Genomic DNA, 72,089 nt, shown 5'->3' with positions numbered 1-72,089 from the left:
CCTCCCACCTACAGAAAAGTGTTCATATACCTTGAGCCTGGCGCATGATAGCCTTAGCTGCTTATGTGCCATTAAACCCAACACAACACAACAACACAAAACGAACATACGGTGTCTGCAAGGCGTTCAGGCTCAAGCTCTGCGGACGTGTCTAGGACTCCCAAGATGCGCGTCTACAGCTGCAACAGTACTAATTGCCCAGGAGAATCCAGTGACTGCCTATGTCACAATCGAAGCCTTGAGAGCGCACATTCGTCACCTCTCGCGGATTCCCGCACACCATCTTGCCAATCTTTCTGCTGATCGGCCAAGTACATCGTTTGCGAAAATTATGAATGTCCATCGCCACTTCCTACCAACCCAATTTACACCAGCCTCTAGACCGTCTTTTCCATTATGGAGTCTGCACCAACGTCATGTGCTTCTTTCCATACCGGGCATCAAAAAGAAGGCTGATATATCGTCGACAGCACTAAAACAGACCACACTAGAATATTTACATGAGAAACACGGACACCGACTGCACATATACACCGATGGCTCAGTGACCCCTTCCAGTTACTCGGGCTCTGTAGCCATCCCCGTAAGGACCATAGTTAAGAAAGTGAAAACATCACAGCGGACTTCATCGACTCGGGCAGAACTTACTGCTATTCGTATCGCCATTGAGAATATCAGTGAAGAAACACCCCGGCAGTGGTCTGTTTTCACTCATTCAAAGGCAGCCCTCCAAGCGTTACAATCTGCTCTTCGTCATGGATCCGATGAACGACTTGTCGCTTAAATCCAAGATCTCCACCTCACATCTATCAAAAAAGCGCACGATATTAATTACAATGGCTGCCAGGACACAGCGGCATCGCAGCAACCACCACGTGGACGAGACCGCGCGAACTGCTTGCGTTGAGGGCGATTGTGTGTCCATCCCCATCTCGAGGGTCAACGCAGATGGTAGGCTTAGAGCACTATCGCGGGACATCACGCTTGCCGCGTTGAATTCCGGCCAATTCTCGCATTCGCGTTTTAAACCTTGGACCCAGATCTGAAGCTTCGGTTTCCATCCGGCCTACCTCGACGTGAAACAACTTTGTTGTGTTGCCTGTGGCTGCGTGTAGCTTTCACCAAGCACTACTCCTTCTTAATAGGCATGGCTGACAGCCCTGCATTTGCCATCTGCGGGTGTGTTGAGACTATAGCCCACATTCTTTGTGAATGCCCTGCCTACAGCTCCGAAAGACAGTCTCTCTGCCGTGCACTGGAGCATCTATATCTGCGCCCACTGACGGAAGCGAAGATTCTCGGCCACTGGCCGCTGTGATCGTCGGCGGTGAAGGCCTACAAGGCACTGCTATTCTTTGTTTAGGAGTTCTGACCTGCACGATAGGCTGTGAGTTTACTGAACACTGTGACTTTACATAGTGACTTTAAGTGCCTGCAACTGTCTTTCCTCATTCATATTTTTCTCCCCTCACCCCTTTCCCCCGTGTGGGGTAGCAAACCGGCTATTCTTCTGGTTAACCTCCCTGCCTTTCCCCCTACTCCTCCAAGACCCCATTTTTTGGGGTACTGTAAATTTTGTTATATGTGGGCAGACGCATAACATATGGTATGGGCCTGCCAGAAAAATTCGCCAATAAAGGGAGGAAATCAGCACACAAGAGAGGGCTGGGAGGCGACCTTGTCCGGCTGCTTGGACATGGAGTCCCAGAGGGCTCTCGTCCAAAGAGCGCGGGCAGCGGCTAACACCAATGGTGTCCCGGAAGGAGGACTACCACCCAGGTAATGCATGGAGCGGTGAAAACTTCCACTCAACTCTAAAACGCACCCCAGTGCATCCAATAACGTTTAACCACCACCACCACCACCTGGGGATCTTTAACGTGCACTGACATCGCGCAGCACCCGGGCGCCTTTTGCGGTTCGCCTCCATCGAAACGCGGCCGCCGCAGTCGGGTTTGTACCCGAGTACTCCGGCTGAGTAGACGAGAGCCTTAACCACAGAGCCACCGCAGTGGGTCTATATTCAGATTGGAGGTTCGGCATTGAAGACAGCCTCAGGTGTGACCAGCCATGTAACTCTTCGTCACGATTTTTTGTTTGCGGTCTTAGAGCATGCAAGTACTGGAGATATTTTGCTCAGGGGCACAATATTGTGCTACAAGGAGTCCAAGACAAGGCTAATTATTAAACAACAGCTAACCAAACCTATACCACTGAAGTTATCTATTCGCCCAGGCTATTTACTATTCTCTTCGTTTTCTCCCTATATTTTGAACCCTTTTGCTTTAGTATTATTAACAGCGGAACTTTCCGTGGCTTCTCCCTGGCACAATGTGAAGTTAAGATTTTAGCCTATGCTGAAGATGTCGCCCTCTAGTGCTTTGACAGAAAGATTTCACTTGAGGTATTACATTTTACTGAACAGATATGGGAGGTATCAAGAGTGGCTCTTAATAAAGATAAATCCAAGAGATTTCGGTTGGGTCATCGAGGTACGAGGCCAAGTCATTTTGGTGGCATAAGCTGGGACTGCGGAGCCCTTTTGTATCTATGGGTTCCTTGCACCAAATTCGGAACAGTGGAGCCTATAGTGATGAACAGATATTGTTTATGAGGCGACATACCCAGGCCTCAATGGGGAGGGAACTGTCAGTGTTTGCTCGCGCTGACGTCTGCAACATGTTTTGTGCAAAACTTGCCTGTGCTGCAGGTTTTCCACTGTGCGAGAAAGAAAGTCCAGGTGATGCACAGAATATTCGCTACCTTCGTATGGCGCTGCCAACGGGAACCGATGCGTCTGTACAACCTTTCTCCGCATGGAGTCTGACGGAGTAGGCCTTATTAATCGTCCATCAGTTTGGTTCGCGTTTTTTTTCCAATCGGAAAACCATTCCGTTTTAGTAGCGGAGCTTATTAGGCGTCAAAGTGCATTTGCCTTTCCTATTCGCACCGACTGGAGACAATCGCGAGCGGCCTTCATGGGAATTCGTTATAAGGAAGTTGCGGACACCTTCAATTTCCACACTGTTAGACTACCTGTATAGCCTCTCCTGAAGGCATATGACTCAGGAACGTAGAGTATTTGTAACCTGTACCGTGTTATCGGCATTTTTTCTGAAGTTCCTTTACACCAGTGTTTTAAAACGTGTTAAGGCAATGTGCACTTCTGCTGCAAAAACGCTCTTTCATCTGCACACATCGATGCTACCTGTCAAGGCATGACTGCTAGCTATGGAGATTTTTGCGCCATGTATGGTAAATTGCCGCGTCTGCAATGCGTCAGACTATTACTGACCATTGTTTGAATTCTGTGCAATGATGCTATGTTCTTTTGCTACTGTGATGACCCCCATAATGCGCAGGTCCACACGGGACGGAGAGGCAAACAGACACCGTATGGCTCAGTTTAAACAAACAGGTATATTCAATAATTACACATGATTAAGATTATACATCAGAGGCTGGGGCGTCCGAGCTTACGTGCCGACGACTTCATGGGGGCGATGGAGTGGCTCCGGAGTTGGGCTCGAGCGGTTGCTGGCATAAGCTGCACGCCGTCGGGCTTCGGCGCTGAAGGCCCTCTTGGCGAACGATGTCGTCCTGAGCGTTCTCTTCCGTACTGCTTGTCGATTTTTATATCCTCTTCTCCACGCTCCCTAGGGTGAGGACGCCCACGCCGGAGGGGAAGGAGGGGGGCTAGGGCTTTCACTTGGGCGCACAAACATACCACCGCACTTAAGGTCTCGCCCCCCTCACGTGTTGAGTCCGAGGGAAAGAAGGTTGTCTTCGAGGTAGCGCATAGCGTCGGCTGTGGTAAGGCGCGCTCTGGCCCGCTGACAGTTCCCGCGGGTCACCGGCCTCCATTCTCCATCCATCAACTGACACTCGCTCCTCAAGGTAAGGCGCGCTCTGGCCCGCTGACAGTTCCCTTGTCCTGGAATGTGCTCGGGAGGGCCGCCCCTGGAACCGCCACGCCAATTGGGGAGGATAAAGCCCGTTTCCCCGCGGCGGCGGCGGCGGGTCCGGTTGGGTCCGGTTGGGCTTAAACCCCTTCGTTCTGGTTGTCACTCAAAGAGCATGGCTGGGTAATTGATGATGCCGCTGTCATCTGGGTCTCCGTCTACGCCGCGCCGTCGAACGCGGAACCTCGTAGCACACACAAGGAATGTCACACTACATATTACAGCGAACACTTAAGAACGATATTGAAATAACACTACAGTATCTGTTTTTTGCCTGCAGAGAAAAACTTTGTGGTCCCATGTGATCTATTTATGTTGCTGGGACTATTTATATAGTCTCTGGAAGAGCCGTGTGATATAGCGCCACGCCGAATCACTGCGGTCACCGAAATCTTTGTTCCGTATGCAGTGCGCTTTGGTGCGTATATGTTGCGCTAGAAGAGCCGCCTGGCTGACTCCCCTATCTAGATGCTTGTGTGCCTCGCAGACTTTTGATGCTTGGGAAGACTGGGACGTGCAGGAGTATGGTGGGCTGATATTGCACAGCCTGGTGTTTTGAAACAGGAGCATACTCCGATTTTCTTTTTCGGCGCTATTGCCGTGCAATAAAAAAAATAGCTGCGCCGATAGCGTAGTGCTTTCGTGCAGTGGCCAAAGAAGCTGATCTGTTTGCGCCATCGCTGGTTCGGATCCAGTCGCGGCATTATTTATTCAAGGTCAAGGTCAAGGCTTCAGCGATGATCCGGCTCTTGCAGCTTTCGTTGAGAAGTACAGCTTTCGCTCTAAAAAATATTTAGCCTTTATCTTACTGTTCTTTTTTTATGGGGTACTAGCGATGGTAATCGCCCACCTCTCTGTGCCCGCGTATTTTCGCCCGTCCATCCGTTCACACAACCAGAAAAAATGTATGTTTCCTACAGGTACATTGTCACTGCAGCGAGCAGACAGAAGGCGTTTGAAAGCATTAGATGCAAAAGAAAAGATTAAAATAGTAGGTGCGTCGCAGCTACCGTGTCTCACGTGCAACTGCTACAACAGACGCCCCCAATGCCTCCCTTTCATCTTGCATACAGGTCACAGAATATTACAATAGGGTACCAGGCCGTGTGATAGTTATCTTGCAATTAGTGCGACATTAAGAGCAGCAGCATTGCTAAAAAGAGGCGCTAATTTTTTCAACGCATACAGCACACGTTGAGTGGCATATGAACCAAGGCACTGACACGTGGATAATCAGGTCCAGAGAAATTGTTGCTTATTTCGCACGAAACGTGACCACAGAATGAAAAAAAGCCAATTCAGCAGCGAGAAGAGGTAATCGGTGTGTTGTGGGTGTGAAAAATAAAAACCATTCAAGGGGACAGAATGCCGAAAAAACTCCGGACCATAATCAGCTCGGCATTCTTTCCGGCTTTTCGCAGCAGTGCCTCGCGGGAAGTCTTCAAGCGACCACACGTTCCCTTTAACAGTGTATACAGTACAGGGACTATCGACAGAGCGTATCATCAGAGCGTGTCCGCAAGGACTGTAAATCATCCATTAAGGGGTAGTTAATAGATGAGTTAAGTATAATTACGTAACTAGCATGAAATAAAGATTAAGTCACCAAAATGGCTGATCAGTTGAGGAATTAATTGGGCGAAGCAATTATTCTGTTGAAATTTGTTGTGAACGTATCGCGAGTACTACTGATCCGGATATATTTTACAAACTGATGTCTGCTATTACTATCGCTTCTTAACTTTTTGCGTTGTTTCATATCAATGCATTGGGTATTTTTGCCTTGTATTTTTATTATTGATGATTCAAATTGTTTCACTTTAACGTTGTGGTTTCAATGAAGTTGTGTAGATTATAGTCCAGGGAAGAATTTTTCAGTGTGCTGCTTTGTTCATTTATTGATTATTCTGTTTTAATTATTACTGCCGTGTATTTTATTCCAATGTCCCATAATAACTGTTTTTCTCATCTGTTTGTTTTTAAATTTCTTTTCGATCGATTCCCTGTACCTGCCTATGTAATAGCCTCAGCCGTGAGGGTCTTTAGAGGTAATTAGTAATAAAAATTAGTAAATAAAAGTATACTTCCCAAATTATACGGTAATTTTATCAAAACGATGATTTATGTAATCGCTGAATTAGTTTCAATTATATTCAGTTAAATGTACTGACATAATTAACTAGTCAATTACTCCACAATCTGATAAGCAAGCTAATCCAAGTGATTAATTACTTTATAACTGAATAAATTTACCAATTAAATTAGATTACATTCATTTGTTCATTTCATTGTGAATAGTTCGGATCTGTGCTTCCAGTCCACGACTAAGGCATAAAGAAACAAAAACGCAGAAGTGCTTTCGCATCACTGCACATAAGACATGTACGCCCCCGGAATTTTTTCCTTTATTACGTGATTTCGGTATAGCACGACATTTTTGCAAAAACAACAGGCCACACATAGCAACAAGGAGAAACGAGAACAGCGCGCAGAATACAACGTGTACCACGTGTTGCGAAAACAAACTGATTGAAAACTGACGGCAAAGACTTCAACGACCCCTAGAACACACAGAGAAACAAGTTGACAAGCCGTGGCACCACAAGCGCGCACTTTCCAACCGGAAATAGTGTTTAAAGCCCGGACAGGAGTTACTCTCGGCCCCTTTGTGTCTATCCGCGCTGTGAACAACGGCAGGAACAAGTTCCTGCCCTCAAGTGACTTGTAAACAGCGTCAGGAATGCGGTTAGGCGGGTGGACGAGGAGGTGGACTCGCTGGCCGCAGTCGGGGCTGACCTCTGGTGACTCTAATACCCTAGTTACACGGCCGCCTTAACCGCGGTTAACCATAACCGTGGTTAAAAGGAGATAACCTTGGTTATCGCTAACCTCAGTTTGTCGGTGTTACACGCGAAAACCTGTCCCATGGGCGTGTTCGGCGCTGGTAACGTCACTGCTTCTCCAGACACAATTATAAGGCCCATTTTATTCCCGTGATATATTAAGCATTTAACAAAACACTGTGATAAGAAGTTCTTTTGGTGAACTACGCTTGGTATCGCCTGTGCATCTAAACTTGTTGCCTGAGGTTGTTCGAATTCAGATAAAACATGAAGGTAGTCTTTCAACAATGGGGGCGGTCGACACCGTAGCGGATTCTAGAGCCAAGGCAATCCTCCCTCGCTGCTTGCCTTCGCCTCGGCACTTTGAGCTATTCCGTTTTCTTCTCGCTGTTGGCATTTTACTCAATTTCAGATTGTTTCTCGTGTCATAATAAGTTCACTTTGCTGTTTTAAGTATATTTTCAATTCTATTCCATCCTTTTCTTCGTGTTTGAAGTGTATTTTAGTTCATGAAACGTGTTGACAGTGCTGTGCGTCGGCGGGAAATGGCTCAGAGCAAGCCTATGTTGGGCGGCGAGGGAGAGAGCAAGTTCCTCGTTTTGTTCGCCGCTTATCAAATGGAAATGCAGCAGCTACGTCTGCGACAGTTCGCCATTCTTGGCGAACTTGAAGACAAGCAAGCCGAGCAAGAACGAGCCGGACATACGTGCCGGCGCCTCCAAGCTCTGGCTGCAACGCTGTGCTCTCGCGAGCGGAGTCTGTGGGCGTATCCACGCGAAGTTCATGGTACGAAGCAACGCTTCCGCACTTGCCAGAGGCTCGGTTTAGGGAGAACTTTCGAATGACAAGAGGCACATTTAATACATTTTAAATATGTGTGACTGCATGAGGAGGCTGGACACAAATATACGGAAAGCAATACCGCTGCATAAACGTGTGGCAATTGCCTTATATCGTCTTGCGACTTCCGCGGAAGAAAGAACTGTACCAAACGTCTTTGGAGTCAGTCGCTCCTCAGTTAACATCATCGTTTAGGAGTTCTGCTATGTTGTTGTGCGACTTCTCGAACCTCGGTACGTGAGAATGCCGAGGACGCACGAACTGGCCGAACACCTGTAGCAGTTTTCTGCAGTTGCAGGCTTCCCTCAAGCTGTTGGAGCACTAGACGGCTGCCACATCGGTCTGTCCACTTTCCGAGCATGCAGTGGACTACATAACTATAATGGGTGGTATAGTGTAATACTTTTGGCTATTGCTGACCACAGGTACAAATTCCTTTACACAAACAGTGGATCTCCTGGGAGGAACCATGACGCAAGTGTGTTTGAGGAATCGAAACTGCCAAATATTCTAAGCAGGGAATTGTTTAAGATGGAAGCCAAAACCATCGAAGGAGTACACGTTTCACCTCGGCTGCTGGCTGATCAAGCCTTCCCACTCCAAAAAAACATCATGAAGCCATACCCGCATTTTGGCACTACTGATTCTGCTACGCAGCCATTTAACGTTCATCTTTCAAGTTCCAGGTGTGTGGTAGAAAATGCCTTCGGGCGGGTGAAGGCACGTTTTCGCATACTGCTTAAGGGCCTTGAATGCGACGTTGGCAATGTGAACAAAGTCATTCGCTGCTGCTGCGTACCACACAATATTTGTGAGGAAATGACTGACAGATTCAACGCCAACTGGCTGGATGCAGTCCGACTAGAGGATGGACGATGACCACAGCCTTCCTGCACAAGCAGGCAAGAGGATCGTTCGGGTGGCAGTGAGAAATGCCCTGGCAAAGCACCTTGCTTCACAGTGAACGGTCTTGCATGTGTAGCAGCAGCATGATCGGCATGATCGAACGTTTCCATCGTTCGCTAAAAACATCCCTCAAAGCCCAACTCGACACCACCCACTGCACCGCCTCCTTACCACTGGTTCTGCTCAGCCTCCGTGCTACGCTGAAACAAGATCGTCGTTGCACTCCGGCAGAACTTGTCTTCGGCTCACCCCTGCGTCTTCCTGGTGAATTTTTCGAATATACCGGTTCGTTGACAAGTTCCAACCCTACCGATTACGTGACACTTGCACGCACATCTTTGTTCGCCGAGACTCTGTCCGCAAGCCGCTTCAGCGCCCCTAGCACTGCCCCTTCTATGTACTCGAAAGAACATCGATGTTCTTCATCGTCGACATTCATGGACGCATTGACACCATTTCAATCGACCGCTTGAAGCCAGCCTTCACAGAGGACGCCCCGCCCACTGGACCTTCATGTGTGCTTTCTCAAGCTGTATAGCATGATGAAAAGTAGCGTCTTTTGCAGCAGAGTTTATCATGGCATTGTGACGGTACACCCATCAATCAAAGCACCTGCCCACTTCATAGTGTACCTATTCATTACACCGCATAAAGTACTGAGATGTAGCCTCAGCCTAGTGCTAGCAGCATGTATGTGTATGTTTTATTCAGTGCTTCCATTGTGTCATGTTGTGCAAAATGGCATTGTAGGGTTGTAAAGGTTTACGACTTGGATCTTGTTCAGTTGCCTACCCATTTTATAATTTTGATAGCTTGTCGTATAGCATGTATATATTATTAACAATGTTGGCCACAAAATATTTTGTTCTATGTTGGGCAAAGGCTTGTTTAATGTTTGCAGGATAAAAGGACAGTGATAAGCATTCTTAAGTTTACAATATTTAAGTGAGCAGCGGCGGCAGCTCGTGGGAACAGCTGCTCATCGAGGAATCCTGCTTTTTACAGGTTACGTGCTGTTTCTCTGCTGACACAAGCCCTCGTAGGAACCTTTGGACGTGGTGCCGGCTCTGCACAAAGCCCTGCCAGCAGTGCCACGCTGCAAGCCCCGAAGCCCTGATTACCTCGCATCGCCATTTCAACGAACTCTGCCAGCGCATGCGCAGTTAGCACACTGCGGGAACTGATATAACTGGGCGTCTTCCTACTCGGTGGTCATTTGGCAGCGGCGGCAGCTCGTGGGAACACCTGTTAATCGAGGAATCCTGCTTTTTACAGGTTACGTGCTGTTTCTCTGCTGACACAAGCCCTCGTAGGAACCTTTGGACGTGGTGCCGGCTCTGCACAAAGCCCTGCCAGTAGTGCCACGCTGCAAGCCCCGAAGCCCTGATTACCTCGCATCGCCATTTCAACGAACTCTGCCAGCGCATGCGCAGCTAGCACACTGCGGGAACTGATATAACTGGGCGTCTTCCTGCTCGGTGGTCATTTGGCAGCGGCGGCAGCTCGTGGGAACACCTGCTCATCGAGGAATCCTGCTTTTTACAGGTTGGTGTACAAAGCACTCCTATTATTTTATCAACAATTAGCCAACAATGTTGCTGCTGCTGCCGCTGCCATAGTGTCACCCTGCAATTGTACTTTCCTTGATTTGTTGTTGTTGCTGCTGTGATTTTCAGCTATGTCTTATAATTGCCTCTCATGTCAGTTGCCCATTGACTTGGATGAAGGATCGGGGTCAGTGCAATGCTCAGAATGCTCGAGCGAGTACCACTTTGGCAAGTGCGCTGGCGTAACCGAGAAATCCTTTAAGGGAAAAACCGAAACCGCCAAGGCTAATTGGAGATGCCCAACATGCAGAAGCGCTGCGACACGCGTTCAAAGCGAAGTTGAAACCGATGTTCTCATGGCCATTAATCAAAAACTCGAAAGCTTGCCTGCACTTGTTGAAAAAATCAGTGACATGGAAAAATCTGTTCAGTTCATGTCAGGAAAGTTCGATGAATTTGAGCAGAAGATAAGAAGACAGGACGCAGAAATAAAGGTACTCAGAGAGCGGGTGGCAGAATTGGAAGAGAAGGACTTAGCTCGTGCTACAGTACAAGTTGATCTTGAGCAACAAATCAATGACCTAGAATTTCGCAGTAGGCGGCTTAATCTGGATGTACATGGTGTCCCTGTTGTCGCGGGCGAAAACCTGTTATCATCTCTGAATCAGATTGCCGATACGCTTCAAGTCCCTCAGCTCACTGACGCTGACGTCGCATCAGCTCACCGCCTGCCAGCCAGGAGAGATAAAATCCCCGGAATTATTATCCGGCTTACCAAGCAGCAGACAAAGGACACTTGGCTTCAGAAAAGGAACGCGCTGAAAGACAGTGAATCAAACGTTTTCATTCAAGAAAACCTAACTCGCTACCACAGAGAACTTCTTAGGGACGCGAAGAATAAGGCAAAGGAAAAAGGCTATGCTTTTGTCTGGTATGTGAACGGAAAGTTCTGGTTCGAAAGACCAGCGGTGCAGTTGCCATCGTTATTAAGACCAAAGCTGACCTTGACAGCCTGTAACTGACGCATTGTTCGCTCTAATTTGCTGAAAAAAAAGTGATGGATGATACTCGCCATTATTTTCCCAGTGATGTGGATCAAGTGGTGTCAGATTTTCCGGCGACCTCTTTCAAATGTATTCACCTGAATACTAGGTCTGTGAAAAACAAAGTATTCTGCCTGGAAGAATTTTTCGCTAGTTTTTCCTTTGAATTCTCTGCAATAATGTTAACCGAGACGTGGAGCACAAGTGACTGTGATGTCTTCAGGTTGAAGAATTATACGACATATTATGCAAACAGACATGTTCGCGGCGGTGGTGTTGCATTATTGCTTCAGGATGACGTTGAAGGCGAATTACTTGAAGCATACACTTTAATTACCCCAGATTATGAAATTGTTTCAGTTTCTACACAAAGTGCTGTGGTTTCTGTGTGTTACCGCCCTCCTAACGGTAATATTGCATCATTTTTACAGTTTTATGACATGTTCCTGGCTTTTGTTGTTCAGTATCACAATAAGAAAACCTTAATAGCTTGTGGTGACTTTAATATTGACATGGGTAATCCAAACCCATCTGCTAGAGATTTTAATATGACTATTATGTCTAATGGCTTTGTTAACCTGATCAATACACCAACCAGAGTCACAAGCGAAGGCCGTTCTGTTCTCGATTTAATTATTACTACCTCTATGCAGCTGAATGCTTTTTCTGGTGTTTTATCGTGTTGTGTTAGTGACCATCTTCCTGTGTTTGCTTGCATTGAGAACGCTAGTACAATAGGAAGTAAGTCCACATCAATCACATACCAAGCTTTTACAGAATCATCATTGAAATCCTTTAGGGATGCGCTCATGAAAGTATATTGGAGTAAGATAGCTGAACTTCGTGATGCAAATGTTGCCTATAATACATTTGTCGATTGCTTTAAACAGATATATCACGACTGCTTTCCTCTTGTAACACGTGTGAAAAGTCGCAGAATCCGCAAGCCATGGGTAACGCCAGAGCTTCGCAGAGAAATAAAAATGAAAGACAAGCTGTATAGAAAATTTTTGAGCAGCCGGAAGGTTGAGGACCTTGCGGTATTTAAGAAATATAGGAACAAATTGACTAAAAAACTAAGGTCTGCACGAACAGCCTATCACGTGTCACTTCTAGATGTTAAGAATGCTCGAAATGGTGTACTATGGTCGAGATTAAATACACTTCTGCAGCGGGACAGTTCCCGCACTGCATTAACAAAATTAAATATTGATGGAAAGGAAGTTTCTGGCATTGAACTGGCTAATGTATTCAATACTTTTTTAACGAGCTTGGCTACCTGTGCTGTAACACGTGCTGCCGGATCTGACGCTTGCAAATATGTTCGACTTCAGAATGATGAAACAATTTTTCTGCATCCAGTCACAGTAGACGAAGTAGTGTCGGTGATAACAAATCTTAACAATAGCAGTAGCTGTGATATTGATGATATCCAAATACGGCCAGTCAAGCATGTAGTTGACATAATTGCTCCCATACTTGCTCACATCTTTAACATCTGTTTCGAAACTGCAGTTTTTCCGGAAAAAATGCAATTAGCAAAAGTTGTTGTTCTTTACAAAAAAGGAGATCGCAACGCCCTCGCCAACTACAGACCAATCTCTATTTTGCCAGTGTTTTCAAAAGCATTTGAGAAAATGCTCCATCTAAGAATGTCAAATTTCATCCATAAATTTAACTTGCTAACACCATTTCAGTTTGGCTTCTGCAAAAGCAAATCAACTGAACTTGCATTACTCCAACAAAAGGAATATATAATAAAGCAACTTGAAAACAAAGCTATTGTCATTGGTGTATTTGTGGACTTCTCAAAGGCTTTTGACCTGGTAAAACATAAAATCTTACTAAACAAATTACACTACTATGGTATCCGAGGAAAAGCACTCTCATTGTTAAGTTCTTATTTGTCGTTTAGACAGCAAGTGGTGTACATAAATGGTATACGGTCTGAACCGAAGCCGCTCTTCTGCGGTGTCCCCCAAGGCAGTACGCTAGGGCCTCTACTCTTCAATATTTACCTAAACGATATTGTCAACATTAGCGATAATACAAAGTTTTTCATCTATGCTGACGATACGAGCGTATTTTTTTCGGGTGAAAATGTTCATGAACTTATCAAACAATGTTCCCCGCAGGGGGGCGCCTGCAGCTTGCAGGCGTCGAGACGGTGAGCGGCGACACCGCGGGTTCCCGAGCATCCGCAGGGACATCCCCGCAAGGGGATGATGGTGAACTGTGCATCACCACGGACCCGAGCACCCGCGCCTCGCCGTGCGTGGCATCGCCGTGTCCGGGGAAAAGGGGATCCTGGTGGTTGAGCCGATGCCGAGCGTTTGGACCCTTAAGGCCCCTTGGCGGAAGCAACACACCACTTTGGCCCCAGCTTCCTGCAGACGGCACCTCCGGCCTGACCCGACCGGGGGGAATCGGCAGTCGCCTTTTCCTATCCTCCTCTTCTTTAACTTTTGTATCTCTGTCTCACAACTCTCCTATATCCTACTCACTTCTTGGTTTTTCCTTTTTTCCTGGCGGCGAGGGTTAACCTTGTGTGACCAACTACCCTGAGTTGCGTCATATTTGGTTATAGTTGAGGTGTACAGCTGGCGTGGGCAGGACTTGCGTTCAAGTTCCTGTCCCGTCCCCTTGTTGGACTCCGTGGTGGGTGGCTGGCACCATGACCGAAAAACAAAGTTTTTTTATGGCTCCCCAACTTTCAAAACCTGATCGCTCTCTCAAAAGAGGGCGGAACGAGGCAGACAACTTCTTTCAAAAAAGAAAAGTAACTTTCCCCAAATATCATGTGATCCACAGTGCACAACAAGATAAACAGGCAAGAATAATATCCCCCTTCCTTGTGTCAAAGTGCTTGACTGAAACCCTAGGCATTAGCTATAAGCTGTCAAAAATGGCCAGCGGCGACTTATTGCTCGAACTGTGTGACAATGTCCAACATTCTAAGCTCTCCAACCTAACGTCCATAGGGGAAATCCCGGTCTCCGTGACTCCTCATCGCTCACTAAACACTGCCCGAGGCGTAATATCGGAAAATGATTTTCTTCACATAACTGAAAAAGAAATGCTCGAAGGGCTCATCGACCAAGACGTCATAGATGTCCACCGAATCAAAATCCGGAAGGACAACAAGGAAATAGACACAAAACACATGATCCTGACGTTCAACACCAGCACCCTGCCCGACACAATCGACGTGGGATATTTGAAAATCAATGTACGACCATACATACCAAACCCTCGCAGGTGTTTCAACTGCCAAAGGTTCGGCCACGGCTCACAGAGCTGCCGCGGTCGTAAAACTTGCGCAAAATGTGCCTCTAACGATCACCAGTCTGATGTATGTGACGCAGCCCTGTGCTGTGCAAACTGTGAAGGAGAACATGCTGCATACTCCAGGGCGTGTCCGGCCTGGAAGAAAGAAAAAGAAATTATCACTATAAAGACCAAAGAAAACATTTCTTTGAAAGAAGCGAGACGGCGTTTTGCGCTTACAAACACATTCTCCTTCACAGCAAAACAAAACTTCGCTGATGTGGTGCGCAGGGGCGTAGCACCACACAGCACTCCGGCACCTGCCAAGGCCGCTCCCACCAAGCCTATGGCAGGGCCATCCACGCCCCAGGCAGGGTCAGCGAAAGCTGCCCTGTCACTGCCAAAGCAGGGACCGCCGGTCCATGGGTCGGCATCCCGCAGGACCTCCCCCCGTCGGGAGAGGCCTGAAACTAACACAACCGCGGCTGCGCGGTCCTCCAGCACCTCTGTTGAGGTGATGGATACAACACCCACTCCGCCTCCATTACAGCGGCGGAACAGCTCTGTTGAGCGAAAAAAAGACAGGCCCCTCATAACGGGCCCACCACATAAGTAAATCTCCTTTCATTTTCTTTTAAAAACACAAGCATGGCTTTTTTATTTCAATAGAATTGCAGAGGACTTATGCGGAATTATAGTGACATAACACATATTTTAGGGTCAATGTTACCCATAGTTTTATGTCTTCAGGAGACCAATCGTGGTCCACAACATGTGCATATCCTGAAACATTATCAAACTTTTAGACGCGATCGCGAGCAGGCAAATCGACTCTCGGGAGGCGTCGCAATTGTCGTCCAAAGCGCCGTCCCTGCTCGAGAAATAAAGCTCAATACAAAACTAGAGGCGGTTGCAGTCAGCATCGTCAGCTATAAAACACTAACAATCTGTTCTGTATACATTCCTCCACATTTTACATTAACAGTCCATGATCTAGAAGAATTGATAGATGAACTTCCAGAGCCATATCTGGTAGTTTGGGATTTTAACGCTCACTCCCCTTTTTGGGGAAGCGAGCGCTGCGACTCTAGGGGGCAAACAATCGAAGATTTTATCCTCTCAAATAACATCTGTCTTTTAAATACAGGAAAATCAACTTATTGTTGCCCAAGCTCGGCAAAAATGAGCTTTCTCGATTTAGCTTTCGCATCACCATCGCTTTTTACCGATTTTAAATGGGATGTTTTAAATGACCCTCTGGGAAGTGATTACCTACCTATTATCATCAGCCTCTCATCGTCTACTGCAGTCATCCCCACAAGACCACGGCGCTGGAAACTTCACCTCGCCGACTGGTCACTTTTTACAGAAAGTGCCACTCTAGATAAAGAATTTTCTGAAGACCTCAGCATAGATTAAATTAATGACAGGTTTACTACATGCATAATATCTGCTGCAACACTCGCTATACCACAAACAACAGGACTCGTAAAGAAGAAACAAAGTATGGTGGACACAAGAATGTACATTTGCAAAAAAACAGCAAAATAAAGCATGGGGCACCCTGCGTCGGTACCCCACTGCAGAGAACTTACTCACTTTTAAGAGGGCCAAGGCGAGAGCGCGGTACGTGCGCAAGAATGCTGAGAAAACCTCCTGGCAGAAATATGTGTCCTCTATAAATAGTTCAATACCATCAAAGAAAATGTGGGACAAAGTCCGTAAATTCACTGGTGACCGTACTTCCTTCACACTTCCACTTTTGACAACACCCGGTACACAAACATCGTTGGAAGAACAGGCCAATTTATTAGGCGAGCACTTTGCTGAAGTCTCAAGGTCATCCCACTACACAAACACATTCCAGAAACACAAAGCTATAACTGAAAAACAAAAACTTTCATTCGGAACAGGCATGCAGGAAGACTACAACCAGCCCATTACGCTCCAGGAATTAAATAGTGTATTATCTTCCGGTAAAAAGACAGCACCAGGCCCAGACAATGTGCATTACATTATGCTTGCCCATCTCTCTGATACAGCCGTACAGGCACTGTTAAAATTCTTCAATAAAATATGGATGACTGGCAGAATACCTGAGGAGTGGAAGAAAGCAGTAATAGTACCTTTTCTGAAACCCGGAAAATCACCAACAAGTCCTGACAATTACAGAATAATAGCCCTCACCAGCTGCATTGCTAAATCTTTTGAAAGTGTAATAAACATTAGACTCACCTTTGTACTCGAATCTCGGCAACTATTAGATGTTCATCAATGTGGATTCAGAAAAGCATGCTCAACCACCGATCACGTTGTCCGCCTAGAGAACACCATACGGGAGGCGTTCATCCACAAGCAGCAGTGTATCGGGGTCTTCTTCGACATGGAGAAGGCATACGATACCACGTGGAAGTTCGGCATCCTCCGCGACCTAGCAGAGCTAGGTATCCGAGGCAGGATGCTGAACTGCTTGAACGACTTCCTGGCTAACCGCACATTTAGGGTCCGCCTAGGAACAACTCTCTCCATGACTTTCACCCAAGAGAATGGCGTACCCCAAGGTTGCATTCTAAGCACGACACTCTTAGTAGTAAAAATGAATTCGTTAGCCAAAGTAATACCCAAGTCCATAATGTATTCGGTTTATGTAGATGACCTACAGATAGCATGCACTTCCTCCAGCATATCGTCCTGTGAGAGACAAATACAAATCACACTAAATAAACTAGCTGCTTGGGCAGAGATAAATGGGTTCAAGTTCTCTCCTCAAAAAACAGTAGCTGTTCTGTGCTCATAGCGACGAGGCCTACAATTCAATCCCAACCTATACTTGAATCAAGCCACACTACCAATTAAACCAGAACATAAATTTTTAGGACTCACTTTTGACAAGAAACTCACATTTCTAACACACATTAACAACCTTAAAAAGAAAGCATCCCAAGCCCTCAATGTATTAAAGGTGCTCTCGCGAAAACGGTGGGGGTCCGATAGAACATGCCTATTACACATCTATCGCTCTCTGGTACGCTCCAAGCTGGACTATGGGTGCATAGTATACGGTTCAGCAAGAGCATCCTACTTGAAAAGACTGGACCCAGTTCATAATCTTGGTCTGCGACTAGCAACTGGAGCATATAGAACATCCCCGGTAAACAGTCTTTACATTGAAGCTAATGAGCCTGCACTAGAGGATAGAAGAGTCACACTGACATGCGCATACATCCTAAAAACCCGTACTCTTCCTAAACATCTCTGCCATCCCATTGTTACCAAGTGCCCATCCAAAAGATTATTTAACAATAAACCACAATCCATCCGGCCACTAATAATGCGCTTTGAAGATAAATGTGAAGAGTTAGGAGTACTGGATGCCCTGCCGAATATTGCACAAAAATATGAAAATTTACCACCTTGGTACAGCCTGCCTTCAGTGCGCACACACTTACATAAAAAGGAAATGCCACATCAGCTCATACTACAAGAATTCTTTGAACTACAAGAAAAATATGACACCTTCACTGAATTTTACACTGATGGGTCAAAAACAGAAAATCATGTTGGAAGTGCAGTAATTCAAGACAAAAATGAAAAAATGATACGACTGCCACAGTATGCATCGGTTTTTACTGCCGAGAGTTATGCAGTCTTTGTAGCCGTAGACCAAATAGTAAAAGAAAACATTAAAAATAGCGTCATTTACACCGATTCACTGAGTATGCTCAAAGCGCTGCACTGTAGAAACGCCGCTGAACCCAATTATAGTACATTATAGGAAACATCATACATAACATAATTAAAATAAAAAAAACAAAATCATAACATTATATTCTGCTGGGTGCCCAGCCATGTTGGAATTGTAGGTAATGAGAGAGCAGATGCATGCGCAGCACAAGCTCGAATTGATCAAATAAAACAAGATAACATACCACACAGGGATTTTTTGAAATTAGTGCACAGTAAACTCAGAATTAAGTGGCAGGCTGCATGGGATGAACAGGCAAACAACAAACTGCATTCTATAAAACCCGTTTTAGGAGAATGGAAATCATGTAGACATCAAGAACGTTTTACTGAAGTTATTTTATGTCGGCTACGCATTGGGCACACACACCTTACACACAACTTTTTACTGACAAAACAAGACAAACCTCTCTGCGAAATGTGCGGCGATGTACTCACTGTCAACCACATTTTAATTTCATGCAGAAAACTGGAACAACTAAGAAAAAAATATTTTACAACACTCTACAATGAATACATCCCATTGCACCCCAAGTTACTTTTAGGTGATCAAGCACTGGTTGATCTTTCAAGTATTTTTAAGTTTCTTAATGAAGCCAATGTTTTAAACAAACTCTAGGTATAAAAAGTGTAACATTTAACAAGAACCTAACCTTGTGTTTGGCGCATCATAGCCATAGTTGCTTTTGCGCCATTAAAATCAATATAACTAACTAACTTATCAAACAATGTAATGCCACAATGAATGCCCTTAAGGTCTGGTCTGCAGTTAACCTGATGCAAATAAACGAGAGCAAGACCAAAGCGGTCATATTTAGGCCGAAAAATAAAGTTATCCCACCGCACGATAATATTATATTAAACTCGCGGGCTGTAGAAATTGTTGAGCAGTTTAAATGCCTTGGGGTCATATTTTCTGCCAGTGTGTCATGGGATTATCATGTCAATTATATCTTGAAAAAAATAGCTCAAATCACTGGTGTTATAGGCCGTCTAAAATACATACTTCCCACAAAAACTAAGATGCTGGTATACAATTCAATATTCAACTCGCATTTAAACTATTGCCAGTTGGTGTGGGGCACTACAACATTCACTAACCTTGAACGTATTCATTTAATGCAAAAAAGATATCTCCGAAATGCATATAATTTACCGTTCCGACATCCAAGTGCAGATTTCCTTTGTCATTCCAGAGTTATTAAAGCACATAATCTTTATAAATATCGCCTCAGTGTTACTTTTAAAACAGAAATCAAGAAGAATGTAACAAATCTTAAAAATTTAGCAGAACTAAGGAAAAAAGAACCAGTCTATCCAACAAGACGTGGCGAAGAATGGACAGTGCCAACACCTCGGCTAAACCTTGGTAGGGAATGCCTTCAGTACACACTTCCATCTCTTCTAAATAGGTATATCCACATTAACCTCGATTTGTTTTCTTTTTCACGTCGTGAACTACATAATTTGTTTTTGAATAACATTGTTTAAGTTTCATTATGTATACATATTGCTGTTTCGTGTATTCTCCGGTGCTTCCTTGGTGTGCTTGTCTTTTTTTAAAAATTGTATAAACTCTTGTGTTGCCTTCCCTGTAGACTCGTCAAGCTGCCCAAGGGCAGCTTTTTTCTACGATTCCTCCATCTGTAGTGCTAGATGGGAAATAAACTTTGATTTGATTTGATTTGATCATTATTGATGTGGACAAATTAGACGGTAGTTAAAAAAGATTCGGCTTAAGCATTTGACCATGCTGCACTGTCTGTCGCAGTTGGTAAAACATCACTTATTTCAGAGGGGACAGATTATTTCATTCCTGATTTTTATTTGGTGTGAAGTACGATTTTATGACATCAAGCATTCCTCTTTGAATGTCGTTGCTTTCCTTCTGCAGTTCCAAGAGCTGCTTTCTCAGCTCGGTACTTTATCTGGCGGTCTCGGCTGTCCGGTCGTCGGCTTGCTGCTGCATTGTCAGTAGCTCCTGCAAAGGCGAGCTCGGAGGTCTTTTTCGGCGCCTTGTGGTGCTGTCGCTGCTTTCTCTGGGCTGGGCCATGATTCTCTGGGCCATGGTGTCTCCAGCTGTATCATGGTCAGCATCAAGTGTAAAGGTTGCGAGAACCTTTCCAGCTCCATCTTCAGGACCCTCTGGCACCAGCGAATACCAAGCAAAAGTTAAAAACTATAAAGATGTATGCCACATAGCTGCAGGATATGAAACCAAGCTGCTAGGCAAGGCCCAAAATACAGATTTTTGATAACTTATCAAGAAAGCTCAGAGAAATGACGAGGATAAAAAAGGTAGAAAAGACGACTTCCAACTCAGAAGCCATTTTATGATGGGAAATGCAGTGTGGATTCTTCCTTTTGTGAAATATTTGACATTATACTTAAAACCTATGCAGTAATATATTACGGTTGCCACATGTTTTAGAAAATTACAAATACTCTCACCCTATTCCTTCAACTGCGGCCAGCTGCTGCAAACAATGGACACAAGGGAAGATTTTGGATTAACCGGGGTGCAGATAGTGTTGTGCAGTCCCATTATGCAAGACATTTCTTGCACCGCAATTTGTTCGTCTTGGAGAGTATCAGTACAGTCTGACAGCAAATATTTCTCACAGCGCATAGTGAAGTGTGTTGTAATTGTGTTATGTGTGATGACAAACACGATCAAATCATGTGCACCTTATTGGAAACACTTCACAAACCTATGCATCACCTCATCTTGTTCACCTTGTCGTTTTACACAGGTTTTCTTTGCTTGTTGGCTCTTGAACATGTTCAAATTCTTTCATGTTCTCTTCTCACTGCCTGCTTTGGAGCAAAGTGCATATATATTAAGATGAGTTTATTCTATTGTCTGTAATAAAACAAAGTGAATGAGACATGTCTTTTCGAAGTTTTAGTCACTTGCTTTGTGTTGTGTAGTGTTTTCGAACTACCTAGCTGTGATGGCTATAACACGTCATCTTGCCGAGGCAAAAAAACCATTTCCTTCTTGCAGCGTTGCTAGTCATGGTGGATTACAATACTTGTGAAGAAAATATACATGCTTGCAGGCACTGTAATATTTAGTTTTTCTGAACCAGTGAAACTAGATTACCTCCACACTTTCCTGCACCAGGCTACTGTCATTCACTGGCAGCGCTCCAAGAAGAGAGTGATTCAGCCAGTAAAATGGCCATTCAATGCCTTTTGATCCAGTGCTTGAGCCAGATCTCCTCAGCTTCCTAGAAACAAAGGTAGTTTTATTCCATGAAACTTTGCATCAGAAAATTTATAGGCAGGTAGAGTTTCGTTTAAAGACAAATTAAAACAAGAGAGAACCGGCTACCCACATGGAAGAAGTACATATCCCGCCTGTTTTTGTTTAGACTGAAACGGTGCAGAATCGGAGGACAAGCATGCTGGTGAGCACATTCAGCAGATAAAGTAGTACATCTCAAGTGTCAACCGTGCTAGCGCAGGTACCTGATTTCACATCGAGATTACCTTGCCGTTTCTACCGTTAATTTTGGACGGAAAAGATAAAGTGAATGCCAGTTCTATACAGTCTCCGAGTATTTACTAATACCGCGCGAACGCCGACAGGCTGCGAAAAACGTAGCAAGCTACGCTAGCTCGAGGCAGGACCTTCAATTGTTGCGCGAACACTCACCATTAACCCCGGTTATCGTCATCGGTTATCGGCGCGTGCAAACTACGTCAGCGACGTTCGCACTGCCAGGTGAATGCATGCGATGCTATGTGCTCCAAAGAGCATTAAGAACGAAACAGACCTGCGTGCTGCTGGCGCACATCACTTTGGACGATATAGGAGTCAATTCAGGAGACGCTGCCGAAAAACACTGCGCTTGACGCGGTTACCATTAGTAGACATGCAAGTGGTCAGTTCAAACGAGCCGAGTACAGCGCAGTAACGATTCGCGCATATCACAGGTCAGCCAGAAAAAAAGACTAATGTATTCTGCAGCAAAGTAGCTGTCATGCCGGACGAAGCACCGTGCAGCACGGCGAATGTTAGTGCGCACGTGCAGCGCACCGGATACCAGCATTAAAAAACACTAAAATAACTTGTAAACTACACCATTATATGAAATGGCTTTCGTACTTACCGGTAGTGCTTATTGAGATTTTCCAGCTTCTGCCTAATCTGTTTTGCTGATTACGGCCCTTTGCCTGCTGGCAGGCCTGCGTTCAGGGAGTCCGCCATGGCACTGTATATTTTCGCATTGCGCGTATTTGACCACAGAGCCGAGAGATTGTCCTCCCAGATGCGTATCAGTGCTTATTTTGTGGCAACAGACCATTTCACAAGCTTCTGTTCACTTGATGTGGCAGCGGGCATCGCGAGCTCAGCCGACATGGTGGCAGCCATTTTGTCAGTTAGCCGCTTGATTGAGGTAGCCAACCTCACTTACCGATAACCATGGTTAGTGGCATAACTGCGGTTAGGCTCTCCGTCTAACAGCGCACAACTGTGGTTAATATTAACTGAATCAAACTTAATCGCGGTTAAGTAGGCCGTGTAACTACAGTATTAGTCGGCCGCTCCAGCGCTGCATAGCACTCGATGATGACCGCGCGAGGGTCGTCCGCGGAGCGCCTCGCATTCCGCACTACATACGGCCTGCCATTCAGGCGAATCACTTTCAACACTACCCGTGGCACTCCCTGCTGTTGGGGCCGACAAGCGCAGCAGTGGCTGTTCGTGCAGCAGTTCCTCCTGCAGTAGTGACTGTCGATCCTGTTGTGACGACAGTTCCCCCTTACAAAAATAGCTATGAACTTTCTGTAGAATTTGTATGAACTGTCTATGTGCATTGGTAACCTTGAAGTTACATTTACATTCTGTCAACAATTGTTGATAGAAAGTTGGTAGAAAGTTACTTCTTTGTATGTACTCCTGTCAGTAGAAAGCTACTAGAAAATAATTTTTACATTCTATGCACCTTTGTTAATAAAAGGTAGTAGAACGTTACTTCCCTGTATATACTGCTGTCAATAGAAAGTTACTATAAAATACAGGTGCAGTTCGACACATCGAGAGAAATGAGGGACAAACTGCATGGGGCTCAATGTGATTAAAACTCTTGTTCGCATAACCGTGACATCTCACTTGAGTGCCCAGTGACACGGCCTCTCGATGGAGGCGCACCCAGCGCGCCTCCATCGAGCGGCCGTGCCAGTGAAATCTGTTGCAGCTAGTCAACAATTTCCCTATATCGAAGAGCGTCCAGCGTTTGTCGCAGCAAATTCATTCGGAATCAAGTCAGGATACAGAAATGTGTTTTCAAAACTGAAGATATTCTATTTTAATAATTTTTTCTTATTGCTTTCAATGCCCGGTTGTGAGAAAAAATATACTAGAAACCGAAAAAACAGGTTTAGTCATGCGAATAAAAACCTAAAATAATCATGTACTATAGCCGATCACTTCAAAGCTATTAAAGCAACCTTAACACGAAATTAAGATTAGCAATCACATTCTGTTAGCTTAGCATATTCTATTAGCCTTTGTTGATAGGAAGTTGGTACACTTTTCTTACTGCTTTCTATGTACTGTTGTCAGTAGAAATAGACTAGAAACCGAGAGAGTTTTTATCATGCGAAGAAATACCTAAATTATGTACTGCAGCTTAACAGGACAAAGCAACTAAAGCAACCTTGGACACGAAAGAAATATTAGCAGTCACAGTTTCTTAGCCGAGCGTATTCTATTAATATTTGTTGATATGAAGTTGATACAATTTTCTTACTGCTTTCTATGCACTGCTGTCAATAGAAGTATACTAGAAAAAAATTGCTTTTCAGGAAAGGGGATGACGCAGTAACTGGCACATATATCTCGGTGTACACCCGAACCCGCCCTACTGGGAGGGGTAAAGGAGGAAGTGAAAGAGGAAAGGAAGAAAGAGGTGCCGTAGTGGAGGTTTCCGGAGTAATTTCGACCGCCTGGGGGTCTTTAATGTGCACTGAAATAAAACAGCACACGGACGCTTTTTGCGTTTCAAAGCGACAGAGGAGCTCCTATTATCGAAAAAGCTTTAAGAGCTTCGGTTCCATAATCTAGAATGTGAGCAGGAACCGCCTTGAGCACAGCTAAAGCACCGTCGCAGTGCGTCTTCTGCAGTTCCAGTAGCATCTCCTTCAACGCAGACACGGTACGAAGATATGTGGCAGGGAAAATGCGGTGAGAATTGTATTTTCTATTTTCCCGTACTGCAATGACTCTAAGGAGCCCGAGAAATAACTGTGGAGTTTTAAAGTTTAAACCAAGCAGACGTGCGAAACATGTGTTCATTCTTCGCCTCTCCTTACTGGCATCTGCATATGCACACAAACGCGGTTCTCGATCGCTCTTCACCTTCACACACTCTCTGCTCGGCAGCAGCGGGCGTGACGTCCTCTTCCCATTGGCTATACATGGCTCGACGCTCCTACGAACTAAGCTGATTGAGCTTACTCGAGTCACTCCAAGGCTTCACACTAAGAATATATATATATATATATATATATATATATATATATATATATATATATATATATATATATATATATATATATATATATATATATTTATGAAGGGAGCCCACCGGCGGCATGGTTGTTTTTTCTGCTGCTTTATAAGTAATTTTCTTTAAGCAATTTATTAATCTAAGAATTATTATCTTACTGATAAACATAACACATTAAAAAATAAAAAATTAACGTTCCCCTATGCACCTTGGTTTCGGTGACTGTTGGCTCCCTTCATAAATTTGTCAAACGGGCCCCTCATTTCCTTTAACTTGTCTGCTGATAGCTTAACGAGGGTCTCGGTTCTGGCAGTCTTAATGCCAAAGGTAGCATAAGAGGGCTCTCGCACAGTTTCCGCCCTCGCCGTTAGATGACGTTCTACGTCACGCTCGCGGTATTACAGGACGTGCTACGTCCGCCGCTATGGTCGAGGGTGGCGCTGGTGAACACTCTCAAGGCTCGCTTACACCCACTAAACATAAATACCCACGAGAGCAGCAGATTGGACAGCCGTCGCCGTAGCTCAGTTGGTAAGAGCACCGGACGCGATATTCGGAGGTCGTGGGTTCGGATCCCACCGGCGGCATGGTTGTTTTTTCTGCTGCTTTATAAGTAATTTTCTTTAAGCAATTTATTAATCTAAGAATTATTATCTTACTGATAAACATAACACATTAAAAAAAAAAATTAACGTTCCCCTATGCACCTTGGTTTCGGTGACTGTTGGCTCCCTTCATAAATTTGTCAAACGGGCCCCTCATTTCCTTTAACTTATATATATATATATATATATATATATATATATATATATATATGTGTGTGTGTGTGTGTGTGTGTGTGTGTGTGTGTGTGTGTGTGCGCGTGCGTGCGTGCGCGTGCGTGTGTGTGTGTGTGTGTGTGTGTGTATGTGTGTGTGTGTGTGTGTGTGTGTGTGTGTGTGTGTGTAAGCGTGTGCGTGTGCGCGTTTTGGTTTACTTTGTTTCCCTGCTCGCACTTCCAACGTGGTAAGCAGCGTTACTTAAATACTGCCTTCCTTTCCCTTGATTCATGATTATACGCACTCCTTCGAATAGCAAAAATACTGCATATTGTGGGGCGGACGTGATGCAGAGCCGGAGACCACGAAAGGCGGAGGAAGTAATTAAGGTAGCGCACTAAAGACTACGGTAGCGAGACTGCCAGGGGGCCTCGCTCGAGCAAAAAGCGTGCAAGGCGCTCAATGACGATGCACGCGCGCTCCAAACAGAGGCGATGCGGCAGCGCGGGCTTGCACTGTTTTGCATGTCGCTCTAGGGCAGCGCGCGGACGCTCGCGTTCTCAGGGTACACACACGTACACTAAATGGCATGAGGCATGACCGTGGCGGTCGCGTTTCGATGGAGGCGAAACGAAAAAGGCTCCCGTGTGCTATTGCAGAGCCCTGAGCTACGGCATTTCTTTCTTCCTTTCTTTTTTCACGCCCTTCTTTATCCCTTCCTTATGGCGCGGTTCGGGTGACCAGCGAGATAAGCGAGACTGTCACTGAGCCATTTGCTTTCCTCAAAACGAATGTTCATTTTCAAGCTGTGCAGAGTACAGCAAGCCACACAATATGCGAAAATTAAAAACCGAAACCAGTGTAGCTGGCCAACATCATCATTCCTGATTCTCCGACGAAGTTACGGCGAAATAGCTGAAGCCTTAGAATCAGATAGATAGTGCCGCCGTGCAGCGACAGCGGTTCTCCGCCTGAGCCCAGCTGCGTCGCCTGCAGCTACCTCGCGCATCGCTTTCGAAAGCTTTCGTTCGCAGCGCCGCCAGGAACAGCTGGTTGCGAGTAGTCGCATTTTTTTTACTACATCCCTAACCATCAACTGCTTTCGTAATTCAAACAAAATTTTGCGTCGTTTATTGCATCACGCATGTGGCAAAAATAACGTTACCAGTTTTCTTTTAAAGCGTTTAACGTTACGCGACTTTAGTGTCGCCTTTTGATTCCCCGGTTGCGGGGTTGAGCGCCCCATGCGCACTATCGGCCGTGTGCTGCACTACTTATTTGAGTACGCTGTAACGCAGTCTTCGTCAACGTTTATAGATATACTTGAGTTTCGAAACTCTCCGCCGCGCCCATTGGCAGGAGCCGGTCCGCCGCGGTTCCTGCCACCGCGGCGCTGCGGTCGAAGGTTGCGCTATGGAAGCAAGCGTCGTCTGCTAGTACCCAATGTTTTGCCCGTGCAGGGCGCTGCTAGATCGCTTGTACAACTTACTTTTGTTCGCTAACCATTTCGATTTGCGGAAATTTTATCATGCGGCGAAAAGTTCGAGCTTTTCTGTCGTCCACATTCACGCGTTCCAGCCTTCGTCGTAGTGGAGTGCGCTCGGTGCGTTTGCCAGCGCGGTTCATATTGAAGGAGCGGTTATGTACGAACATGGGACGATACGAATAGTCGCCTATTGCAGAACAACTGTCATGCGACTTCAAAGCCGCGGTAGGTTAGCGTTTTATCGTCGCTAAAAGCCGTGCCGCTCATTAAGCGCGTCGCGCCTGCGTAGGATGGCGTACTTGACTGCGCCCGTTTTCTTTCCTACAGTCATTAAAGTCACGCTCTTGTGGCTAGTAGTGCGCCTCAAACTATGTTACTTCCAAATGCAGCGCTTAATGCATCCATTCCCGCTTACATGAAGAAATGCGCAACGAAAATTTCATACTGATACCGTGCACCATTCGCCTTCCCTTTGCACTGACCGCAAGCCCGCGCAACTTCAAGGCGCTCAAGGAGAGGTGCAAGTCGGCGAAATGGAATGTTTTGCAGCTGACGACCTCCGCAGCCCACCTTCGTTCTGTAGTCTTTACTGTGCAGCCTTATCCACACTTTACAACACCAATGTACATAATGTACGCAATGTACCAAGAAACACGACAACAAGAACTGGGTGAATGATATTCAAAAACAAAAACGCTTAATTAACACATTTGCTGAAAAGAACAGGCTTTGAGGATTCTTAGAAAAGCTTTGCCTTTTTCCTCTCCCTTTGTGCCTTCACTGCAGAGTCATTCTCTTGGCACTTTGCTCTTGCAAAGAAGTGCATACGAGTGACTAAATAAGAATGGATCACTTCAGCAGTAAATTCCTCACAATTTTCACAATTTGCACTATCGCTTCCACGTCTGTCTATAAGCGAGCGCATCTGCACATCGACAAGCGATCTTTGTAGTAGTTTTCCATTCCCTGAAATAATGTATGTAAGGTTCTACCTTACCACAACGCTTTTGACGATGGAGAACACACCTGTTTTCATTCCTGCTTCGTAGAAAACTGCTTGCTGACGATCACCAGGTTCCTCCACCACAACTGAAAATTGCCAGTTTCGAGGCAGTTGCAGCGACGCACCATTCTCGATGATGTTTGCAATGTCAGTGCTATCGAAATCACCCGGCAGCTCTTGTGATTCTTTGTGAGTGACCTGACAAGCCAGCTGTGCACTCCTATCAAGCAGTTTCGCCTCTCTTCTTCAGTGTTCGCCGCCTTTTGGCTGCAGAATACAGGTAACTGGGCAAATTGGGAAACAGCGTGGGAATGGCACCATTCGAGCACAACCTCACCGTTGATGTTGTGCTCGAATGTTTTTACGATGTCTGACGGCTGGAAATGAACCTCGCACGCTTTGCATGTTTTGCTGAGTAGCTTGTCAGCGCGGGGGATCGCTCTGCCCCAGCTCTCACGAAGCAGCGGGTCCGATGGTGGAGCAAAAAAGTTCCTCTTTTCTGTGTTGCTTCGGTAGCCGCTCGTACAACCAGGCACGAAGCAGCAGGTAGGCATAGTGGCTGAATTTCAACGCAGTTGAAGTTAAAAGGGAAAACAGGTCGATGAGTGCAGCTCTTGGTGGCAAAAAACGGCTGGACGGCAGCAGCAGGACGTGGAAATCGACGAATTCTTGCAGCGTCCAAATCACTCGCTTCTCACTCCGTTACGGCAAACGGCTGACTTTTAACGAAATTCACGAAGCAGTCGCACATTCACAAACACGAAACCAAATTAAATGAAAACTAAAACGACACAAACACGCAAAAAAAGCCGTGGCAACAGGAAAAAAAACAGCCACCGACGCACACGCCGCAAGCCAAACGTTGGCGCAACTAAAACCCCTTGATAATTTGAAGTAGTGACACACTCCTCCGCGCCGCGCTTTCCTCCTCGATTCTCCTCGCGCGGCCGCTGCAAGCTCTTCGCACGACACGCATTTTCTCCTTCGCGCCCGCCGGCCGGCCGCAGCAGTGAGTGAAGCGCGTGTTTGTGGGCCAGGTCTGCTCTCCAGGAGTGCGCAAAATATTTGAAAAATTGCGAGAAAAGCATTGAGAATGCCCAAAGTACTTTCATGAAGAGATTGGTTTCTTCTTAGAACTCTTTGAATGGGGAATACCGATGTAAACAAAGCTTTCAGGCGAGTTCGGTACTGCAGACGCTTTTTAAGTCACATGACAAGGTGTTTGACTTTGTGCACCTGATCTAGTACTGCGTCTGACTTTGTGTTTTTTTTAGGGTGTGAACTCTGTCACCGCGGTAAAACTTCGGAAAACGACCCAGGGAAGTGCTTTGAACTTCAAGATCAGAGAAGGTCGAAGCGGGACTTAGTCTATTACGCTACTGTCAAGCTATCTGTCTAAGAATAGTATATATCACGTGATAAACCGTGAGTTTGGATCATTGGTTACTTATACACTTATTTTCACCAGTTACTGGGCCAAATTAATTGATATTTAGTAAATTGCAGTTAAAACCCAAATTCGTGCTGCAGCATCGTCATATACCGTTGGAAAGCTTAGGCCAATGTAATGACGCGGTGCTAGTTAGCGATCCGCATTAATTTGCGTTAATAATTAATTTTGTATGAAACCAAACTTTGAGGTAGACGATTAAGTCCTATACCGTTGAAAACCTTAGGATGAATGCAAATGCTCTGAATTAGTTAGCGATCTCTATTTATTAGCATTAATGAGCTAAGTGCAATCAAAACCACCATTTGCATTGCAGCATCGAGTCATATACTTTCGAGAGCTTAGGTACAGTGCAAATGAGCTGTGCTAGTTAACGACACGAATTAATCAGTGCTAATTATTTAACTGCAGGTAAATCCAAACTTTGCTCCATAGATGGAAAACTATATGCAAGTGTAAACGCATTATGCTAGCCAAACTAAAAGAAAAACCTCACAACAACAGAGATAACACTCTAACTAGGCTTAACACGAACTGCTTCGAAATGTTTTTCTTTGCTTGGGCATACTATCGTTCAGTAGGTCTTATTTAGCATACACCTGCTTAGAATACATTAGTCATGAGTGCATATTCCGTCCATAGGTTTGTCTCATCAGTGTGAAAGTGGCTTTCTGGTCTGTTCTAGTCTGCATTCTAGTCTGTTCACTGAATAAAACAGTTGCGCACTTTCAATGCGATCAAGGAGCGCGGACAACCAGTCATCGACCGCATTTCATGGAACAATATTAGGCACTGGTGTCAAGGAAGCTTAAGAATATACTCGGTATAACTATGAGAGAAGGCATTCTATATCTCTAGGAAAGATACACGCCTCTCGATAATGTAATTTTATACTTGACACCGAAATTTCGTTTCACTAAGTAGCAGAGGATATGAAGCTGGTATGTTGATTAGGCATCACAAAAAATGTATCATTAAAGAAAATGAGAGCATGGTCAGCAGGATGATTTATTATCGCGCACGCACAAGAACGTTGATTGACAAGATAAACGTAACATACGGGACAATCACATGATATTAAGCATCTACGCTAGCGCAGAAATGTACTATGCAGTATTGATGACAGTTGAGAAAAAACATGCTCAAGGAAATACAACAGTGGTGTATGATATAGCTCAAATCAACGTCACTTTGTACATGTATACAGCAGTTTCATGCAACCGAACGCTGACGGACAATGGGATCTTACGCTGAAAGCTACTGTGTTAAAAATTGCAGATTTGTTGTTATAAAGACGGCGCTGCAGGTTCAAGAACTAGCACGTTTTGAGCCCAGTCGCTACTTGCAGAGAAGATGCAGAGAAGATGTTCTAGTCTGCATTCTAGTCTGTTCACTGAATAAAACAGTTGCGCACTTTCAATGCGATCAAGGAGCGCGGACAACCAGTCATCGACCGCATTTCATGGAACAATATTAGGCACTGGTGTCAAGGAAGCTTAAGAATATACTCGGTATAACTATGAGAGAAGGCATTCTATATCTCTAGGAAAGATACACGCCTCTCGATAATGTAATTTTATACTTGACACCGAAATTTCGTTTCACTAAGTAGCAGAGGATATGAAGCTGGTATGTTGATTAGGCATCACAAAAAATGTATCATTAAAGAAAATGAGAGCATGGTCAGCAGGATGATTTATTATCGCGCACGCACAAGAACGTTGATTGACAAGATAAACGTAACATACGGGACAATCACATGATATTAAGCATCTACGCTAGCGCAGAAATGTACTATGCAGTATTGATGACAGTTGAGAAAAAACATGCTCAAGGAAATACAACAGCGGTGTATGATATAGCTCAAATCAACGTCACTTTGTACATGTATACAGCAGTTTCATGCAACCGAACGCTGACGGACAATGGGATCTTACGCTGAAAGCTACTGTGTTAAAAATTGCAGATTTGTTGTTATAAAGACGGCGCTGCAGGTTCAACAACTAGCACGTTTTGAGCCCAGTCGCTATTTGCAGAGAAGATGCAATGCGCGGATGCTTTGGAGATTCGTTCCGTTCTGGCCTCGCATGCAAAATAACCTAAAAACGGGGCAGCAAACAACCCTCGAAGGATGCCTTCCAACCAACGGCGTCAACAATTTTTTATGACGTCGTGGTTAATCCCGTAACGTGGATATATATATGGTGTCATGAATACCGCATAACCATCTGACAGGCCGCTTGCTGCAGCTGTACGCGCAACAGCACGGTATAGCGCTTCCACGTTGCAACAAAAGCACAGAGCGTAATATTCGCACGCCGAGCCTAGGAGAAAAATGGCGCGACGGAAAAAGAAAAACAAGCAAAACGCCGGAGCCCAGCGTTTCCAAGGGCAACGGCAGGGAGACCAATCGTCGGGCAGGAAATCGGGCGAAGAGCCGACCCTCAGGGAAGCGGCGAGAAGGAGGAGAGGAGGTCGCGCGGCGGCGGCAAAGTCCAATGGTTGGCAGAACTTTTTTTTTATTTGAAATGCCTTCAGGGCCATACGGCATTATAGAGAGAAGTGGTTATACAATGTAGTAAAACATAGAAATATGAGCACAATATCACAGAAGGTTGCTAGTTATACAGTGTTACCTAAGGCATCTTGAAATAAACGGTGGTCATCGATTAGTGCCAGTGGCGCGGGAAGGTGATTCCACTCGTCGGATGTCCGGGGTAAAAAGGAATGAAAGTTGGTTTTCGTTCTGCAGAATGGTATTCCAACCTTGTGGGCGTGATCCATGCGTGATGACACGTACTGTGGGGGTGAATAAGTTCTTCGCGTAGATAAGAATGGTGAAAAAGTTTATGAAAAAAGGCGAAGACGAAGTGCTGGACGACGGGACGCAAGGGATGGCAGACCGAGACTAGATTTCATGCTGGTTATGCTTGCAGTTCTGTTGTATTTAGAGAGAATGAATCGAGCAGCTGTATTTTGGACCATCTCAAGTGAGTGCGTTAAGTTCTGGTGATAAGGATCCCATAGCGATGCAGTGTATTCGAGTTTAGGTTAAACTAGTGTTTGAGTTTAGGTTAAACTAGTGTTTTGTACAGTAAAAGCTTCAGCGGTGATGGTGCTTTAGCAAAGTTACGACGAAGGTATCCAAGTGTTTTGTTGGCGTTGTTAACGACTTGTGTGACATGAACAGTCCAGGTAAGGTCATTAGTTATGTGAACACCGAGGTATTTATAAGAGTGTACGGAGTCTAGAGACAAACCGTTAAGGTGATAAGAGGGCAAGTTATTAGTCACTCGAGACACACGCATGAATTTGCACTTGTGAACATTAAGGTTCATTAGCCAAGATTTACACCAGGTTGAGATAGAGTTGAGGTCGGATTGTAGCATTAGTATGTCGCTATCGCATGTTAATTCCCTGAATATTACGCAGTCATCGGCGAATAGGTGAATGTGAGATGAAATGCAGGAGGGTAGGTCGTTAATGTAAATAAGGAAAAGAAGCGGACCGAGCACAGAACCTTGCGGAACACCGGAGTGAACCACACTCGGATCTAAGGTGAGATCATTAACAGAAACAAACTGTTGACGGTTTGTAAGAAAAGCTTCAAGCCAGGTTAGAATCTTTGGGTCCAGGTTAAGTTGCTGCAATTTGTATAGTAGTAAGTTATGACACACTTTATCAAACGCTTTCGCGAAATCTGTGAACACGCAGTCAGTTAGTGAGTTACGATCAAGGATAACATGCAACTTATTAGTAAAGGATACAAGTTGGGTTTCGCATGAATATGATTTTCGGAATCCGTGTTGAAATCGCGAGAAGAAAGAGTTCGATTCTAGAAAGTTAGCCAGGTGAGAAAACAAGATGTGTTCGAGAAGTTTACAAGGAATGCTGGTGAGAGAAATTGGCCGGTAGTTTAGTGGAGAATGGTTGTTACCTGATTTGTGGAGTGGAATCACCTTCCCCACCTTCCATGCGGCAGGTAGCGAACCCTGGTCAAGTGACTGCTGAAAAAGTTTTGTTAGTATGAAGGAACACTTGTCGCAGTCGTATGAAGTGCTGCGTTTCTTAATACCTTTGGTCAACAAAACTACGTTTAAAAATAGCAGAACCATTTCATTGCAGTGCACATAAGGTAATGGCACACTGGAAGGTATGTTGTCGTTTTATTTGAATTGCTTTCAATATACTGAATGTCATTCCCCATTTTCAGCCTGAAGCGATAACAGTATAACGTGATTCGCGAATAATAGCTCTAAGGAAAATATGACTGCCTTTGTAAACCATTTTTATGCAGGTTAATGGATGCATATGTAATTAATCATTAGCCTCCACTCCTTAACACATTGGACTGAACCGCTAGATGCTGTAATGGGATGTTGCTTCTTTGATTACATTTACAAAAGCATCTCTCTAATTCAACCTTTCTTCAAATGCGTCCGCAGTGAAGGACTGTACAGCTATCCCACTGGTATCATCACGCTGCTATTGCACCTCCTTTCATCCATCATTGAGCCAACACTACCTCAACCTGAGGTTAATGGCATCATCGACCTGCTGGTGCTGCCTATCAGCCATTTCTACCGGATATCAAGCATGTCACCTGTAAAAGAATAGGTATGTATGGGTATCACAGACAGTTGTTTTTTTCTTGTCTTTGCTTGTAGCCTGATGAAAGTCTTTTGGTCCGGGATATCTCTCTGTCTTTCATTTGTTTCTTTTTACCTTTTGAAAGAGCATTAAGAAGAAAGGAAAACGGTATTGCGGCCACCATGAGAGGATTTCGCTAATCAAACGCATTGTGTTGTAGTGTGTAATGCTTTGTTTACAGTTTTTGTGCTCATTCTTCTGCTTGGGAATCTTGACCATTGTATAGAACAAATAAAATAAAATATATGTGCTTCATGACCTTTCTACAGTAGCCTAAAAGCAGCAATTCAATTTCATCGTAGCTTTACTTCACCAGTACCTACCTGTTTCAAGGCACGGCAAGTTTGAAGCGAAGTAGTAGTGTGATAACTGGAAGACATAGCAAAAGGGGCAATACATTACTGAATATTAGCGTTCAAGTGGAACACTGTGCCTTAGAAGCACAGGTGTGGCTAGCATGAATAATTCGTACGATACGAGATTATCCTTGCATTACGTGAAACCCTGTGAAGCTTATGTTGAAGCTGTACAGAAGAAAGGCATTTGTTCAATATGTCATGAGTGTTGCTAAGGTTATTGTTCTTTCACACTCCATTTGTCACAACTGACTGCACTGTACAGTTCAAATGCATTTGTAATCTTGAATATTTGTTCATTCTTGTCTTTATTCATACCAACATTCAATTACTGGTTGTACTAGACTAGCTGAACTTACATCAACAACTATTTCCATGACCTTAACCATGCCCCTTGTTTTACTTGAACCGACGCATTTGTCGTTGTCCCCCTCCTGAGCCATCAAGTTTTGCTATAAGCTGTGCAAATTATTTCATTCATTTCAAGAGGCATTGCTGCAATTAGTGGCATGTAATTGCCTAATTACCTGGGTGCTCATTTTTATCTTATTTGGAACACATTTTTTTGTTTACTTGTTTCCCTTGTATTGAGCATGCCCAGCACTGGAGTGATGTGCTGCGGGACAAGTAAAGAAATGTCAGTCCAGCTGCTCCCTTAGGGGCACTTTGCTGAGGCTTTTCGCACTCGTAGGTCTGTGTGGCGTTACTTACAAGCATTGTGCTTCACACAGTGTGTGCCTTTATGTTTTGTTTTAAAGGGCCACTCTGGCACTCCGACAACCTTGCTTATCTGCGTACTATTTGTTCTATTTTGTTCATCCATTTTACCCCCCACACCTGCTATAGCACCAAATGGTGATGCATTATCTACAGACAGGTAAATAAACTGAACAGCATGTAAAGTTGAGTTACTTTCTCCTAGCTACTCAAAGAGACACAAAGGTATGCAAGTTATATTGCAGTGTTTTTCAGGTACCGCTTTTGAGAGCAAAAGCGGCCTGAAGTTTGGTATATACCAGCCAAGAAACATGAAATAATTTTCACATTTGATGGTGTGCGTTATCTTCAAATGACTGGAATGACTAAATATCTCTTTATAGTAGCCAAATTAGGCACAACATGCTAATGTCGGTTCCTGTGTATATCAGTCTTCAAATGGGGGGGTAGAGTTGAGCACAACAGCATGTTATGGCTTTTTCTTGTTCAAGGAAGCATTGCATTTATTTCTATTGTTGTGTCTGCTGCTTGTGCTCTTACTCAGCAACTTTATCAAACCCGCTCTGGGTGCTACGTTTGAGTGCACATTTAGCTGATTGTTGCCTTTCCAAGGTTTGATTATGAAAGAATTCAATATAACTGTATACCTCGAATCTGTTTCTTATGCAGTTCTTTTGCCGCTGCATTCCGCCATGGAGGAAGCTACCTATTGGCGCTGTTGATGCGCACATCTCATTGCTAGGACTCTACCTCTTCCTTCTGGTAATGCAGACCAGTAACGACAAGGGGGAGGGCTGATATTGCGGACAAGTGACAGGATGGCGCACCAAATAGCTGACTAACCAGGTCACTTCAGTATCCTTGTGCTAATGTATGGTTTTTAAAATCGCCTCAAAGCTTGATATCTACATCGTTGTGGACATCTAGCATAATATTTAGCAGGTCTTTTATTCGTTAATGTTTGCAGCCTTGAATGTAAGTCTTAAGACAGTGTAAGTACTGTTTCATTGTGCGAGATTTTTTAGCTATTTAGAGAGGTAAACAATCACATCCTTAGAAATATGAGTCTAAATGTGCATATTGTAGTGCTGTCAATTGTTGAAAAAGCATGTAGGTTTGATGCTTGTCAAAGGTAAAAACTCCACATCTAGTTACATGGAGCTAATCGCATGTCTGCAGGCCTAAGTTGCTGCACTTCAAGCTCGCTACAGGGTGCTTCACATCTTTCATTTTTTCACGAGTTTATTTGGCTGCCTCGACTGTTCTGAATTGACTGGCACGTCAGGAAGCTAGAAGGAAAACAACCTTGATTTCTTACTGTTTAAGCAACAGTGCTTCGCAGTGTATATATGTGTGTGCATGCACAGAGTTTTTCCAAAGGTTTGTTATGTGGCTAATGGAACCTTCATGCTCCAGAAGAAATTATTCCACCTCTCTGTTGTACAGGAAAGTGAGCAGTAATAGTATACACACAACGTGTTTCAGAGAGAACGAAGCAATTTTTAAAAATATGCTTTTTGGGTTCAAATATGGCTTTTGCAGCTTAGTATTACCAGTGTTGGCAGACGGTGGAAAACTAGTGAATTGTATTTAATAAGCTGGTTAACAAATTTCTGATAATGAACTTTTAACTATCCCAGGTAAGTAACTGGTTGCAATTAGAATTTGTAGCCTGTCGTTAGTAGTAGCCATATCAGTGTTTAGAATTTACAAAACGCGATTACCCTCACCACTGTGGCTCATCAAATTTTGACTGCATCATGCAAAAATACATGCGGTTTTGAAAGCATGCAGGCAAAGCAACTGCTCCATTGCATTATACAGACAAAAAAGCCAAAATATGTCGAGCCACAGCACAAAGGTAATTGCGTTTTCAAAATTCTAAAAACTGATATGGCTATTACTAATGATTGGCTGCAAATTTCTTTATTGCAGATAGACATCTAACTTTAACAGTTAAAAAGTTTGTTTTTGGGTGATTCTATGAGAGATCAAACTCTAAATATTTCATTATTTTAATTTTTTTGAGTATTTTATATTTTATGCACACATTTTTACATAGCCCCACAGTGAATTACGCTTTTTGAAAATGCTAATATTTCAGGAGAAAATGTGTAAAATAAAATAAAGGACGTGGCGAAGGCAGCGTTTTCAAGCACAGCTCAATTTTGCAAAGTTGCAATGACGTAAGCATCTAGATAAGAAAGCCATGATGTATTTTTCATGCTAAATGTACAGATGAGAAGAAATATGTTGGGCTTATTTCCGCCATTTTGAGGAAGTTGTCGCTTACTGGAAAAAAATTGAAAACATGTCTTAAGCGTGGCTCTTTTCAAGAATTTTTTCTCTGCAGATATAAAGCGCATCTTCAAATTTGCAAATTGGATAAACATCGTGGGGCTAAGAAAGCGTATCGACTTTCATTTTTATATAGTACCGCGAAGTGCATGAAGTATTGCCTTAACTGACATTTTTGACTCTAGTAGTGGTTTTACAAATCAAAGAAAAAAAACCATCTTCAATTTTTTGAAAACTCCTGAAAGAAGTCTCTAGGAGGAGGCGAAAAAGAATACGAAAGAACTTTTTGCATTATTTTGTTTCTAACAATGATATCCAAGCTCAAACTTGTAGCATTTTGAGCATCCGCAGGAGTGCCTAATTGAGGGTGGGGAAGCAGCAAACGCACCCCCCGCTGCTGTAAATTTCCCCAAATCCCAAGGCCGAAACATTTTCCATCTAGATAGAGCATACCTAATTACATTTTGTAGACAAACACTGATCTGTGACGTAACCAGGATTTGGTAGCAACGCTATCGTCGAGTGCAGGTAACAACTTGGAGTTAGGCGCTCCTGCTGCTGCTCAAAAAGCTACAAGTTTTAGCTTGGATGTCAGTGTTAGAAACAAATTAATGGAATATGTTCTTTAATATTATTTTTCGCCTCCTTCGAGAGATTGGTTTCAGCAGTTATAAGAAAAATTGGAGATGGTTTTGAAACCACTATTTTATTCAAAAATGCCGGAATTAGGGCAATTGATACTTCTTCCACTTCTCTGTATTATACAAAAATGAAAGTCAGTGCACTGTTTTGCACCTGATGCTTATATGCAAATTTGAAGATCTGCTTTATATTTGCAGAGGAAAAAAAATCTTGAAAATTGGCTCATTTGAGACTTGTCTTTTCAAAATTTTTTCTAGTAAGCGACAACTTCTTCACAATGGTAGAAATAAGCCTGACATACTCTTCCTTACCGTACTTTTAGCAAGCAAAATATATCCATCCTGGCTTTCATATTTTTTATTCCTACATCAAGCAAATTCGCGAAATTGAGCTCTGTAAAAACGCTGCCTCAGCCATGACGTCATTTATAGTTTTTTCTCCTGATATATTTGCATTTTTCGTGAAACTAAATTCACTCTTGGCCTGCTGAATAATGTGTGTACAGTGCATAACACAATCAAGAATATACAAAAATTCGAAGTTTGATCTCTCGTGGAATCACTCTTAAAAATTAGTTAACCAGCTAACTACTAAAGACGCTGCGCCAGTTTTCTGGTTCCCCCCAACACTGGTAATACTGTGTTGAAAAAGCCATATTTTTACCTCAAAAAACCTATTGTTTTGAGAATTGCTTAGTCTTCCCTGAAACATCTCGTATTTAAGAAAAATAACAGGATTTAATCCATGACATCTCAACTGGAGGACCTGCCTTTTTCAAGTGTATTACAGCATTCGTAGCACACAGCTTTTGTTTGAAATGCTGTATACACTCGAAAAAGGCTGATTCTACGAAAATGTCGTGATTTAAATCCTGTTATGCTTGCTGACATTTTCTTCCATTGATCAATCAGTTGCCAAGAAATCACCTTCGATATATATATATATATATATATATATATATATATATATATATATATATATATATATATATATGGCAAATGAAATGAGGGGCTCGTTTGACAAACATATTAAGGAAGCCAACAGTGTGCGATGTCAGTGCACGTTAAAGATCCCCAGGTGGTCGAAATTATTCCGGAGCCCTCCACTATGGCACCTCTTTCTTCCTTTCTTCTTTCACTCCCTGCTTTATCCCTTCCAGTACGGCGCGGTTCAGGTGTCCAACGATATATGAGACAGATACTGCGCCATTTCCTTTCCCCAAAAACCAATTATTATTATTATTATTATTTTTTTTTTTTTTTTTCTATCGCCTTGACTGCTGCATTACCTCCCCTGAGTGTCTTCCTTTGTAGTGAAATAAATTTACATTTTGTGCGTGTGAATGGTGTACCAGCACCAAGACCTTTGGGTTGTTCCTGGGCACCGAAAATAAAGATTGATTGATTGATTGATTGATTGATTATTATTATTAAGCCAACAGTCACCGAAACCAAGGTGCATAGGGGAATGTTTTATATATATTTTTTAATTTCTAATGCCAATCAATTGTTTCTTTTTTAAAGAAAATACTTATAAACGAGCAGAAACAACAACCATGCCGCCGGTGGGATCCGAAGCCACGACCTCCGAATATCGCGTCCGGTGCTCTTACCAACTGAGCTACGGCGACGGCTGTCCAATCTGCTGCTTTAGTGGGTATTTATGTTCTGGTGAACACTCTCAAGGTTCGCTTACACGCAAAACATAAATACCCACGAAAGCAGCAGATTGGACAGCCGTCGCCGTAGCTCAGTTGGTAAGCGCACCGGACGCGATATTCGGAGGTCGTGGGTTCGGATCCCACCGGCGGCATGGTTGTTTTTTCTGCTGGTTTATAAATAATTTTCTTTAAAAAAGAAACAATTGATTGGCATTAGAAATTAAAACTTATAAAACATTCCCCTATGCACCTTGGTTTCGGTGGCTGTTGGCTGCCTTTATATATATATATATATATATATATATATATATATATATATATATATATATATATATATATATATATATATATATATATATGGTGAGATTTCATATTCTTAAGATGAAGCCATTTATACCTCTAAGGCCTATAGACAATAACATTTATTAGTGGTGGATGCGGGCTTTGCATAAAGGATATAAGATCGCTAGACAGTTTCTGTGTATCAATCATTGTTAGCAAGAGGGAACTGAGGGGACTAGAACTGCTGTGTCAAAGGGAGTATTCAGTTCCCCTATTGTTCTCCGTAAAATATTTTGATGTATGATGCATATCTTGCAGTGCTTATGTATGTTAGTGCTTGTGTGCAAGAAATTAATGTAATAATTTGTGTTTTGCTTCTGTTATTTCTTAACAGTCTAGGATACGGAGTTCACAAAATGATTTTGAAGTGATAAAACAATGTTTATCAAAATGGCATACAGTGTAAGTAACACACACATTTCCAGACATTGATAAGTTGATGGGTGGCAATTATACTTTCTTCGTACTTGAGTCTTTTGAATAACGGTGGCCAATTGTCGGAAGACCGTTGATAGGGTGCTGGTAGACTTTGTCGGTAAGTGGTCGATAGAAAGTATGTAGAAACTCTCGATAAGGGGATGATAGGAAGTATAAAGACTTTCTATGTACTTGACTCATTTGGATAGCGGTGGCCAATCGTCGCAAGAAGGTTAATAGGGGATTAATACAAATTATAAACACATTTAAAAGACTTTCTATTCAAAGTCGATAGGCCGTTTTAACATTTGTCTAAAGACTTTCTAAAGAATGTTACTAAATTTTTTGTAAGGGCCTGTTGTGAGCCGGTCTCTCCCGTTGTGACAGAGGTTCCTGCCGACTCAGCGGCGGTCCTCTTTGAGGCAACAGCTGTACGAAGCTGGCGTCCGTCGGTGTCCATCGCAATTCTGGCATATGCCGTGCCGAGTGAATTATGGTTTGCGGTCTTGGCGGAGGTTGAGTGCCGTAGGGACGACACGAATAAAAGTTGTCTTCGGAAAGTACATTCATGACTCTGGCGTGTAGGTCCCTGCTGAGGCTTTAGTTGTCACCTGGCCCTGCGGTGCGGAAGAGCGAGGCATAGTCAAGATAGAGACATTGTGGGGTCAATGCAATGTATACATATCAAAAGCAAAAACAACCACAAAATTTTTTCAATGCGAAAAAGGTTGCGATAACAAGCCAAGTTTAGGGGCTCAAGATGCTTTATATTTTACTAGCGTAGTAAAAATTGCATACTAGTTTTCTACTAGACTTTCGAGATAGTGCGGCGACCCGCAGCGGGAGAACGCGAAAGCATTGACGCCTCCTCGGCACTCTAAATTTAATCATCTACAACAACAGTCGGACGATTACGCAGATTCAAGGACATGTTGCGAAACACGAACGATGCAGCTGTTTCTCGCAGCAAGTTTAGAGCAAGGTACAAATCCCGAGTCGACACATCCATATTAGCATTAAGGAACTTATTAGTTAAGAGATTATTTTCAGTTTATCGCTATCAATTAAACGTCCTCATTGGCTACGATTATTGCATGCAATTATATTACCAATTTTCTTCCTTTTTACTCTTGTTAATTAATCACATTTACTGTATTTACATCTTTTTTTACTCCAATCACACATTCGTTTTCAAATTTGGTGCCAGATCTGCTTTCCCGTCCGCCTACTATATCACCGTCCAGCCTAACGCAATTTGCTCCTAACACTTAACTAATTACTCTATATCACTCAAACGTTTTTGCTTAATTATCACTCATGGAACACATTTCAGTTCGTTTGTAACTTTAATTCAACTCCTTCGCCTATTTTCCCATCATTTTGCCATCCACTGTAGTTTTCCCGTCCACTCACTATATCTACGTCCGCGGTAATTCGACGGTTTTTCGACATTTGCGGCTCCAACTATTAATCCTATCGACATATTTTTTTTCTCATCATCCTCACATCGTGCTCTTTCGATTACAACCATTCATTTGATCCTACCTATTCTGAGACCGCCACAACGTATGCGGAAGCGTTTTGATGACATGACCTCGCCGATACAGCCAAAATATGCTTTAGCATTAATGACGTACAGAGCAACATACTGCGTATTCCCTCTCAATAGCTTGCGCCATGAGGTAAGCTTTGTTTTTGGACAGTAACAGTGTCAACATAAAGGGCTCCTTTGAATACATTTTCTTTCCTGACATCTACGTAAGACTGGACTGCCTCAATAACGATGTGACACTAAGGTGACTGGCATGCTCGGAAGCACGCACACACTGAGTTTCTCATCCTTTTCACTTCGCGCGCGCTGGCGTTCATCTCACATATGTACTCCTTAGTGTTCTTTTTATTGTATACCCATAGGTCATATATTGTAACAATTTTGGTGCGCCACATTATAGGGCACGACGATATGACACCTCATCACATGCTTTCCACAGCCTTCAAGCCGAATAATTAAAATTCGTGGCGTAGTTTTGCCACAGATACGTCCACACAGAAAGGGGGCATTGTACGGGTGCTTACATCGGCGTCCGTGTGATGGCTGCGTATCTTGCTGAGCACAGTCCTGCAACGATGGTACGTGCAGTACGTAGAAACTTCCCGCGTTGCGATGCGGCCATGCCACGAACTGCCACTGCGGTTGCAGCTGCGGCTGTGGCTGCGCGCCTGCCTGCAGCTGGTGCTGTTCTCTTGAACGACCGACACCCAACGGAAGCGCCGTCTGTTGAGACGTGGCCGTGCCGAGCCGCGGTGGGGCGCTGCTGGGCCTTGGCGCTGGTTCCTGCACGCAGTGAACAGACGATGGCACTCGGTGGGGAAGTTAAAAAAGGTGGCCGAAATGGATGCACGCATGGTTGACCCCCTTTCAAACGGGGGTCAACCATCCCGGAAAGATGTGAACAGACGCCGTGCGAAGTGCCTTGTCGATGGAAATCCAGGAGGTAACTCTGAAGCCTATTTTAATGAAGGACAGGTTCTCACTTGGATGAAACACGAGAGTTTTCCTGGCTGTTCAGCCGAGAACCACCATTATGAGTGAATATTATATACCAAATTCAGCCCTATGACCAAGGCTGCCTTAGGCACTCCGAGAATAAAAGCACGTTTTTCGAGCTTAAACCACCCTCTTGCAGCGCTTCAAGTGCGAAACCAGCAATTTATGACCACAACCGAATTATGATGGGCATGCTGAATGAGGAAACGTGCACACGTTTTTCAAGGAGAGCCAGGCATCACGTTCGACCATGTGGTACCGAATGATATGCAAATGAACGAACTGAAGCCACGAGGCGGCCGCGTGCGTCTGCTTCTGCAAACGAGTCGCGTGATTCTGGCTTGCGCACAGTGGAAGAGTGAAGCGGTTTTCAGGGTGCCGATAGTACGTACCTGCACCGGTAACGGACCTGGATATTTGACCGTCGTAGTGTCTTTGAGGCCAGTGCACATGCCCACCGGTGTCGGCTCTGTACGAGCTGGAGCCGAGCTCGAGACACCGGTGTCCCTGTGCTGTGGCGTCGGTGAGAGTGGATTAAAACTCGAGGGAGACGACTTTGGCTTTGCCTGCGTCGACCGCGGCAGCAGTACCTACCGTCTGAGGCGAGTTTGAAGTAGTCGATTCTTCCTGGCTCAGCGATGAGACCACTGGCAGCTGCGACGCCCCCGCCGTGGGCACCGACGACATTCTGATGTCCCTTGGTGACTCCACGTTCGGCGGTGTCCTCGCTGTGGACGGCACCAGCCCCAGGTCGCTAGCCAAAGTCAATGCCTCTGTTGTCTCAAGTGGTTGGCCCTGCTCTTCTTTCTCGGGCATGATCCAATCGCGAGGTCTGTATTTAGGGAACCAGCACGAGAAAAAAAAAGGTTATGAGGAGTTCGGACCCAAAGAAACCCGGGGACGAGATGACAGGTCCTGTCGTATTTTAGCCACCGCGTCTCAACAAAGATTCGAGGCGCCGTTAATCTAAGGTGCCCTTTTCGCATCTGACAGACTCTCCTGCTGAAGCTATATAGCGCGCAGAAATGCACTTGCGAAGACCGAGGGGAGCACTTGAAACGAGCGACGTTAAAAGGCCAGGGAAATGTCGCTGCAGCGCTAAGCGGTCTCTGAGGCTTTCTTGGACGGAACCCGTAAACGCGCTGCGGTCTGCTACCATTCAGGAAATGCTCTCATTTGCGGATGTCATTCTGGATAGAAACGAAAGCGCGGACGTTTACATTGGAGACAAGTTGTGTTTCGCCGGGTACCTCGGTGGCTACAATGACATCCGTTTGTCCGCTTGACGTACGTTAACCAAGATTGTGTACAAGCCTATACCTACGTGGTCGCCGCCTGCAGGCGTCATCGCGCTCCCCCTCGAAGCTTCTCTACGGCGACAATGTCCGTTAGTGGACACCACAAATGCCTCAATCACACCTGCTAACCATAGCAATGAAATGTCTAGCCTCACTGGTAGCCACCCTTGAGGGACACCACGTACCACGGCGGATTTTGGTTTCGGGCATGCATGAGCTGAAGCGGTCGTTCATGTAACTCGAATAACAGGCTTGGAAAGAACGTGTAATTGTTCTTGTTTGTTGTGTGCTTGTATCACAGTCAAGCACAGTCTCCTGGCCGCGGTTACCGTGAGCGAACTAGAGCATCCCGCCATTATACTGTATTTGGCAAAAGTAACATGCAAACGGGGTTTGCTTCTCGGGCATACCGCCGAGCTCTTACGGTGCCCTTAAAGACGAAACGTTCTAAGGAGGTCAGGAAAAGGGTTCTCCTTACATTACATAGATTTATGGCTAAAGGGATGACATAAGTACTCCGCAACATGGCTTGCAAACAAACCCCGTTGCCTCGTTACCTTCGTCAAAATATGACTCAATTACACACGTCACTGATCATGGAACGACCAAAGGCTGGCTTTGCCTCCTGAAGGGAGCCACACTCATCGGGGTGGAATGAAAGCGCCATAAACAGCGAGGTACTTTTAAGAATCTTGCAAAGGCAGACAAGGATTATCCAAGGGCATATTGAATATTTTCCTCTCCTCTCAAGGATTTCCGGCTTCCTATGTGCTAGAAACGAATGGGCTAGGAACAAAAGCTGCCCCCTTAGCCTGGCTAGGCAGTCATGCATATTTATTTGCACAGATGGAGAGAAGACAGCCTATAAAGAGTATGCTACGACCACGGGGGTTTGTGTGGCGATGAAGTGTGCATGAGGTTCCTGAAACATATATTTTTAGAGAGTAGCTTTTAGGGGCCCGCTTCTGGCTTGCGCCTCGTCGTCGTTGTCGTCGGCGTAACCGGCAGCTACAGTAAAGCGATGAGCTCAGCGAAGAATGCGGAAAGGTAGCAGCGGAAGAGAGAAAGGTAGAAGCTTAAGATGGAAAGTGAAGATGAAGGATACGGCGGAGGCTGAAAGAGGTCGCGCTAATTTTGCGCAGTGGCTTCCTAATTGAGTTTACAGATAGCCGTCATACTTACCACCTGGCTGAAACAGCCTGCTCAACAGCAACTGGTTACAAGAAGTTTATTTAACATTAACAAGAAAACGCGGAGTTCCAACGGGGAACACACAGAACAACAGACAAGAAGCATATCACAAATGAAACCATGGGAAACACACTAACGCAGCAGCAAAAGCAACTGTGGGGGATGCGGTATTAAGCAGATATGTCAGGAACCGTTCTGTTACCGCCGGCATAAATTGGAGGGTCCATTGAAAACGTTGCACTGCCTTGCCCAAGTGAGGCGGTTCCTGGCGCAATTAGGACTGCGGGCTTCTTGATTTTCGCTCACGAGCGTGGCTGATTAAACTCAAATCAATGTAAGATCTACCACTAAACTGCTACTTTCAACTTGGGTCAACCTTGAATCTTCTGTCGAACCGTCAACCAGCAAATACAGAACGTCTATGGGGTTGTCGATGGGGGCCTTTAATGGCAGACACGCTGTTTCCCGTGGAAACGGGCGCGCGTTACTCTGAATGTGCAGGCCACTCGCCTTGTGGCCCGCTCCAGACAAAGACTCGTTCTGTGTGCCTTCAGCGTTCTTACTTGAAGCAATGACAGAATTCATGTCCAACATTCTTGGAATTTTTTTTTTACTATAGAAGAGCTGTAAGGCACTGCTATAGACATATTGAAGGTAACTGGCCAATTCTCCAGATATGTAGCAAAATCTTCTTTTTACAGAGTTTCCATTGATTACAGTAAGCAGTTAAAATTGATGTAAAGAACCAACGAGGAACTCTTTTGAGTTCCTGTGCCTGCAAATCAAGCCTGATGACAGGAGATCTCCAGTTATATTGATTGTTATAGTGCAATCATACTGTCACGTAGTGGTGACGGCAGTCGAAGCAGCGATGAAGACGGACGAAAGGGTCTTCTAAAAGAATTGTTCATGGGGCAGCCTTGCACCCAAAATGGACTGAATCACTCGGCGGCGGCGAACCGACAAGCGTGCTCGGCGGTCGTCGAGCAGAATGCCGGCCGCTGTCGGCCGTGCTCAATTCAAAGCTGATAGCGAACTTTCGAAATTAAGAGCGCAAAGTTACTAGAACATTCCTGAACAACGTAGAATCAGCTCTGCCTGGCTGCGATCAATCGAGATAAATCTAGTTGCGTCTTGCGTCGCAAACAAAGCGATAAAGTGATGTGGCGGGAGATTTGAAAAACGAATAAACACTGCAAATATTCGCGGCATTACTCCCCTCTCAAAGAAGCATCGACCCGATGCATTAAAACAAATAATGCGACTAGTGAGGAAAAAAACGGATCTTGCGAAAATAGAGCATGGAAATGCAGCTGCCTTTAGCGCGCATATTACGGCTTCAGACGGACTACATGGACAACTTCAGGTCGTACGCGGCGTCGCTGGGATGCAGTCATTGCGTCAGGGATGATTTCATAATCCAGTTCACCCAGCCGACGAAGAACCTTGTACGGGCCGAAATAGCGGCGCAAAAGCTTTTCACTCAATCCACGGCGGCGAATGGGCGTCCACACCCAGACTTGGTCTCCTGGCTTGCATTCCGCGTTGCGTCTTCGTAGGTTGTAGCGTCTGGCGTCGGACCGCTGCTGATCTTTGATCCGTAATCGGGCAAGCCTTCGAGCTGCTTCTGCGCGTTGAAGGTAGGCGGCAACGTCGACGTTCTCTTCTTCTGTAACGTTGGGCAGCAATGCGTCTAGCGTGGTCGTTGCCTTCCTGCCATGGATGAGCCTAAAAGACGTCATCTGGGTGGTCTCCTGCACTGCGGTGTTGTAGGCGAAGACGACGTAAGGCAGGATGACATCCCAGGTTTTGTGTTTGACATCGACATACATAGCGAGCATATCGGCGATGGTTTTGTTCAGGCGCTCGGTCAGTCCGTTGGTCTGCGGATGGTATGCAGTTGTCCTCCGGTGGCTGGTTTGGCTGTAGCGCTGGATGGCTTGCGTTAGTTCCGCCGTGAATGCTGTTCCTCTGTCCGTGATGAGCACATCGGGGGCGCCGTGTCGAAGAAGAATGCACTCCACGAAAAATTTGGCGACTTCTGTTGCTGTTCCGTTAGGTAGGGCTTTCGCTTCGGCGTAGCGGGTCAGGTAGTCAGTCGCTATGATGATCCACTTATTTCCAGATGTTAACGCTGGAAAAGGCCCAAGCAAGTCCATGCCAATCTGCTGAAATGGCCTTGAGGGAGGTTCAATGGGGCTCAGAAAACACCCTGCTGGTCGTGTGGGAGGAGTCTTTCGTCGCTGACAATCTCGGCAGGTTTTCACATAGTGTGCGACATCGGCAGGCAGTCGGGGCCAGTAATACTTGTCTTGAATGCGGCGGAGGGTGCGAGTAAACCCGAGACGTCCAGCTATCAGCTCGTCGTGTGAAGCCTGTAGAACTTCTTCGTGTAGACAAGTAGGTACAACAAGGAGGTAGGCTGTTTTGTTCGCTGTAAAGTTCTTCACAAGGACCTCATTCTGCACACAGAAGGAAGACAGTCCTCGCTTGAATGAAGCGGGGGGTGAAGAAACCTTGCCTTCCAGGTACTCGATGAGGCCTTTTAGGTCGGGGTCCGAGCGTTGCTGCTGAGCAAAAGAGCTGGGGCTGATGGGTCCCAGGAAGGCGTCCTCATCATCGTCCGGCGGCGGTGCATCTACAGGGGCTCGTGAGAGGCAATCGGCGTCAGAGTGCTTGCGTTCGGACTTGTAAACGATGGTGACGTCAAACTCCTAGAGACGTAGACTCCATCGAGCGAGTCGGCCAGAGGGGTCCTTCAAATTGGCAAGCCAGCAGAGCGCGTGGTGGTCGCTGACCACCTTGAACGGCCGTCCGTAGAGGTACGGGCGGAATCTTGACGTAGCCCAGATGATGGCAAGGCACTCCTTCTCAGTTGTCGAATAATTAGCCTCGGCCTTGGAAAGGGAACGGCTAGCGTATGCGATGACTTTCTCCAGGCTGTCGCTTTTTGAACGAGGACGGTGCCTAGTCCCACGCTACTTGCGTCGGTATGAACTTCAGTATCGGCGTTTTCATCAAAATGCGCAAGGATCGGTGGGGACTGTAATCGACGCTGAAGTTCCTTGAAGGCTTCTGCTTGCGGCGCTTCCCATTTAAACGGCACGTCTCCCTTCGTCAGGTGGGTCAGGGGCTCGGCGATGCGCGATAAGTTTTTCACAAATCGTCGGTAGTATGCGCACAGTCCGAGAAATCTGCGCATTGCTTTCTTATCGGCCGGCGGTGGAAACTGTTCAATAGCAGCTGTTTTCTGCGGGTCTGGGCGTACTCCTTCCTTGCTCACGATGTGGCCTAGAAACAGCAGCTCTTCGTAAGCAAAGTGGCATTTCTCTGCTTTCAAGGTTAGGCCAGACGACTTGATTGCGTCTAGTACTGTTCGAAGTCTTTTGAGGTGCTCTTCAAAGTTCGAGGCGAAGACAACGACGTCATCTAAATATACCAGACAAATCTGCCACTTCAGGCCTGCCAGCACTGTATCCATTACTCGCTGAAACGTCGCTGGTGCGGAACAGAGACCAAATGGCATCACCTTGAACTCAAACAGCCCATCCGGAGTGATGAATGCTGTCTTCTCGCGATCTCTTTCGTCGACCTCAATTTGCCAGTAGCCGCTCTTGAGGTCCATCGATGAGAAATATTTGGCGTTGCAGAGGCGGTCCAGTGTGTCGTCGATGCGGGGTAGGGGGTAGACGTCCTTCTTTGTTATGTTGTTCAAGCGGCGGTAATCCACGCAGAATCGAAGTGCGCCGTCTTTCTTTCTAACTAGAACAACCGGTGCCGCCCATGGGCTGTTTGAAGGCTGGATGACGTCGTCGCGAAGCATTTCTTCGACTTGGTCCCGGATGACTTGTCGTTCTCGCGGTGACACACGGTAGGGGCTTTGACGGAGAGGTCGGACGTGTTTATCCGTTATAATGCGATGCTTGGCAATTGGCGTCTGTCGCACCTTCGGCGATGTCGAAAAACACTCACTGTAGCTTTGAAGCAGATTGCGGATCTGGTCTTGTTTGTTCCAGTGCAGGGCCGGGTTGATGTCGAAAGTGGGCGAGTTCTCAGGCGAATCTTCTGCGGAGCGGTCGGAGAGGGCGAAGGAGTCTCGTACGCCGATAATTTCGTCGAAGAAAGCAATCGTCGTTCCTCTGTTAATGTGCCCGTATTCTTCCCTGAAGTTAGTCAGCAGTACTTCGGCCTGGCCATTGCGCAAATGTGCGATGCCTCTTGCGATGCTGATTCCTCGGTCTAGGAGAAACTGCATGTTGCCCTCGATGATGGCTTCAGCGTTAATGGCTTTCGTGGCGCCTACGGTCACGATAACGCTTGATCGGGGTGGGACGCTCACTTCTTCCTCCAGGACACTCAGGGCAACGTGATTTTCCCGAGTTTTCATCGAAGCGATGGCTTCGTCCGTCGAAAGCGTGATCAGCTTGGATCGCAGGTCGATGATCGCCTGATGCTCATTAAGGAAATCTATACCCAAGATCACTTCGCGGGAGCATTGCGGTATAACAACAAAGGTCGCAGGATAGGTATGTCCTTTGAAAGTCACTCGCGCTGTGCATCGTCCTAATGGCGTAATGAGGTGGCCCCCTGCGGTGCGAATTTTTGGGCCGTCCCAAGCCGTTGTGACTTTTCTCAGCTGCGCAGCGAATGTTCCATTCATCACCGAGTAATCGGCTCCTGTGTCGACTAGAGCGGTAAATTTCCGGCCGTCGATAGTCACTTCTCAGTCAGAGGTCCTGGCTCTTGCATTGCACGTCGCTCTCGGCGTCGGGTCACGGCTTCGTTGCGTATGCGAGTCGCGGGTGGAGCGTGTGGTCGAAGCTCTTCTGGGTGGCGGCTTCGTTTTCAAGACAGCCTGCGTCGGGGTCGGGGTTCTCATTGTGTGCGGCGTCGGTGCAGCGAGTGCCGGTTCTTCATGCGGCGTCGCGGGTGCAGCGTCTTCATGGGGCGTGGTCGGTGGAGGATCTTCGGCGTTTCACTCTTGAGCAACCTCACCTCCAGAGGTTGCTGCCTTTAGTTTCCCCTACGGGGGCTGGGAGACCTTCCTCGTACCGCGGCTGCGTAGCTGCGGCGTGGCGGCGCAAAGCGCGAGGTTGACGGCGATGGTGAGCGCGAAAAGCGGTTCGCCGTGTACTCTTCTCGACGCAGGTACTCGTCTATTTCCTGCGGACGTTGCCCGAAGCGTGGTCGTGGGGCGTTAATGGCAAATCCTCGAAGACCGATACGTCGGTACGGGCAGTGACGAAGAATATGGCCTGCCTCACCGCAATGGAAGCACAATGGCCGGTTGTCGGAAGTCCTCCAGGCGTCGCATTTCCTGGGGCTTGAGCGTCGGTCATAGGCTGGGCGGGCGGGGACTAGGAGGCGGCGTTGTGGGACAAGTGGCTCATCTCGGGGAGGACGTGGGGGTTGTCGTTGGGGCTGGGCAGTCCTTACTGCAGCGGCGTAGGTCATGGCCTGGGGTTCTGTGTCCGTCGCGGTGCCAAGTGCCTGTTGCACTTCTTCCCATACCACGTCCATCAGAGTTGCTGCTTTTGGCTGTGGGGAGGATGGCAGTAATCGGCGTAGCTCCTCTCGGACGATTTCGCGGGTAACTTCCCGCAAGCTGTCGGCGGTGGTGGCCGGCGAGTTTGAAAGGATTGCATAGGGAGAGGAAGGGCGGTTGTACTGCCGATCTCGGACGTCGAGGGTCTTCTCAATCGTCCAGGCTTCTTGCATGAATTCCTCGACCGTTTTTGGCGGCTGGTGGACGAGGCTGCCAAAGAGTTGTTCTTTACGCCGCGCATTAAAAACAACTTTCTTTTCCTCGGCCATCCCGGGGTCGGCGCGGCGAAATAGGCGCTTCATCTCCTCGACGTAAACGCGGACGGGCTCATTCGGAAGCTGGATCCTGGACTCGAGGAGTCGTTCGGCACTTTCTTTCCTCAAGACACTTGTGAATACCTTCAATAGTTTTCTCTTGAATAGCTTCCATGTCGTAAGGGATGACTCGTAGTTTTCGTACCACGTGCGTGCGGAGCCATCCAGTGAGAAGAACAGGTGTACAATTTTTGCCGCATCATCCCACTTGTTGAATGACGCCACGCGCTAAAATTGATCCAACCATTCTTCAGGGTCTTCGCCTAGGGATCCATTGAAAGTTGGCGGCACCCGCGGCTGCTGCAGTATGATCGGTGTCGACATCTTCGGCGAGGTTGCGGTGCTCGTAGTCGCGTCTTTTCGCTGTCTGGTGTGATCCGGCAGTTTCCAGAACTCAGGGTCCTCTCCCTGGAGACGTCGGCTGGCTCGTCCTCGGATGCGAAGCGCTCAGGGCTGGCTTCACGACTTGAAGGCGGCGTCCGGAACATGGAAGGCTACCCAGCACCTCCACCAGATGTCACTTAGTGGTGACGGCAGTCGAAGCAGCGATGAAGACGGACGAAAGGGTCTTCTAAATGAACTTTATTGGGCTGGCTTGCATCCAAAATGGACTGAATCACTCGGCGGCGGCGAAGCGACAAGCGTGCACGGCGGTCGTCGAACAGAATGCCGGCCGCTGTCGGCCGTGCTCAATTTAAAGCTGATAGCGAACTTTCGAGATAAAGAGCGCAAAGTTACTAGAATATTCCGGAACAACGTAGAATCAGCTCTGCCTGGCTGCGATCAATCGAGATAAATCTAGTCGAGTCTTGCGTCGCAAACAAAGCGATGAAGTGATGTGGCGGAAGATTTGAAAACGAACAAACACTGCAAATATTCGCGGCAATACAATGTATTAAAAAAGTGCGCTCATAGAGTCCCGTTCACAAATGCCTTTGTCCAGAATTAATCACAAAGTGTACAAGAGAGGCGAAAGCCTCAGGGTGCTTGCCAACGTTTCGACAAGAGCACCAGTCTTCGTCTGGGCGGGTATGAGGTTGCAGCGCGTCCTAGCAGGGAGCAGCAGACGCGGGAGAGGACGCCGTAAGGCAAGGGCTGCACCGTGCCGCTATTTACCACTGAGGATGTTTCGTTCAATGCGGTAGATAAGAGGCCTTGTGCGAGCAACGGCATGCTAGTCATAGTAACTGCCATCCAAGTATTTTGCCCGAATATGTCGCAAAATAAAGCTGCGCTAAAATTTCGAATAAGGTAGTATTAAAATTGTCGGTCAAGTACTTGTTACTAATACAAGAAATTTGTCTTCGTTTACTCTCTCAATACCTCCATTTAACGATATCCAGCGCGAGCGGCTGTTAGCCTCTCAGCGCGGAATTCCTAACTTCATCCGTACACCGGACCGTAGGCTGTGCACTTCTTTGTTTGCCTTTAATTAGAAGCCACTGCACTCCCCCAAGCAACCCTTGCTTATCTGTCCTCAGCAGTGGGCGTCCTGCGCATGCCCATTTCCGCTTCATGATTTCAGTTAGAAGGAAATAAACTTGTGAGGGAGTTCCTTCACACACAGCGCGCGACAGAGACATGTATGCGTACCTTTCACTGTAGTTGAGAGACCAGAAGCTGTTATTGGCTCTGCTGCAGGGCACCTTGATAAACCAGTTCTGGTAGAGGGCATGGCGCACCGAACTCTGCGATAGTTCACCGCAATGTGAAGGACATTTAAAAGAAAAAATCTTGGCTGCTCGCGACAGATTTACAAAAGTGCAAAAAAAAACGGGAGGGCACACTTAAGCTCTGCCTTAAGGGTATGACGCGATAGCAAATTGGATTAATTCCCATATGTGCACAAAGTCATTCTATACATTCATAGGCGTCCCACCTGCCTCCTAGACTTCTCTCTGGGCAGCAAGGACATGATGCGATGGCAAAGTGGATTAATTCCCATATATGCAGAAAGCCTTTCTATACATTCATAGGTGTCCCACATCGCCGGCAAATGAAAATTGGTTTTTGGTGAAAGAAAACGGCACAATATTTGTCTCATATATCATTGGACACCGTAACCGCGCCGTAAGGGAAGGAATGAAGGAAGGAGTGAGAGAAGAAAGGAAGAAAGAGGTGCCGTTGTGGACGAGTTCGGAATAATTTCGGCCACCTGAGGATCTTTAACATGCGCTGACATCGCACAGCACACGGGCGCCTTTTGCGTTTCGCCTCCACCGAAACCCGGGCGCCGCGGTTGGGTTGGAACCCGGATACTCCGATTTGTGTTAGCTGAATTCACTCAAGGCTGTTGTGATCGGGTCTGCGGGAGTCGCCCTGGTGTACCCGCTTTAAATCGCTAACAACGCGGCTCCGAACGAGCGACGGCGTTGGTGGAATACGCGAAAGCGTTTCATCGAACGGTCATTGTAAAGAGCTGGCACTGTACGGACCATGTTCCAATGACGTGGCGTCGAAGGCGAGCCAAAAGATCCCCCAATACCCCTCACCCGCGAGCTCATCGTTTCCCGACCGGCTCTGATTGGACGCCGTGATCGGGCGCTGTGATTTGCACGCTGCGCCGCTGAGCCGGGGTACCCGGTTTCGAACCTGGCTGCGGCGGTCACGTTTCGTTAGAGGGGGATTGCAAAAGGCATCCGTGTACTGTGCGATGTAAGTGCGCGTTAAAGGTCTTCAGGTGGTCGAAATTATTCCGAGGCCCTCCACCAGGGCACCTGTATCTATCTCTTTCTTCATTCGCTAGCACCTTCATGCCTTCCCTCATGGCGGAGTTGAGTTGTCCACCGAGGAGTGAGACAATTACTGTGCCTTCCATTTCCTCAAAAACCAAATATACTCAACGCTTTCCCCCTCTCCTCTGCCGACTCGAAGCTTTAAACTTGCAACGGCGGTAAATATTTGATGGCAGTTCTAATGATAATACACGAAAACTGTCAAGAGTGTTACCACTGTATAATGCGAGATTCGGGGTGATATGTTGAGATATTCTGTTTTCGTAATGTACTGAAGAAACGAAATTGAGAAGACCAAGCATATCTGTAGAGTTATAGACCACTCTTTTCATTTTTCAGGCATACTCGCTCTCGTGGCGCTTCTCTCTCAGTCCTTGATAGTCACAAAGGAAGCGTCGCGATCTGAGAAATGGCCAGATATGTTCGAGGTGTCGGACCAATGTATAGTTATGCGAGACGAAATTTATGATGCATTTCGGGAGGTCGTCACAGCAGTTAGAGGAGTTACGAGGGAGAGGAACTACGCTGTCACACGTCACGTCAATGGGTTAGGACCGCCCAGTGGAGTCAGTTGCCACCCTCCTGTTGCGTCGGCTGCAACTACTACTGACAGTACTAGTACTACTACTACGACGGCGCTAAACCTAGGGAACGAGCCTCTCGCTGCTGTCGTTTTAAACTAAGAAAGGTGGACTGTTAACTGAACTGTAGTCAATGCTTACATCCCGCATCCAGGACAAGAGTAGAAAATGCTTTGTGTATGCAGTAATGCATCCTAGGGTTTGCAGGCCCGGCTTCCCCGGCAGCAGTTTTTCGTCAGCACTGCAGATCACCAGTTGAACAACAAAAGTGGTAACCTCAGCTAGATAATGATAAATTGCTTGGGTTTCTTTGTAAGCGCACATTGGGTACATGACCATCTTTAGCTCATAGCTATGTAGACCACCACGTAATTAAGAGAATATGTGACCTCAATGAGTTCAAAAGGATAGAAAGATAACAAGACGAATAACAAGAAGGTATTTCTGATAGAATATAGAGGCTGCTAGAATAGCAGTTCCCGTTAGCAGAATACTTTCCTGTAACTATCTTTTGTGCAATATTTTTCTGTACTTTTTTCCCCTTCAAGTCCTACGCAGACCAGTATGTCGGTGGTTTTAAATACATTCTCAAAAAGTAGTCTTGTCAAGAAGACGCCCATCTCATTCACTCTTCTTCTTTATCTCTTTCCCAGTCGCGCTCACCTTCCAAGTGGCCTGGGCGTCCACATCCACGAAGCGGAAGAAAGGGAACTTGTTCCTGCGCATTCGGGAGAAAGGTAAGAGATAACACTGAAATGACGAGCGACAATGCAGAGTAACTTCAGTTATCGAGCTGCATGATGTGTTGCTCATATCACTCGTTTTGAGAAGCGCAGGTAGTTTAGGACGTTTAAAGCTGGGCACATCTTGAAGAGAGCCGCTGACACGCGAGACAAAATGCGATGTAACCTGAAGTGCACGTCATGTGGGGTCCTCCCGCACTGCTGCCTCCTACAGTCTCCGTGACGCGGCGCAGTCCGTCAGGACCCCACGTGACCATACTGAGCCGGGAGAGACCAAAATTTAGCAAGGGAAAGTGCGGAAGTGGGGGACAGGAAAGGTCTTGATTCGTCATTTTTGGCTAGTTAATAGCATTGAAAAACTTAGGAGAGGGTGGTGCAACCTAAGGTCTTCGCGATCAGGCAAGATACGTTCTAGATCATGCGTGCGAAGAGGGGCTCACCTCAGTGCCTCGTAGATGTGTGACACGCGCAACATTCGCCTCGGACTCTTGTGGATAGCGTTAGCGATATGCTGCACCAAGAAGCCTGACGGCCTCCGAAGGCAGGTGCCCATGGGCAGAAGTTCTCCCAGATGACCAGGTGGCGCCATGTCCACCGTGCATGTGTCCTCAATACTCGGTAGCTTCCGCCGCCTGACGGTCGACTGTAAGGCAGCTCCTGCGACGGACGGCCAACCGCAACGAATGATGGTGGCGCCACCCAGCAGTACCATTATTTTTAGCTACGCCATTTGTCTCCTGCACAGTTCTTCTAAATTGCGCCCGTTTTCTCCTTTACCATTCCTTTGAGCTGCGCCATTTCCCCCGAGTATCACTTTTTTAGCACCGGCAATGACAGAACCGCGCTCAAAGAACTCAAGGCGACATCCAGCAATACGCGCTCTCCTGTCTTCCTGCCAAGTATTGACCAAGCCCAATGTGACAAAGGGAGTAATTCAGAGTTCAGTTTGATGGAAAAGGCTGTGAATATGAAATAGTTTTTAAAATCCGCCTCCAATCACTTGCTAATCTAGAGGCTTCGTGTTGGATGTCATTTTTTTGTTGTTGATCTTTCCAGTCCAGATATAAAGACAAAAGCCAGCGCTGTGGCGTAGCACTATAGCACATGCCTTTGCGTTCTGTATGTGTTTCTCCCACCCCCCTCCGCCCCCTCCTGTATTAATAGCAGTGTTGGTTTTGGCAACGCAAACCTTTTTTTTAATCTGTGCTGCTTCGTGGCAAAAGTTACGATGCTAAACTTCTTAACGGTGATCGAAAAGCGTTTATTACCCTTTTTATCTCAGCTCAAGTACTCACAACGTGGGAAACATATTGCTAGCGGCTCGACCTCACACGATTTATAAATGATTTATTACTTATAATGATTTATAACTATTTTTCCTGCCCATCCGCAGTCACGCGTGGATGAGATCCCGATGTTTTAAAAAGCAGGAAAACATGATGTGCTGCTTCTATCAAAACCTCTCGGTGGTCGTAACGTTTCCCGCGGACATGTATCGGATTTAGTACAGGATATGGAGGTGCACGTGGAGGGTTGTCCAGTGGCCTTAAATTCGCCTTGTCAGCATAGGGGACGACTTGGCAAATGACTCATGCGTCAGATGCTCAGAATATAGGGAGAGTGGTTCCTGTTAGAGCGAGAAAGACGACCACAATCTTATCACTTATTAGAAGACACAACCCGATACCCAGACTGCAGGGCTAAATTCGTTAGTGCATTAAAAGTGGCCGGCCGAAACCACCACAGTGCTAACAACGAAAAGTACAGGGTAGTAGGGCAATTTGTTAATTATTATTAAGTAAATAATACGCAAGAACGACGGCACCCTCACTCCAATGCCGCGTGACGTCGCGGAGACTGTACCTGCGCATGCTTTGCGCTGCGCTTGTTAAGTGGGTCGGATAAAAGACGCAACCAGTATAAAAACACAGCCGAAAAATGTCTGCCATCAAAGCAGATTTCTGCAGTATTTTGGCCGTGAACTTTAGCAACAAAAATGTTTTTTTAGTGACAATGAAATTTTCAGTAGTATTGTGCTGTCCTTTGTCGTACCGGAAAGAACTTCATCATCATCATCATCATCATAACCATCATCATCATCATCAGCCTGACTACACCCACTGCAGGTCAAAGGCCTCCCCCATGTCTCTCCAATTACCCTGTCCTTTGCCAGCTGCGCCCACCATATGCCTGCAAAATTCCTAATCCCATCCGCCCACCTAGCCTTCTGCCACCGCCTGCTACGCTTGCCTTCTCTTGGAATCCACTCCGTTACTCTTAAGGACCAGCGGTTATCTTGCCTTCACAGTACATGCCCTACCCTAGCCCATTTCTTCCTCTTGATTACGACTAGGATGTCATTAACACGCGTTTGTTCCCTCATCAACTCTGCCCACTTCCGGTCTCTTAACGTTACACCTATTTTCCTTTCCATGGCTCGCTATGTTGTCCGTAACTTAATCTGAATCTTTTCCGTTAGCCTCTACGTTAGGTGAGTACCGGTAAGGTACAGCTGTTGTACGCTTTCCTCTTGGGGGATATTGGTAACCTGCCATTCATGATCTGAGAGAATCTGCCATATGCACTCCATCCCATTCTTATCCTTCTAGTTATTTCCCTGCAGATCAGATGATCCAGATCAGTGGTCACTACCTGCCCTAAGTAGAAGCCTGTACCACTTCCAGCCCTTCGCTGCCAAATGTGAACTGCTGTTCTCTTGCTAGACTGTTGAACGTTACTTTGGTTTCCTGCGTGGTAATTTTTAGACCGAGCACTCTACTCTCCCTGTCTAACTCATTGAACATGATTTGCAGTTCATCTCCTGAGTGACTCAGCAAGACAATTTCATTAGCAAATCGCAGATTATTGAGGTATTCTCCATTAACTCTTATCCTGAGCTGTTCCCAATTCAAGCCTTGGAATACCTCCTGTAAACAGGCTGTGAATAGCATCGGCGAGATCGAGTCTCTTTGCCTGACGCCTTTCCATATTGAAATTTCATTGCTGACTTTATGGAGGACTACGGTAACTGTACAGTTCCTATATATATCTTCCAGTATTTTGACATAAGGCTCACCTACACCCTGATTCCGCAATGCCAGTATGACTGCCGAGGTTTCCACCGAGTCAAATGCTTTCTCATAATCAATGAAGGCTATATATAGGGGTTGGTTATAGTCTGCGCATTTATCTATAATCTGATTGATAGTGTGCATGTGATCCATTGTGGAATATCCTTTACGAAAGCCTACCTGATCATTTTGTTGATTAAAGTCTAAGGTTGCCCTTACTCTATTAGCAGTTACCTTATTAAATACCTTGTAGGCAACGGACAGTAAGCTGATCGGTCTGTAATTTTTCAAGTCTTTGGCGTCTCCTTTCTTAGGAATTAAGGTTATATTTGCATTCTTCCAAAATTCTGGCACGGTCGAGGTCATAAGGCATTGCGCATACAGGATGGATAGTTTTTCTTGAAAAGTCTCCCCGCTGTCTTTCAACAGATCTGTTGATGCCTGATTCTCACCAGCTGCTTTTCCCCTTTGCATTGCTCCTAAGGCTTTCTTTATTTCTTCTTTCCTTACTGGCGGGATGACGCATTGCTGTGCGCTACTGTCTCCATCATTAACGTCCTGAATGCATTGGCTACTGTATAGATTTGTGCAGAACTCCTCGGTTGCTTTAACTATATTATCCATATTGCTAATTACATTGACCTCCTTATCTTTTAACGCATACATCCCTATTTACCTGTGCCTAGTTTCCCCTTCACCGCTTTTAGGCTACCTCCGTTCCTTAGAGCATGCTCGATTTTCTTCATATTAAACTTCCTTATGTCGGCTACCTTACACTTATTTATTCACTTCGATAGCTCTGCTAGTTCTATTCGGTCTGTAGGGCTAGACGCCCTCATGCTTTGACGTTTCTTAATCAGATCTTTCGTCTCCTGAGATAGCTTGCCGGTATCCCGTCGAGCCGTCCTACCGCCTACTTCTACTGCGCACTCCGTAATGATATCTGTGAGATTATCGTTCACTGTATCAACATTCAGATCGTCTTCCTCAGTTAAAGCTGAATATCTGTTCTGCAGCGATATCCTGAATTCCTCTATTTTCGCTCTTGCCGCTAGCTCGTTAATGGACTTCCTCTTTACTAGCTTATTTCGTTCCTTCTTCAAGTCTAAGCTAATTCGAGACCTTACCATTCTGTGGTCACTACAACGCACCTTTCCTAGGATTTCCACATCCTGCACGATATCAGGTTGAGCGCATAGTATGAAGTCAATTTCGTTTTTAGCCTCATCATTAGGGCTCTTCCAGATCCACTTCCTGTTCTCTCGTTCGCGCAAAGAGGTATTTATGATGCGTAAATTATTTTTATCTGCGAACTCTACTAATAGCTGTCCCCAGCCATTGCTACAACCTATCCCATAGTCGCCTACCGGCTCGTCGCCAGCCTGCTTCTTGCCCACTTTCGCATAGAATTCGCCCATCAGTACACTGTACTGTGTTTTTACCGTGTTCATTGTTTGAAAGAACTTCAGAATAGTATCAGATATAACTACCGGAGTGCTACAGGATAATGGTACAATACTACAGAAAAATCATCTGTTATTGCTACAAACCTACAGAACATACTGTCGTATTTTGGGCACGATTCGGTAAGTTTTTTGTCAACTGGGCATTCATTTATCAGCGCCATGACACTGTGCACTTGCATGGCGGCCACTCTGGCGTGTGCATGAGCTAAGCATACATGTCCGCACTCATACAGGACTCTGCGTCAGTACATATACAACCTCACAACCGTAAGCATTCGCTCTTTTCGCTGATTCTAATTGAAGGACAAAGACATTGCGGCATCCCGTATCTGTGGGCCAAGTTTGCTCTGCACAGCAACCAATTTCGCGAGGGGTCGAGCACGAACTGCTCAAATGCAAACACACACACCCATGCGCGCATTTTGACGAGCATCAGAGTGAGAATCGTCACTATAGTTTTAGGATTGCGTGTACATGTGTTACCGGGGGAGTACAGTCCTTACCAAGTTAAAGGCAATTCGGTAAACCGGATTACAAGCTGCATGCTATGCACGTGAAGTGGTAGCTATGTGGTTAGGTGGGGAGAGCATCTGCGGGTGCAAGTGCACAGTAGACATTTGATATTCTGATGTACGCCCCCGCTAATACGTCTGCGCTATTCTAAATTTCTCTAATTTTAGCAGCCGTTAGCCGTTACTACCGGCAGAGCTTGGAAGCTTTCCGCGTCTACATAAAGGGACCGCTACGGGCACTGTTCGAGACACACATCGTTTTCATAAGAGGACCTAAGGTGAGGGGTTTTACCATCCTGTTTTCATGGTAACGAATCCGTTCTGCCGACGTCCCTTACCTACATTGGTCCAGAGACTACATATTGCTCACCTTGGAGACTTGATGCGGATATGTGTATGGTCGGTAACACTGCCTAAATGGGATTTTAAACGGCCGACAGGAGTGCACCGGACAGCGCAAGTGGCGCACTGCTCTCACTCACCACAGCGTCTCTTCGTGCTTGGTTTGTCGCAGCGGTGTTGGCGGCCAGTAGAAGACGGAACGTCGTTCGCTGCTTGGACTACAGTGCTCATGTCCGGCATGATGCTGGACACGTAGGCAACGGAGAGCGCCTCGGTCTCCTGTTCGATCTGTGCCAGGGACGACGAAGACAGGTCACAATGCGCTAGCCTCGGCAAAACATCAGCCGCAAAGAGAAACTCTACTAACGGAGCTATAAATTAAGCCTACTAATGAAGCCTCACCGAGCAGCCGAAAATGAGCGAAGTATTCGCGAACTCTCCTCAGCACGAGTACTTCTCTGTAATAGACTCCTTTTAAAACTGAAAAAAAAAACGGAGATCGGCTCGAGAATAACTTACTGCTGTCGCAACTGCACGGAGGTAGGTCTCAGAGCGGAATGGCCTGGAAATTGTAATATGTCGCAACCGAAAAAAACGCTCTTCTACTGCCAGAAAGCACGCTGCATATGTGGGCCAAGGCTGCAAGAGACGTGGACGGACGCTGTAGATAGCGTGAGCATGTCACGTTAATTTCGGCAATGTAATTATCTTACCACACATCACGTGACATAATGACGTCGCCTAGAGGGCTCACTCCCCGGCCTGTGCATCTCTTAAGGTGCAACCAGGCCCACCAGGACGACTCACATGAGATCACGTGAGCGTATGGCCACACGTAGCCTTGTCGTCATGTCATTTTGCTTGGCCCGTCTGCAGTAAACGTGAACTCCTGGAGGCAGGGGCGCTTTAAGGTGTACTGCACAGGTATCCTAATTTTTTCTCCCTGTATGCAAGGCTATAGCTTTGGAGTTCCTTCGACATCAAGTCGTACGAAACAAGAAAAAAGCAATTAGTCGATGAGTATATGCACTGAAACATGTTCACAGTGATAGTGACGTCATAGGCATCTGGTAAAGTCCTTTAGGTCAAAGACTTAAGGTGAAGGCATTCTGGGTAAAGGCCTTCTGGGTAAAAGACTTTAGGTTGAAGGCCTTTATGTGAAGGGTCTTTATGGTAAATGTCATAAGGTCAAAGGATGCTTTCGCATTCTTTCAATATCACCTTACTCTAGACTTATGCCAGTTTTTCACGACCAGGACGGCCAACTGCTCTTCACAAGAATCAAGCCCACTAATGCTGTCGCACAATCCTCCACAGTCTACTTAACATTTAGTGGTTTGAATCTTCTTCCAGTGGGTGGCACTCTTTGAATGGTCCTTTGTGGACGCACGACATCAGGTGCCGTTATCACCGTAGCGAACAATAAGAAAACTTCGTCACGCTAGTCGTCAGCGGGGTTATGGCGTGATGATAACTTTAATGCTACTGCATTAAAAAAAGAGAGGAGCGTGGAGGATGGAACAAGAAGGAAGGACGCGCGTGGTGCAAGACTACAATCTGGCGCTCTAACATGAAGCTCTCAGGATGCTTGCAAGCCATCATAGACGACGAAAACAGCAATCATTTAGAACACCTCTGCGAAATATGACAAAAATATGACCAAGTCGTTTAAATGGCGGACTCTAGAAGCAAGCGAGGCGTTCCCTAGAGGAGGAGGAGGAGGCCCCTAGAATTTCGCCTCCATCGAAATGCGACCGCTGCGGCCAGGATCGAATCCGCGTCTGTCGGGTCCGTGGTATGCCGCCAATGAAAACTAAATCCTTCAGCTGCTACAGATGCTCGAATGGAATAATATCCAGGAGAAATACTCTCACTCTAAAACGTGCCACCTGTGAGTTGCATAGCGAGGTGTCATGTTAAACTGGCTGTTTTAAGGCGTTAGCATTAGATGGCTATGTCCCGAGTTCCGTGTGAGCAAAACATTCTCCGCATAATTACGTCGTTCTGTGACGATAAATGTGCAAACGTTTAGTTGTGTTAGATAGTATGTGATGAGATTTCGCTGTGGCAAAGGTTTGGTGGATGTAGCAAGATTAGTTAAACGCCAAAATTACACTTCGACGTTACAATCGCCACAGACGTCGACATAGCTTCTCCGAACGATTGTGTGGTTCTAAAAAGATACATGTGCAAAAGCTTAATTGTGTTATATAGTGCGTTATGAGGTCAGGCTATGCGGAAAATTCGGTAGAAGAACTTTAATTAGTTAATTAGACATGAAAATTACACTTCTACCTTACAAAGCCCGTGTTTTCGTGCGTGTTTCGTGTCAGGAAAACATTCTCCGCAGGATTACGTCGTTCTGTGGAGATGTATGTGCACAACTTTGACTGCGTTAGATAGTGCGTGATGAGATCTTGGTATAGAAAATATTTGGTTGATGGATTGCAATTACCTAATTAATTAAACTTCGACAACACAATAGCCATGGACGTCGACATAGCACTTGGACGTGATAAGTAAAATAAACAAACAATACAAATACAGGAAAAATAAAAATGAAAAAGAAAGTAATAAAATCAAACATAACAAATATAAATAGATCGGGCACTGGCCTCGTGGAAAAAATCCCCGTTCTATTAAGTTCCATGCTTTCGCATTCCTCCGTGTAAGGAGACAAGTGCCCTGGTAATTTTTAGCTGGAAGCGATACATTTAGTGCCACCACTTCTGAAAGTTTGCCGTTCTTTACCCTCGACCGCCTCCGCGCCTAATAACATCGGGGAAGCAGTGAGGGCTCGGCGGAGTGGTGCGCTCCCCATACGGATTGCAGTGTCCCCGGACGCGTGGTGGAATCGCTGTCGTACTCACCTCGGCGGAAAGCGGTTCCATATCCGCCGCCCCCGATTCGTGATGCATAGCCGTAGTTACGGTATCCGAGTCGGCCATCTCTGGATCTTGCATTTCGAATTCACACGTCCGGGATTGTTGTTTTTCAATGCGTCCACCCCCGCTGGCTTTCCGTTTTCGGTCTGCGCCAGAGCAAATGTGACGGCTTGTGTTTTCACAAAAAAGTTTTCTCGCGACAGGCATCCGCTGTGTTTGGAGCAGGAACTGTAAAAGTCAGACTCCGAAGTGTACCGTTCTTGTTCTATAACACAAGGAAAACTCCAGTTTTGTGGAGTCTTAGGGCAGGTGAGCTTGGCGAATGCTTCATAAAAACGAATACTTGATCTTTTCTTGGTGTTCAAAGCTAGTCGCATCAGTGTGCGCAGGTCCGGCGACCGTTTAGTACACGGCAAAGCGATGCTCGGGAACTCTTCGCCCTCACTTCCCTTACCCATGCATCATTCATTTCCTCCCCCCCCCCCGCGAGAAAAACGTGGTAACCCTGTTCGTTTCCCTCCCGGCCACCAGTTTCTTCTGATCCGCCCTGCGCGGGAGATAGCAGCTAGCGCTGTGCTTCGGAATTAAGAAGTTCACCCTCAAAGGCTGATGCGTCTCGTCTAACCTACGCCACTGGTCACCTGTCATGCTATTCAAAGGCAAAAGTCTGTTGCGATAAAGTTTGCTCTATCTCTGCCCCCCGCGTGCGAGGCGAACAGGCGCGTGCTGCTTGCTCACACATTTCATGACAGAGCGTGCACTGATCATTTATATGCCCGTACATAGGCAGGTATATGCTGACAATGAGCTGAAGGTGGGGCGGAGGCCGGTAAAAGCGGGCATGAGCAATCTGTTACTGCTTGAATAGAAGGACCGCTACGGGTTCTTACCTTCAATGACTTTTTTAGTCACACAGCTCAGTCGGATACAACTCAAGAGAGAAGTGGCTTTTCCCTTTCAAAGGACCCCCTTCCAGCAGTCAGTTGTTTTTGAGGCGGTGGTAGAAATGGACGCATCAGGCGTTGATGGTGGAGTCTAGTGTTGTAGGCTGTGAACATTGGTTGGATTCGCGAATGGTTGGGAGAGATCGGATTAAGGCCCGCTCAGTTTGTGTAATCTCGACCTAGGCCATCCACGACCTCATTTCCTTCCAAGCCTGAGTATGCGGGGGTCCAAGTTATTTGATATTTGATGGATGTATTTGACTCGGGGTTGTACTTGAATAGCGGGAGCAATGTATTCTGCCTGCAAAGAGGAACTGACAAGCCGCTTGTGAGTCGGCCACGATGTGGTACGATCGGCCGGTAGCATTACCGTGCTGTATGGCCAGGGCTATCGCAGTCACTTGTGCCTCTAGTATGGTACAGTTCTGTATGAAAAGGGTGACGAGTTGTTGTTGGTAGTTGGATTTTACTACGGTAGCTACCGCTGTGTTCTCATGTGGAGAGGGAAATAGGTCTCCGTCTACGTCGACTGCCCTAACGCTCCTCCCTGTCGTTTCTTCATGTAATTCACTCTGGGATGTCCTTCGGCAATAATGGGAGTGGGTGGACATGTTCTTGGGTACTGGAGGTACTTCGTGTATGCAAGCTCTGTTTGCCAAGAAAATGTTCATAGAGTCCAGTATACAACCAACATTTCGTTTGCGTTTCGATGGAGGCAAAACGCATAAAAGTACCCGTGTGCTGTGCGATCTCAGTCGATCTTAGTCCACGCTAGAGATCTCCAGGTGGTGCGGAGTTCCCCCGTTTCGAACTCGACCTCGGCGGCTGGGTTTCGTTCGAGGCGAAACGTCAAGGCGCCCGTGTGCTGTGCGATATCAGTGCACGTTAAAAATCTCCAGGTGGTCGAAATTATTCCGGAGCCCTCCACTACGGCACCTGTTTCTTCCTTTCTTCTTTCACCCCCTCCTTTATCCCTTCCCTTACGGCGCGGTTCAGGTCTCCGCCAATATCTGAGACAGATACTGCGCCATTTCCTTTCCCCAAAAAACTATTTTCATTTTCATTCTGGAGCCCCAACTACGACATCTTTCTTCCTTTCTTCTCTCAGTCCCTCCTTTATTCTTTTTTACGACGCCGTTCAGGTGTCCACCGAGATGTGACAGATACCATGCCGTTTCCTTTCCTCAAAAAAACAATTTTCATAATTATAGAAGCCTTATGTGATGCTATGAGGCGCCATTGGATAACAATTTAGTGTGCTTTCATTAACAGATTGTCAGGAAAAATGCTTACTGACGCTGTTACGAATGCTTGAAAACTGCACAGATAGAAATTGCCAACCTCTTCTGCAGTCCCATGCGAGTTCCTTAATGTGACTCAGAGATAGTGCACAGGATGTAGGGTGTCTCCTTGTACCGCTATGCTGCCTTTTGCAATGCTGATAGTTCAGCCGAGTTTCACCATGGGCTGCAGTTTGGCATTCGTTTTACCGCAGCTGCGCCGTAGCCTTCGCAACGACGCCGCCGCGTACGCTAGCACCGCTGCTGGCTTGGCGCATGCGCTCTCCGCAGCTGTTCACCGCCTGACCACGTGACTCACCGTGTGCCTGGCTAACAGGAACGCAGCGCTGTTCTAGTCAGTGCGAGCTTGGCCATGCATGAGAATGAAGTCGGGCCGTCTTCTCCGAGATCTGCGCGGAAGAAGGAGACTTTGGGTACCTGGCCCCGTTCAGACGGTGGACACCTCATCGCGCTTAAAACTACGTAGCGGTAGTGACAGAGGTGCGCTGCACGCGTTGACGTTGACAACGCTGTGGCAGAAATGCGACAATTAAGCTATAAGTCGTCGGTGTTCATTGTGCTCATTGCCGTTCACAATGTTCTAGACTCCAAGTAGTAGTGGTTTATTGAAATAATAATAAAAAGGAAGGATAAAATTTTTGCTAGCCCCGGCATCTGCCATCGATACTGAAGTTCTGAGCTGCAGAAGCGGAAATAAGAGAGGATAGGGGAAGACGCCAATGATTTTAAAAGGAAGGACTCATAATTGGCTCCCTGGGTCAGTGGACGAATCGCGCTTTGAGGTACATGGCGATGAGAGAGAGAGATGAGGGCTTCATGCATTAGCGCTGTCAACGTTGTGGTGGACACGCAGAACTTCAGCAACAGGCTGCAGCGTTCATTGAGTAGCCAATCTGTCGCGAGCAACCATTAACTGGTACCAGCCGCAGTGGTCCTGTGGGCAGGGCGCTCGGCTACTGATCACAAGTACCCAGGGTCAAACACGACCAAGGCGGAAGCGTTTCTTTCGATGGAGGCGAAACGCTAAGGCGCCCGTGTGCTGTGTGATGTCAGTGCACCTTAAGGATCCCCAGGGGGTCCAAATTATTCTGGAGCCCTCCACTACGGCACCTCTTTCTTCCTTTCTTCTTTAATTTCCTCATTTATCCCTTCCCTTACAACGCGGTTCAGGTGTCCGCCGAGATGCGAGACAGATACTGCGCCATTTCCTCTCCCTCCCTCATCCCAGAAAAAAACAATATTCAACTGCTTAGAATTTTCAACTGCAATTTTCAAAGCATAGACCACCCCCCAACACCTGAACCGAAAAGCTCCTAGCCTTACGACTACACAACACCTTCGAGTAATTGAGAGAGGCGCAACTAGTCTCCCAACTGCGCAGACTACAGCAGACCTTATCTGGCAGGGAGCTCCTGAAGAAACTAGGCTGCGCCGATCAACTTCACGAGATACAGAGGACCGAAACAATTCCGGACGAGTATCGCAACACACTAAAAGTAGCACCCATAATCAGGAACATGGATCCCAACCTAAACAAAGCACGCAGAGAGGCGAGGGCTGAATACCTACAAAAGACACTAGCACCCCAAGAAACGACGGTATACGTGGACACAGCCACATACGCCAGAGCAGCGGGACAGAGAAACAGCAACGCGGTAGCAACAGTGATTGATTCCAACCTACGCGAGATCACCGGCGCATCACTACAAGACTGTACGATAGTCGAGGCTGAAGAAGACGCCGTCGCTCTAGCGGCAGCGGAGGGCTAGTGGTCTAAACGGTCTCTAACAATCCTTACAGACTCACAAACGACGTGCCGCAACTACCTACGCGGCAGAATAGGGCACGGAGCGCTCCGCATACTCCGCCTCGGAGACAACGTAACACGACAACCAAACGAAGAACAAATTAGGCATACGATAGTATGGACGCCGGGAGACACGGGAGTAGCAGGGAACCAAGAGGCGGACAGGATAGCTCGAGGGTACACTTATTACTGAGCATCTAACATAGGCGACCTCGAGGGGGCCGAACCTGTTCCCCAAGACTATTCGGCGATACTAAATGACTACAAGGGCTGCAGAAAGCGCTATCCACCACCGCACAACTCCCTTAGCAGAGAGGAGTCTGTCGCGTGGAGGTAGCTACAAACGGGCTCGTACCCGAACCTAAACGTACTCAGCAAAATGTATCCCACACAATACAATTACAAATGCCCCTGGTGCCACGTAACACCCGCGCTGTATCACATAGCGTGGGCGTGCCAGTAAATAGACGTGGTGCCCGTTATATCAAATCCGAGTGCAGAGCAATGGGAAGGAGTGCTCTCCAGGGATCGCCCGGTCGACCAAGAGGGTCTGATTCGGCGAGCACAAATGGCAGCAGCATCCAGTGGAGCCTTGGACTAAAGACAACCGACCGTTCTACAAGGAGATGGACGAAGCCATCTGAAGACCGTAGAAGACCAGCGAATCTAGAGCTCAATAAAGTTTTTCACTCACTTCAACTGCCACCTGCCAGGGCGGCAAGGGTGGGCGCGCTGCCTATCCAGTGTGTGGAATGTACTCAACAACACAGACGCCAAGCCGCGTCTACTTGCCCGATGCACTACAGTTTTCGCTCTCCAACCGGGTTCAGGAGTAACTAAACCGCAGGTAACTTTTGAAGCGGAAAGCTTCAGTACGCTAGTCAACACCGCGCTTCGAGAGAGCCGGCGTATGTCTTTCTTTCACTCCCTCATTTATCCCTTCCTTTACGGCGTGGTTCGGGTGTCCACCGAGATATGTGAGACGGTTACTGTGCCATTTTCTTTCCTCAAAAACCGAACAAAACAAGTGAGCCGACAGCGTTCATAGAGTTCTTTGGCGTTGACAACTTTGCAAAGGCCGTTCATTTTCACGAAAGGAAAGGTGCACAACCGGCTCCGTGGGACAGTGGAGACCTCAATTTCGCTTTCATGTAGTACGTGGCGTTGGTGTCCAACTGCAAAAGCATGCTTTGGTTGCATTCCGCACACTGGATAGGCAGCGCGCCCTCCCTGCCACCCTGGGAGGTTGCATGCAGTTAATTGTTGATCGCGAGAGATTGACCACCATATCAACGCTACGGCCTAGCTATTGATGGAGTTCCGCATGTCAGCCTCAACGCTGTAAGCGCTAATGCATTCAGGCCACATCTCTCTCTCACCGCCTCGACATGTATAAAAGCACAAATGAGGTGTCCGGATATCCAGGGACCCACTTATGCGCCCTTCCTTTGCTCAAAGACATCGCCGTCTGGAACATTGTCAACGCCGACGCCAATGAACACAGTGAGCGCCGACATCTTTCGTTCTGTATATCCTGGATTAGCTGAGCTAATCCACATTAATTTATTTCTGCGTTCCGCCTGCATCGAAAAGCGGCCGCCACGCCCGAGTCGAAACTCGGAACTCCGGCTCAGTAGCCGAGCGCCCTAGCCACCACAGCCGTCAGGCGCCAGGAAACACTTCGGAACGCTAACGAAACGCTTCCGGCGTGGTCAGTCGTTCTGGATATCCACCGTCAAAAGCAACCGCGCGGCGGTGCAAGTATAGTTTGCGCTAATATCATCATCATCATCATGATCTCACAGTTCGTCACATGCATTAAATGGCTGTGCTTGTGACAGGCCTCACCTGGTGGCTGTGACAGGCCTCACCTGGTGTGCTTGACACGACCGAATAGAAAACGAACATGAAAATAAATGCAGGCGCCAAGACGGAGAAAACGAACATGAAAATAAATGCAGGCGCCAAGACGGAGAGGACTTCAGTTGAAGCGACGCAGGCGTCATAGGCCACCGCTGCTGCATCGCGAGTGCATACTAATAGAGTAGCGCAACCAGTGCATAGAGGCTGATGGTGACACTGCCCGCTGTGTATACGTGGCAACGAAACACGGCAAAGTACGCACACATTCCTGAATAAAAGTACGCACACATTTCTGAATAGGAGTGAAAGAATTGAAAAGAAGAAAGAGGTCCCGTAGTGGAGGTCTCCGGAAAAATTTCGACCACGTGGGGATCTTTAATATGCACTGAAATCGGACAAGTGCCTTTACTTGTACACTCGGACGATCACACGATACCCAGAGGGCGCTGCCCTACAGGCCCCAGTAAGTTAAAGCCCCTCAATAAACTAGCTTATAAACTAGTTTATTGAGCAGCTTTAGATAAGTAAGGTGCCTCGGTGTAGCGCACCGCTTGCATCGAGGCACCCTAGACCTGAGTAGGGTACAGCCGATTAGGGAGGTCCTTCAGCAACCTCTACAGCTCTGTCACGACGCGTACACCGACAGAGCGATGTGCGCCTCAAAAACGCATTTCTAAAAAAAAAAACGAATGGTCTGCTAGGTTCCCGTGACGCTGCCTAGCAAGGTCTTTTGACTATGACGCGCTGCTCACGCGAAGGCAAAGAATTTACTATGCTGGATGGATGGATCGACTCCCTCCCGCGCTTGCATGCCTTCCCAGGCAGAAACGCGCCACACTCTGTGCGTACATGGTGCAGCGCGTTCCTAAAAGCAGGACCAAAGCACCGAACGCGTACGAATCAAAAGCCGCCACTTACCAGCGAGCAACGCGACGAACCACGTCCTCCACAGACGCTCCTTGACGCACGGTTCCTGCAACGTTTTCTGCGACGGTGTGGCCTCTCTTCTTTGTAGACAGCTACTGCAACGCGTACTGCAATACAGACTGCAGAAAGAAAAAAAAACCAATGTGGCCTTGTTATATTAGTTTTTCCAGCTTTCGCTCTCTCCCAAGCATCTCTCGCGTTCCGGAAGCTACGAGCGAACAGCCAATACGGCGCACACACGAACGATGCACGTGACCACACGACACCGACTGATCCTATCAGACGACACTGCGCTGCGCGTTTCTGCCCCGCTCTCTCTCTGTTCAAGCAAAGAAAGAGGAAAGGAACCATCAGCAAAAAAAATGAAAATTGGTTTTTGTGGAAAGTAATTGGCGTAGTATCTGTCACATATATCGTTGGACGCCTGAACCGCGCCGTAAGGAAATGGATAAAGGAGTGAAAGAAGGTACCCTAGTGGAGGGCTCCGGAATATTTGGACCACCTGGGGATCTTTAACGAGCACTGACATCGCACAGCACACAGGAGCTTAAGCGTTTCGCCTCCATCGAAACGCAGCCGCCGCGGTCGGGTAAACCATTAGAAGCAGCAGCAGCAGCCTGTCTATGCCCAATGTAGGACAAAGGCCTCTCCCTTATGACCCTGAAGGCCATTGGCTGAAAGGCGCTTTTATTAGTACTTGAACAACTGTCTGAAATTAACCCTGTGCTGTGCCATCCGCAGTCACTATCCCTTGCAAAATTTAATGCGCCCACAAATCTCTCCGGCGTTCCATGACCTCGGCAAGACCGCCTCTCATAGAGCTCCGTCTAATCTGCCCCAACAGGCTGGAAATTTTGCCCATCGCCCCAAAATATCTTCAAAATCGTTCCCGACAAGTTCTCAGCTTTCAACCAACGCCCATATTTCGATAATCGGAGCGTTTTCCCGCTCGGAGCGATTCTTTGAAAATACCAAGCGGCAGACGCCGCGGCAAGCCTACCGCCGACGCGGCGTCCGCCACGCCACATCCTATGCAGGCGATGGATGTCGCCGAAGGCGGCGTTGCGCTGGTCACAATTCTGGCCTCACCACAAGCCTTGCCAGCTGTTTAAATTGAAAGCTTTACTTCTCTTCCGTAGCTTGCTCGGCGTGTGTTTTATATGACCTTGAACCGAGGAGAACCACGCCACGTCGGCGAGCCGGAGCTGTGCTGAAACCGATAAACAGCGGCAACTTCGAAAGCATAGGAAAGACGCATAAGACACTTGTCGCGCTACGTGGCGGTAGTGTAAAATGAGCGCCGCATGCGTTGGCACCACCGAAAGCGCTGTGGCAGAAACGGGGCACGGAAACTACAGGTCATGGGCGTTCATTGTGTTCTTTGGCGTTGAGAACGTTCTAGACCGATGATTTTCAGGAAATAGAGTGGATCATAACTGGCTCCCTGGTTCAATGGAGGAAAAAAATCTAAATTGGTTTTCCGGGTTCGAACCCGACCGCGGTGTCTGCGTTTCGATGCAGGCGAAATGCTAAGGCGCCCGTGTGCTGTGCGATGTCAGTGCCC

At 46.4% G+C, this 72,089-nt stretch overlaps 2 protein-coding genes across 2 annotated transcripts; both read right to left on the bottom strand.

Moving 5' to 3' along the window:
- Nucleotides 1-40,447: 40,447 nt before the first annotated feature.
- On the bottom strand, nt 40,448-43,506 carry LOC144097570 (uncharacterized). Its single transcript, XM_077630246.1, has 3 exons — nt 43,393-43,506; nt 42,529-42,787; nt 40,448-41,069 (listed from the first exon to the last, which is right to left on the bottom strand). The coding sequence occupies exons 1-3, from the start codon at nt 43,450-43,452 to the stop codon at nt 41,053-41,055; spliced, it is 336 nt and encodes a 111-aa protein (XP_077486372.1). The 5' UTR covers nt 43,453-43,506; the 3' UTR covers nt 40,448-41,052.
- A 28-nt stretch (nt 43,507-43,534) lies between these two features.
- On the bottom strand, nt 43,535-63,689 carry LOC144118469 (uncharacterized). The gene is made up of 6 exons (XM_077651408.1): nt 63,669-63,689; nt 60,939-61,086; nt 55,848-56,064; nt 55,328-55,382; nt 52,942-53,036; nt 43,535-43,832 (listed from the first exon to the last, which is right to left on the bottom strand). The coding sequence occupies exons 1-6, from the start codon at nt 63,687-63,689 to the stop codon at nt 43,535-43,537; spliced, it is 834 nt and encodes a 277-aa protein (XP_077507534.1).
- Between the last annotated feature and the right edge of the window lie 8,400 nt (nt 63,690-72,089).

The sequence above is a fragment of the Amblyomma americanum genome, chromosome 1, assembly GCF_052857255.1.
Source record: "Amblyomma americanum isolate KBUSLIRL-KWMA chromosome 1, ASM5285725v1, whole genome shotgun sequence".
In the NCBI taxonomy this organism is placed as follows: Eukaryota; Metazoa; Arthropoda; class Arachnida; order Ixodida; family Ixodidae; genus Amblyomma; species Amblyomma americanum.
This window is presented reverse-complemented; position numbering and strand designations above follow the sequence as displayed.

Coding starts and splice junctions, on each gene's coding strand:
- LOC144097570 (XM_077630246.1), bottom strand. CDS start 43,452: ATGTGCACTGGCCTCAAAGACACTACGACGGTCAAATATCCAGGTCCG. Junction 42,788..43,392: donor CAGGTCCGTTACCGGTGCAG/GTACGTACTATC, acceptor CACTGCGTGCAG/GAACCAGCGCCAAGGCCCAG.
- LOC144118469 (XM_077651408.1), bottom strand. CDS start 63,689: ATGGAACCGCTTTCCGCCGAG. Junction 61,087..63,668: donor TGGAACCGCTTTCCGCCGAG/GTGAGTACGACA, acceptor TCCCTGGCACAG/ATCGAACAGGAGACCGAGGC. Junction 55,383..55,847: donor CACATCTACGAGGCACTGAG/GTGAGCCCCTCT, acceptor CCGAATGCGCAG/GAACAAGTTCCCTTTCTTCC.